The 72,089-nt window shown below is 43.6% G+C and overlaps 1 protein-coding gene across 2 annotated transcripts; it reads left to right on the top strand.

Moving 5' to 3' along the window:
• Positions 1-28,862: 28,862 nt before the first annotated feature.
• fgfr1b (fibroblast growth factor receptor 1b) lies at positions 28,863-65,381 on the top strand. Of its 2 annotated transcripts, XM_084325229.1 has the most exons (17): positions 28,863-29,384; positions 40,968-41,145; positions 46,622-46,723; positions 47,541-47,713; positions 48,560-48,683; positions 49,540-49,730; positions 50,661-50,805; positions 52,288-52,478; positions 52,916-53,049; positions 54,990-55,111; positions 56,432-56,542; positions 57,052-57,242; positions 58,233-58,355; positions 58,678-58,748; positions 59,326-59,463; positions 61,655-61,760; positions 63,346-65,381. In XM_084325229.1, exons 2-17 carry the CDS (start codon positions 41,040-41,042, stop codon positions 63,442-63,444), a joined length of 2,127 nt encoding a protein of 708 aa, XP_084181355.1. In that variant the 5' UTR covers positions 28,863-29,384; positions 40,968-41,039; the 3' UTR covers positions 63,445-65,381. The 2 variants fall into 2 exon arrangements, with proteins under 2 accessions (XP_084181355.1, XP_084181356.1); XM_084325230.1 differs by lacking the exon at positions 46,622-46,723.
• Positions 65,382-72,089: the final 6,708 nt, after the last annotated feature.

The raw sequence follows: 72,089 nt of genomic DNA, 5'->3' as shown, positions 1-72,089 counted from the left end.
TACACACTCTGAACCCTTTACACACTCTACCCTTTACACACTCTACCCTTTACACACTCTGAACCCTTTACACACTCTACCCTTTACACACTCTACCCTTTACACACTCTGAACCCTTTACACACGCTGAACCCTTTACACACTCTGAACCCTTTACACACTCTGAACCCTTTACACACTCTACCCTTTACACACTCTGAACCCTTTACACACTCTGAACCCTTTACACACTCTGAACCCTTTACACACTCTGAACCTTTACACACTATACCCTTTACACACTCTACCTTTTACACACTCTACCCTTTACACACTCTACCTTTTACACACTCTACCCTTTACACACTCTACCCTTTACACACTCTGAACCCTTTACACATTCTACCTTTTACACACTCTGAACCCTTTACACACTCTACCCTTTACACACTCTACCCTTTACACACTCTACCCTTTACACACCCTGAACCCTTTACACACTCTGAACCCTTTACACACTGTGAACCCTTTACACACTCTGAACCCTTTACACACTCTGAACCCTTTACACACTCTGAACCCTTTACACACTCTACCCTTTACACACTCTACCCTTTACACACCCTGAACCCTTTACACACTCTACCCTTTACACACTCTGAACCCTTTACACACTCTACCCTTTACACACTCTACCCTTTACACACTCTACCCTTTACACACTCTACCCTTTACACACTCTGAACCCTTTACACACTCTACCCTTTACACACTCTACCCTTTACACACTCTGAACCCTTTACACACGCTGAACCCTTTACACACTCTGAACCCTTTACACACTCTGAACCCTTTACACACTCTACCCTTTACACACTCTGAACCCTTTACACACTCTGAACCCTTTACACACTCTACCCTTTACACACTCTACCCTTTATACACTCTACCCTTTACACACTCTGAACCCTTTACACACTCTGAACCCTTTACACACTCTGAACCCTTTACACACTCTGAACCCTTTACACACTCTACCCTTTACACACTCTACCTTTTACACACTCTACCCTTTACACACTCTACCTTTTACACACTCTACCCTTTACACACTCTACCCTTTACACACTCTGAACCCTTTACACATTCTACCTTTTACATACTCTGAACCCTTTACACACTCTACCCTTTACACACTCTACCCTTTACACACTCTGAATCCTTTAAACACTCTACCTTTTACACACTCTACCCTTTACACACTCTACCCTTTACACACTCTACCCTTTACACACTCTACCCTTTACACACTCTGAACCCTTTACACACTCTGAACCCTTTACACACTCTGAACCCTTTACACACTCTACCCTTTACACACTCTACCGTTTACACACTCTACCCTTTACACACTCTACCTTTTACACACTCTGAACCCTTTACACACTCTGAACCCTTTACACACTCTACCCTTTACACACTCTGAACCCTTTACACACTCTACCCTTTACACACTCTGAACCCTTTACACACTCTACCCTTTACACACTCTGAACCCTTTACACACTCTACCCTTTACACACTCTGAACCCTTTACACACTCTGAACCCTTTACACACTCTGAACCCTTTACACACTCTACCCTTTACACACTCTGAACCCTTTACACACTCTACCCTTTACACACTCTGAACCCTTTACACACTCTGAACCCTTTACACACTCTACCCTTTACACACTCTGAACCCTTTACACACTCTACCCTTTACACACTCTACCCTTTACACACTCTACCCTTTACACACTCTGAACCCTTTACACACTCTACCCTTTACACACTCTACCCTTTACACACTCTGAACCCTTTACACACTCTGAACCCTTTACACACTCTGAACCCTTTACACACTCTACCCTTTACACACTCTGAACCCTTTACACACTCTACCCTTTACACACTCTACCCTTTACACACTCTACCCTTTACACACTCTGAACCCTTTACACACTCTGAACCCTTTACACACCCTGAACCCTTTACACACTCTGAACCCTTTACACACTCTGAACCCTTTACACACTCTGAACCCTTTACACACTCTGAACCCTTTACACACTCTGAACCCTTTACACACTCTACCCTTTACACACTCTACCCTTTACACACCCTGAACCCTTTACACACTCTACCCTTTACACACTCTGAACCCTTTACACACTCGGAACCCTTTACACACTCTACCCTTTACACACTCTACCCTTTACACACCCTGAACCCTTTACACACTCTACCATTTACACACTCTGAACCCTTTACACACTCTACCCTTTACACACTCTACCCTTTACACACTCTGAACCCTTTACACACTCTACCCTTTACACACTCTGAACCCTTTACACACTCTACCCTTTACACACTCTGAACCCTTTACACACTCTGAACCCTTTACACACTCTGAACCCTTTACACACTCTGAACCCTTTACACACTCTGAACCCTTTACACACTCTACCCTTTACACACTCTGAACCCTTTACACACTCTGAACCCTTTACACACTCTGAACCCTTTACACACTCTGAACCCTTTACACACTCTGAACCCTTTACACACTCTACCCTTTACACACTCTACCTTTTACACACTCTACCCTTTACACACTCTACCCTTTACACACTCTACCCTTTACACACACTGAACCCTTTACACACTCTGAACCCTTTACACACTCTACCCTTTACACACTCTGAACCCTTTACACACTCTGAACCCTTTACACACTCTACCCTTTACACACTCTACCTTTTACACACCCTGAACCCTTTACACACTCTACCCTTTACACACTCTGAACCCTTTACACACTCTACCCTTTACACACTCTACCCTTTACACACTCTACCCTTTACACACTCTACCCTTTACACACTCTGAACCCTTTACACACTCTACCCTTTACACACTCTACCCTTTACACACTCTGAACCCTTTACACACGCTGAACCCTTTACACACTCTGAACCCTTTACACACTCTGAACCCTTTACACACTCTGAACCCTTTACACACTCTGAACCCTTTACACACTCTACCCTTTACACACTCTACCCTTTATACACTCTACCCTTTACACACTCTGAACCCTTTACACACTCTGAACCCTTTACACACTCTGAACCCTTTACACACTCTGAACCCTTTACACACTCTACCCTTTACACACTCTACCTTTTACACACTCTACCCTTTACACACTCTACCTTTTACACACTCTACCCTTTACACACTCTACCCTTTACACACTCTGAACCCTTTACACATTCTACCTTTTACATACTCTGAACCCTTTACACACTCTACCCTTTACACACTCTACCCTTTACACACTCTGAATCCTTTAAACACTCTACCTTTTACACACTCTACCCTTTACACACTCTACCCTTTACACACTCTACCCTTTACACACTCTACCCTTTACACACTCTGAACCCTTTACACACTCTGAACCCTTTACACACTCTGAACCCTTTACACACTCTACCCTTTACACACTCTACCGTTTACACACTCTACCCTTTACACACTCTACCTTTTACACACTCTGAACCCTTTACACACTCTGAACCCTTTACACACTCTACCCTTTACACACTCTGAACCCTTTACACACTCTACCCTTTACACACTCTGAACCCTTTACACACTCTACCCTTTACACACTCTGAACCCTTTACACACTCTACCCTTTACACACTCTGAACCCTTTACACACTCTGAACCCTTTACACACTCTGAACCCTTTACACACTCTACCCTTTACACACTCTGAACCCTTTACACACTCTACCCTTTACACACTCTGAACCCTTTACACACTCTGAACCCTTTACACACTCTACCCTTTACACACTCTGAACCATTTACACACTCTACCCTTTACACACTCTACCCTTTACACACTCTACCCTTTACACACTCTGAACCCTTTACACACTCTACCCTTTACACACTCTACCCTTTACACACTCTGAACCCTTTACACACTCTGAACCCTTTACACACTCTGAACCCTTTACACACTCTACCCTTTACACACTCTGAACCCTTTACACACTCTACCCTTTACACACTCTACCCTTTACACACTCTACCCTTTACACACTCTGAACCCTTTACACACTCTGAACCCTTTACACACCCTGAACCCTTTACACACTCTGAACCCTTTACACACTCTGAACCCTTTACACACTCTGAACCCTTTACACACTCTGAACCCTTTACACACTCTGAACCCTTTACACACTCTACCCTTTACACACTCTACCCTTTACACACCCTGAACCCTTTACACACTCTACCCTTTACACACTCTGAACCCTTTACACACTCGGAACCCTTTACACACTCTACCCTTTACACACTCTACCCTTTACACACCCTGAACCCTTTACACACTCTACCATTTACACACTCTGAACCCTTTACACACTCTACCCTTTACACACTCTACCCTTTACACACTCTGAACCCTTTACACACTCTACCCTTTACACACTCTGAACCCTTTACACACTCTACCCTTTACACACTCTGAACCCTTTACACACTCTGAACCCTTTACACACTCTGAACCCTTTACACACTCTGAACCCTTTACACACTCTGAACCCTTTACACACTCTACCCTTTACACACTCTGAACCCTTTACACACTCTGAACCCTTTACACACTCTGAACCCTTTACACACTCTGAACCCTTTACACACTCTACCCTTTACACACTCTACCTTTTACACACTCTACCCTTTACACACTCTACCCTTTACACACTCTACCCTTTACACACACTGAACCCTTTACACACTCTGAACCCTTTACACACTCTACCCTTTACACACTCTGAACCCTTTACACACTCTGAACCCTTTACACACTCTACCCTTTACACACTCTACCTTTTACACACTCTACCCTTTACACACTCTACCTTTTACACACTCTACCCTTTACACACTCTACCCTTTACACACTCTGAACCCTTTACACACTCTACCTTTTACACACTCTGAACCCTTTACACACTCTACCCTTTACACACTCTACCCTTTACACACTCTGAACCCTTTACACACTCTACCTTTTACACACTCTGAAACCTTTATACACTCTGAACCCTTTACACACTCTACCCTTTACACACTCTACCCTTTACACACTCTACCCTTTACACACTCTACCCTTTACACACTCTGAACCCTTTACACACTCTACCCTTTACACACTCTGAACCCTTTACACACTCTGAACCCTTTACACACTCTACCCTTTACACACTCTACCTTTTACACACTCTACCCTTTACACACTCTACCCTTTACACACTCTACCCTTTACACACTCTACCCTTTACACACTCTGAACCCTTTACACACTCTGAACCCTTTACACACTCTACCCTTTACACACTCTACCCTTTACACACTCTGAACCCTTTACACACTCTACCCTTTACACACTCTACCCTTTACACACTCTGAACCCTTTACACACGCTGAACCCTTTACACACTCTGAACCCTTTACACACTCTGAACCCTTTACACACTCTACCCTTTACACACTCTGAACCCTTTACACACTCTGAACCCTTTACACACTCTGAACCCTTTACACACTCTGAACCTTTACACACTATACCCTTTACACACTCTACCTTTTACACACTCTACCCTTTACACACTCTACCTTTTACACACTCTACCCTTTACACACTCTACCCTTTACACACTCTGAACCCTTTACACATTCTACCTTTTACACACTCTGAACCCTTTACACACTCTACCCTTTACACACTCTACCCTTTACACACTCTACCCTTTACACACCCTGAACCCTTTACACACTCTGAACCCTTTACACACTGTGAACCCTTTACACACTCTGAACCCTTTACACACTCTGAACCCTTTACACACTCTGAACCCTTTACACACTCTACCCTTTACACACTCTACCCTTTACACACCCTGAACCCTTTACACACTCTACCCTTTACACACTCTGAACCCTTTACACACTCTACCCTTTACACACTCTACCCTTTACACACTCTACCCTTTACACACTCTACCCTTTACACACTCTGAACCCTTTACACACTCTACCCTTTACACACTCTACCCTTTACACACTCTGAACCCTTTACACACGCTGAACCCTTTACACACTCTGAACCCTTTACACACTCTGAACCCTTTACACACTCTACCCTTTACACACTCTGAACCCTTTACACACTCTGAACCCTTTACACACTCTACCCTTTACACACTCTACCCTTTATACACTCTACCCTTTACACACTCTGAACCCTTTACACACTCTGAACCCTTTACACACTCTGAACCCTTTACACACTCTGAACCCTTTACACACTCTACCCTTTACACACTCTACCTTTTACACACTCTACCCTTTACACACTCTACCTTTTACACACTCTACCCTTTACACACTCTACCCTTTACACACTCTGAACCCTTTACACATTCTACCTTTTACATACTCTGAACCCTTTACACACTCTACCCTTTACACACTCTACCCTTTACACACTCTGAATCCTTTAAACACTCTACCTTTTACACACTCTACCCTTTACACACTCTACCCTTTACACACTCTACCCTTTACACACTCTACCCTTTACACACTCTGAACCCTTTACACACTCTGAACCCTTTACACACTCTGAACCCTTTACACACTCTACCCTTTACACACTCTACCGTTTACACACTCTACCCTTTACACACTCTACCTTTTACACACTCTGAACCCTTTACACACTCTGAACCCTTTACACACTCTACCCTTTACACACTCTGAACCCTTTACACACTCTGAACCCTTTACACACTCTACCCTTTACACACTCTGAACCCTTTACACACTCTACCCTTTACACACTCTGAACCCTTTACACACTCTGAACCCTTTACACACTCTGAACCCTTTACACACTCTACCCTTTACACACTCTGAACCCTTTACACACTCTACCCTTTACACACTCTGAACCCTTTACACACTCTGAACCCTTTACACACTCTACCCTTTACACACTCTGAACCCTTTACACACTCTACCCTTTACACACTCTACCCTTTACACACTCTACCCTTTACACACTCTGAACCCTTTACACACTCTACCCTTTACACACTCTACCCTTTACACACTCTGAACCCTTTACACACTCTGAACCCTTTACACACTCTGAACCCTTTACACACTCTACCCTTTACACACTCTGAACCCTTTACACACTCTACCCTTTACACACTCTACCCTTTACACACTCTACCCTTTACACACTCTGAACCCTTTACACACTCTGAACCCTTTACACACCCTGAACCCTTTACACACTCTGAACCCTTTACACACTCTGAACCCTTTACACACTCTGAACCCTTTACACACTCTGAACCCTTTACACACTCTGAACCCTTTACACACTCTACCCTTTACACACTCTACCCTTTACACACCCTGAACCCTTTACACACTCTACCCTTTACACACTCTGAACCCTTTACACACTCGGAACCCTTTACACACTCTACCCTTTACACACTCTACCCTTTACACACCCTGAACCCTTTACACACTCTACCATTTACACACTCTGAACCCTTTACACACTCTACCCTTTACACACTCTACCCTTTACACACTCTGAACCCTTTACACACTCTACCCTTTACACACTCTGAACCCTTTACACACTCTACCCTTTACACACTCTGAACCCTTTACACACTCTGAACCCTTTACACACTCTGAACCCTTTACACACTCTGAACCCTTTACACACTCTGAACCCTTTACACACTCTACCCTTTACACACTCTGAACCCTTTACACACTCTGAACCCTTTACACACTCTGAACCCTTTACACACTCTGAACCCTTTACACACTCTGAACCCTTTACACACTCTACCCTTTACACACTCTACCTTTTACACACTCTACCCTTTACACACTCTACCCTTTACACACTCTACCCTTTACACACACTGAACCCTTTACACACTCTGAACCCTTTACACACTCTACCCTTTACACACTCTGAACCCTTTACACACTCTGAACCCTTTACACACTCTACCCTTTACACACTCTACCTTTTACACACCCTGAACCCTTTACACACTCTACCCTTTACACACTCTGAACCCTTTACACACTCTACCCTTTACACACTCTACCCTTTACACACTCTACCCTTTACACACTCTACCCTTTACACACTCTGAACCCTTTACACACTCTACCCTTTACACACTCTACCCTTTACACACTCTGAACCCTTTACACACGCTGAACCCTTTACACACTCTGAACCCTTTACACACTCTGAACCCTTTACACACTCTGAACCCTTTACACACTCTGAACCCTTTACACACTCTACCCTTTACACACTCTACCCTTTATACACTCTACCCTTTACACACTCTGAACCCTTTACACACTCTGAACCCTTTACACACTCTGAACCCTTTACACACTCTGAACCCTTTACACACTCTACCCTTTACACACTCTACCTTTTACACACTCTACCCTTTACACACTCTACCTTTTACACACTCTACCCTTTACACACTCTACCCTTTACACACTCTGAACCCTTTACACATTCTACCTTTTACATACTCTGAACCCTTTACACACTCTACCCTTTACACACTCTACCCTTTACACACTCTGAATCCTTTAAACACTCTACCTTTTACACACTCTACCCTTTACACACTCTACCCTTTACACACTCTACCCTTTACACACTCTACCCTTTACACACTCTGAACCCTTTACACACTCTGAACCCTTTACACACTCTGAACCCTTTACACACTCTACCCTTTACACACTCTACCGTTTACACACTCTACCCTTTACACACTCTACCTTTTACACACTCTGAACCCTTTACACACTCTGAACCCTTTACACACTCTACCCTTTACACACTCTGAACCCTTTACACACTCTACCCTTTACACACTCTGAACCCTTTACACACTCTACCCTTTACACACTCTGAACCCTTTACACACTCTACCCTTTACACACTCTGAACCCTTTACACACTCTGAACCCTTTACACACTCTGAACCCTTTACACACTCTACCCTTTACACACTCTGAACCCTTTACACACTCTACCCTTTACACACTCTGAACCCTTTACACACTCTGAACCCTTTACACACTCTACCCTTTACACACTCTGAACCCTTTACACACTCTACCCTTTACACACTCTACCCTTTACACACTCTACCCTTTACACACTCTGAACCCTTTACACACTCTACCCTTTACACACTCTACCCTTTACACACTCTGAACCCTTTACACACTCTGAACCCTTTACACACTCTGAACCCTTTACACACTCTACCCTTTACACACTCTGAACCCTTTACACACTCTACCCTTTACACACTCTACCCTTTACACACTCTACCCTTTACACACTCTGAACCCTTTACACACTCTGAACCCTTTACACACCCTGAACCCTTTACACACTCTGAACCCTTTACACACTCTGAACCCTTTACACACTCTGAACCCTTTACACACTCTGAACCCTTTACACACTCTGAACCCTTTACACACTCTACCCTTTACACACTCTACCCTTTACACACCCTGAACCCTTTACACACTCTACCCTTTACACACTCTGAACCCTTTACACACTCGGAACCCTTTACACACTCTACCCTTTACACACTCTACCCTTTACACACCCTGAACCCTTTACACACTCTACCATTTACACACTCTGAACCCTTTACACACTCTACCCTTTACACACTCTACCCTTTACACACTCTGAACCCTTTACACACTCTACCCTTTACACACTCTGAACCCTTTACACACTCTACCCTTTACACACTCTGAACCCTTTACACACTCTGAACCCTTTACACACTCTGAACCCTTTACACACTCTGAACCCTTTACACACTCTGAACCCTTTACACACTCTACCCTTTACACACTCTGAACCCTTTACACACTCTGAACCCTTTACACACTCTGAACCCTTTACACACTCTGAACCCTTTACACACTCTGAACCCTTTACACACTCTACCCTTTACACACTCTACCTTTTACACACTCTACCCTTTACACACTCTACCCTTTACACACTCTACCCTTTACACACACTGAACCCTTTACACACTCTGAACCCTTTACACACTCTACCCTTTACACACTCTGAACCCTTTACACACTCTGAACCCTTTACACACTCTACCCTTTACACACTCTACCTTTTACACACTCTACCCTTTACACACTCTACCTTTTACACACTCTACCCTTTACACACTCTACCCTTTACACACTCTGAACCCTTTACACACTCTACCTTTTACACACTCTGAACCCTTTACACACTCTACCCTTTACACACTCTACCCTTTACACACTCTGAACCCTTTACACACTCTACCTTTTACACACTCTGAAACCTTTATACACTCTGAACCCTTTACACACTCTACCCTTTACACACTCTACCCTTTACACACTCTACCCTTTACACACTCTACCCTTTACACACTCTGAACCCTTTACACACTCTACCCTTTACACACTCTGAACCCTTTACACACTCTGAACCCTTTACACACTCTACCCTTTACACACTCTACCTTTTACACACTCTACCCTTTACACACTCTACCCTTTACACACTCTACCCTTTACACACTCTACCCTTTACACACTCTGAACCCTTTACACACTCTACCCTTTACACACTCTGAACCCTTTACACACTCTGAACCCTTTACACACTCTGAACCCTTTACACACTCTGAACCCTTTACACACTCTGAACCCTTTACACACTCTGAACCCTTTACACACTCTGAACCCTTTACACACTCTACCCTTTACACACTCTACCCTTTACACACTCTACCCTTTACACACCCTGAACCCTTTACACACTCTACCCTTTACACACTCTACCCTTTACACACTCTGAACCCTTTACACACTCTACCCTTTACACACTCTGAACCCTTTACACACTCTGAACCCTTTACACACTCTGAACCCTTTACACACTCTGAACCCTTTACACACTCTGAACCCTTTACACACTCTACCCTTTACACACTCTACCTTTTACACACTCTGAACCCTTTACACACTCTACCCTTTACACACTCTACCCTTTACACACTCTGAACCCTTTACACACTCTACCCTTTACACACTCTGAACCCTTTACACACTCTGAACCCTTTACACACTCTGAACCCTTTACACACTCTACCCTTTACACACTCTACCCTTTACACACTCTACCCTTTACACACCCTGAACCCTTTACACACTCTACCCTTTACACACTCTGAACCCTTTACACACTCTACCCTTTACACACTCTACCCTTTACACACTCTGAACCCTTTACACACTCTACCCTTTACACACTCTGAACCCTTTACACACTCTGAACGCTTTACACACTCTGAACCCTTTACACACTCTGAACCCTTTACACACTCTGAACCCTTTACACACTCTACCCTTTACACACTCTACCTTTTACACACTCTACCCTTTACACACTCTACCCTTTACACACTCTACCATTTACACACTCTGAACCCTTTACACACTCTGAACCCTTTACACACTCTACCCTTTACACACTCTACCCTTTACACACTCTGAACCCTTTACACACTCTACCCTTTACACACTCTGAACCCTTTACACACTCTACCCTTTACACACTCTGAACCCTTTACACACTCTGAACCCTTTACACACTCTGAACCCTTTACACACTCTGAACCCTTTACACACTCTGAACCCTTTACACACTCTACCCTTTACACACTCTGAACCCTTTACACACTCTGAACCCTTTACACACTCTGAACCCTTTACACACTCTGAACCCTTTACACACTCTGAACCCTTTACACACTCTACCCTTTACACACTCTACCTTTTACACACTCTACCCTTTACACACTCTACCCTTTACACACTCTACCCTTTACACACACTGAACCCTTTACACACTCTGAACCCTTTACACACTCTACCCTTTACACACTCTGAACCCTTTACACACTCTGAACCCTTTACACACTCTACCCTTTACACACTCTACCTTTTACACACCCTGAACCCTTTACACACTCTACCCTTTACACACTCTGAACCCTTTACACACTCTACCCTTTACACACTCTACCCTTTACACACTCTACCCTTTACACACTCTACCCTTTACACACTCTGAACCCTTTACACACTCTACCCTTTACACACTCTACCCTTTACACACTCTGAACCCTTTACACACGCTGAACCCTTTACACACTCTGAACCCTTTACACACTCTGAACCCTTTACACACTCTGAACCCTTTACACACTCTGAACCCTTTACACACTCTACCCTTTACACACTCTACCCTTTATACACTCTACCCTTTACACACTCTGAACCCTTTACACACTCTGAACCCTTTACACACTCTGAACCCTTTACACACTCTGAACCCTTTACACACTCTACCCTTTACACACTCTACCTTTTACACACTCTACCCTTTACACACTCTACCTTTTACACACTCTACCCTTTACACACTCTACCCTTTACACACTCTGAACCCTTTACACATTCTACCTTTTACATACTCTGAACCCTTTACACACTCTACCCTTTACACACTCTACCCTTTACACACTCTGAATCCTTTAAACACTCTACCTTTTACACACTCTACCCTTTACACACTCTACCCTTTACACACTCTACCCTTTACACACTCTACCCTTTACACACTCTGAACCCTTTACACACTCTGAACCCTTTACACACTCTGAACCCTTTACACACTCTACCCTTTACACACTCTACCGTTTACACACTCTACCCTTTACACACTCTACCTTTTACACACTCTGAACCCTTTACACACTCTGAACCCTTTACACACTCTACCCTTTACACACTCTGAACCCTTTACACACTCTACCCTTTACACACTCTGAACCCTTTACACACTCTACCCTTTACACACTCTGAACCCTTTACACACTCTACCCTTTACACACTCTGAACCCTTTACACACTCTGAACCCTTTACACACTCTGAACCCTTTACACACTCTACCCTTTACACACTCTGAACCCTTTACACACTCTACCCTTTACACACTCTGAACCCTTTACACACTCTGAACCCTTTACACACTCTACCCTTTACACACTCTGAACCCTTTACACACTCTACCCTTTACACACTCTACCCTTTACACACTCTACCCTTTACACACTCTGAACCCTTTACACACTCTACCCTTTACACACTCTACCCTTTACACACTCTGAACCCTTTACACACTCTGAACCCTTTACACACTCTGAACCCTTTACACACTCTACCCTTTACACACTCTGAACCCTTTACACACTCTACCCTTTACACACTCTACCCTTTACACACTCTACCCTTTACACACTCTGAACCCTTTACACACTCTGAACCCTTTACACACCCTGAACCCTTTACACACTCTGAACCCTTTACACACTCTGAACCCTTTACACACTCTGAACCCTTTACACACTCTGAACCCTTTACACACTCTGAACCCTTTACACACTCTACCCTTTACACACTCTACCCTTTACACACCCTGAACCCTTTACACACTCTACCCTTTACACACTCTGAACCCTTTACACACTCGGAACCCTTTACACACTCTACCCTTTACACACTCTACCCTTTACACACCCTGAACCCTTTACACACTCTACCATTTACACACTCTGAACCCTTTACACACTCTACCCTTTACACACTCTACCCTTTACACACTCTGAACCCTTTACACACTCTACCCTTTACACACTCTACCCTTTACACACTCTGAACCCTTTACACACTCTGAACCCTTTACACACTCTGAACCCTTTACACACTCTACCCTTTACACACTCTGAACCCTTTACACACTCTACCCTTTACACACTCTACCCTTTACACACTCTACCCTTTACACACTCTGAACCCTTTACACACTCTGAACCCTTTACACACCCTGAACCCTTTACACACTCTGAACCCTTTACACACTCTGAACCCTTTACACACTCTGAACCCTTTACACACTCTGAACCCTTTACACACTCTGAACCCTTTACACACTCTACCCTTTACACACTCTACCCTTTACACACCCTGAACCCTTTACACACTCTACCCTTTACACACTCTGAACCCTTTACACACTCGGAACCCTTTACACACTCTACCCTTTACACACTCTACCCTTTACACACCCTGAACCCTTTACACACTCTACCATTTACACACTCTGAACCCTTTACACACTCTACCCTTTACACACTCTACCCTTTACACACTCTGAACCCTTTACACACTCTACCCTTTACACACTCTGAACCCTTTACACACTCTACCCTTTACACACTCTGAACCCTTTACACACTCTGAACCCTTTACACACTCTGAACCCTTTACACACTCTGAACCCTTTACACACTCTGAACCCTTTACACACTCTACCCTTTACACACTCTGAACCCTTTACACACTCTGAACCCTTTACACACTCTGAACCCTTTACACACTCTGAACCCTTTACACACTCTGAACCCTTTACACACTCTACCCTTTACACACTCTACCTTTTACACACTCTACCCTTTACACACTCTACCCTTTACACACTCTACCCTTTACACACACTGAACCCTTTACACACTCTGAACCCTTTACACACTCTACCCTTTACACACTCTGAACCCTTTACACACTCTGAACCCTTTACACACTCTACCCTTTACACACTCTACCTTTTACACACTCTACCCTTTACACACTCTACCTTTTACACACTCTACCCTTTACACACTCTACCCTTTACACACTCTGAACCCTTTACACACTCTACCTTTTACACACTCTGAACCCTTTACACACTCTACCCTTTACACACTCTACCCTTTACACACTCTGAACCCTTTACACACTCTACCTTTTACACACTCTGAAACCTTTATACACTCTGAACCCTTTACACACTCTACCCTTTACACACTCTACCCTTTACACACTCTACCCTTTACACACTCTACCCTTTACACACTCTGAACCCTTTACACACTCTACCCTTTACACACTCTGAACCCTTTACACACTCTGAACCCTTTACACACTCTACCCTTTACACACTCTACCTTTTACACACTCTACCCTTTACACACTCTACCCTTTACACACTCTACCCTTTACACACTCTACCCTTTACACACTCTGAACCCTTTACACACTCTACCCTTTACACACTCTGAACCCTTTACACACTCTGAACCCTTTACACACTCTGAACCCTTTACACACTCTGAACCCTTTACACACTCTGAACCCTTTACACACTCTGAACCCTTTACACACTCTGAACCCTTTACACACTCTACCCTTTACACACTCTACCCTTTACACACTCTACCCTTTACACACCCTGAACCCTTTACACACTCTACCCTTTACACACTCTACCCTTTACACACTCTGAACCCTTTACACACTCTACCCTTTACACACTCTGAACCCTTTACACACTCTGAACCCTTTACACACTCTGAACCCTTTACACACTCTGAACCCTTTACACACTCTGAACCCTTTACACACTCTACCCTTTACACACTCTACCTTTTACACACTCTGAACCCTTTACACACTCTACCCTTTACACACTCTACCCTTTACACACTCTGAACCCTTTACACACTCTACCCTTTACACACTCTGAACCCTTTACACACTCTGAACCCTTTACACACTCTGAACCCTTTACACACTCTACCCTTTACACACTCTACCCTTTACACACTCTACCCTTTACACACCCTGAACCCTTTACACACTCTACCCTTTACACACTCTGAACCCTTTACACACTCTACCCTTTACACACTCTACCCTTTACACACTCTGAACCCTTTACACACTCTACCCTTTACACACTCTGAACCCTTTACACACTCTGAACGCTTTACACACTCTGAACCCTTTACACACTCTGAACCCTTTACACACTCTGAACCCTTTACACACTCTACCCTTTACACACTCTACCTTTTACACACTCTACCCTTTACACACTCTACCCTTTACACACTCTACCATTTACACACTCTGAACCCTTTACACACTCTGACCCCTTTACACACTCTACCCTTTACACACTCTACCCTTTACACACTCTGAACCCTTTACACACTCTACCCTTTACACACTCTACCATTTACACACTCTGAACCCTTTACACACTCTGAACCCTTTACACACTCTACCCTTTACACACTCTGAACCCTTTACACACTCTACCCTTTACACACTCTGAACCCTTTACACACTCTGAACGCTTTACACACTCTGAACCCTTTACACACTCTGAACCCTTTACACACTCTGAACCCTTTACACACTCTACCCTTTACACACTCTACCTTTTACACACTCTACCCTTTACACACTCTACCCTTTACACACTCTACCATTTACACACTCTGAACCCTTTACACACTCTGAACCCTTTACACACTCTACCCTTTACACACTCTACATTTTACACACTCTGAACCCTTTACACACTCTACCCTTTACACACTCTACCATTTACACACTCTGAACCCTTTACACACTCTGAACCCTTTACACACTCTACCCTTTACACACTCTACATTTTACACACTCTACCCTTTACACACTCTACCTTTTACACACTCTACCCTTTACACACTCTACCCTTTACACACTCTGAACCCTTTACACACTCTGAACCTACCTTTCTGCACAGGCAAAATAAAGAAAAAACGTGTTTGTTTTTTAATGTTTTCTCTCTGGGACGGCATGCCCCTGGAGCCCCCCGCTGATCATTAAGAGTTCCTGGGGGGCTCAGCCGCTCCTAAACCTGGAGCTCTCGTGCCACCGCTGTTTGTGACTACAGGCAGTCATGTGTTTTACATGTGAGACTAGAAGAGTCCACTGAGTGGAGTGCAGAGTCAGACCTCTGCCAAGACCTAACCATCTCCCCTCTGCCGTTACTCTCACACACAACACTTAACCCTTTCACTACCACACTACAGAAGGTTAACCCTTTCACTACCACACTACAGACGGTTCATTAACCCTTTGTCGTGTGGCAGTGAAAGGGTTAACCTTCTGTAGTGTCGCAGTGAAAGGGTTAACCATTTGGTCGTGAAAGGGTTAACTGACGACAGAAACGAGAGCCGCTGATGTTGCCAGGGTCTCGACAGACCCAGCCTACACGTCCACATGGTGGCGCTAGAGGAAAGGTCACAGGGGCACCAGTTTGAACAGGTTTCTCCCGCTAGGGGTCATGAATGTTCACAGAAAACGTTGTGATTGTGCAACTACTGAGTCAGGAGATATGCTCATTTGAAAATGGAAAGTTTGGCCTGATGGTGGCGCTAGAGGAAAGGCTATGGGGTCACCAAAAGCAGTGAATTTTTTCCTAGGGGGGGGGGGGGTCATGAATGTTCACGGCGAATTGTATGGTAATCCGGCCGTTCCTTGTCGAGATATACTGTTCTCAGTGTGGGCTGATGGTGGTGCTATATGGAAAAGGTCATGGGTGTCTAAAAGCAATAGGTTTGTTCCTCTATGTTCATAGAATAGAATAGAAATCATCATCATCTTCATCTTCATTTTACGTCCCTTTTTTCCCACTACAGTGAGGTTGGACGGGGCGATGACTCCACGCCACTGGGCACGGTTTTGTGCCATGTCTTCATGTATCTCCAGAACCCTCATATCATTCTCCACACATCCCCTCCACGTCCGCTTCGGTCTCCCTCTCGGCCTCCGCCCATCCACAATCATCTCCTCCACCCCTCTCAACACCCCCCCCCCCCCCTCCTCCGATCTTCTCACATGTCCAAACCACCTGTGATGTGTGACGTCCATATCTCACCTTGAAATTAATTTAGCTGACACCACAGATCTCATCCACCTCGGCACTGGTCCTCCCGTCCTGCCATCTGACTCCGGCCACATACCTCAACATCTTCCGATCACAGCTTCTTAACACCACCATCACCCTTTTTGTCATTGCCCACGTTTCTGAACCATACAGGTTCAGATTCAGGTTCAGGTTTCAAATACTACAGATCGCTAACAGTAAACAGTAAACATTTAGGTAGTCAAAAACAAAAGTCACGGATAATTTAAAAATAAGAATAAAGAATAAAATACATTCTGATATGTATATACATTCTAAAATATACAGCCAAAATATACAGAAATATACAGTAAGTGTACTGTAATGTGTAAGTAATCAATTGTAAAATGTCGATTTAAAGGAAAATTCCAGGAAGATTATGCCAGATTGTACCATCACCCTGTGCTCAGTGATGCAGTGAGGCACAGTGATGCATTATGGAGTCTAATGGCTGTTGGAATGAAGGACTTCCTGTGCCGTTCAGTGTTGCATCTTGGGAGTAAATGGTAAATGGCTGCACTTATATAGCGTTTTTATCCAAAGCGCTTTACAATTTGTTCCTCACATTTTACCCATTCACTCACACATTCACTCACCGACGGCGAAGGCAACCATGCAAGGTGCCAACCTGGTCATCGGGAGCAATTAGGGGTTAAGTGAATGAATGAATGAATGAATGAATGAATGAATGAATGAATGAATGAATGAATGAATGAATGAATGAATGAATGAATGAATGAAAACTTTATTTAACAGATTGCAGAATGGGTACAATACAGTACGGCTCAATACATAGAATTGTTAACCCTTGTGGCTTCCTGGTCATGATTTCTACTATTTTTCTACTTTCTTGACTTTGTGTGTGAGCACAGCGGTGTCTGTGTTTATTATTATTTCATGAAATTGGGGCCATATCTTCATTTTACATATATTTTCATTATGTCAAAAGATTATGATTTGAAACGCTCTAAAAAAGGTTAGTCATATAGGGTACCTCCCATAACCCTAGCGTCACTTTTCATCCCATCCACTTCCATGTTAATAAAACCGCAATAAAACCGCCATAAAACCGCAAGTCTAAATATTTTTTTTTGTATCTCTAATCTCTAATTTTCACATCATATATCGATAAATAAACAGAATAATTACACCAGGCATTCAAAAAGAAAATACATACCTTTTAGTAATAGATTAGTACTAACCGGTGCTTATTAACGCTTACTAACGGCTATTTCTGACCGCTATTTCTAACCGAAATAGTCAACCTTTCTTTTTTATAATGGCAGATTCTTATTCACAGGAATTTTGTCCATTTTTCACACGCTGTAATAAGGTGTCTAAAATGTATAGAAATGTGATGAATATGGATATGAATATGCATTTTTTTCAGTAAAAACAGAATAAAAAATCAAACGCACACAAATATAAGTGGTTAAAATTCGGAAATATTTGTAATTTGTTACAGATATCTTGAGATTGGGCTATTAATGTTAATCATGGGGATTTTTTTTTTTTAAATAGTAAACAGTTAAAATGATATGGCTTTAAACATGATGTATCATTTCATCTCTTAAGCCCAGTGAGTGTCAAAATCCTTAGGAAGCCACAAGGGGATGCAGACCAGAGAAAGATGTGTCAGGGTCCCCCATTTTCAATTCATCATGACATTTATGGCATAGGGACATACATGACATACAGGTATATAGTACTGTTACATTTGTGACATATATGATATGCAAATATACAGTACTGTTACCCATAAATCCTGACAGAGAGTATATACATATGATGGGGAGGAGACTACATTAGGAGGGGGTGGGTGGGTGGGAGAGAAATATACATATGGTGGGGAGAGAATATATATGGTGGGGAGGAGACTGTACATTAGCAGGGGGTGGGTGGGTGGGAGAGAAATATACATACGGTGGGGAGAGAATATATACATACGGAGGGGAGGAGACTGTCCATTAGGAGGGGGTGGGGGGGTTTGGACATTTACAGTGGCCAGTTTCGAATTGCAGCCTCTCGTGGGTGCTCTTTTAGAGCGGTTTTGAATGTGGGTATGGATTCACATTCCTTTACAGCTTTGGGTAGGGCGTTCCACATTGATGTGGCATAATTGCTAAACATGTTTAGTCCCTTGTTTGAGCCGAATCTGGGTTTAACATGATGTCTTGCTCAAGGACACATCGACACGCTGCCCGGGAGGAGCGGGAATCGAACCGGGAATCTCCGGATTGCCAGACGACTGCTCTACCTCCCGAGCCACTGTCGCCCCGGGAGTCTAAGGCCATGTCCAGACTAAACCGATTTCGGTCGTATCAGGCAAAGTATTTGATCGTTTGCACCTTTCATCCACACGGAACTGCGTTCTGGCAGCCTGAAGACGCTACTTTCTGGGACCGGCTTACAGAGTGCGCTATTCTGAAGACACCCCCCTTCCATCACCATCTTTACAAGTGAAACGCGTCTTCTCCTGAACCGATGATGCGCTAGCCCACCTCTCCCTTACCCCGCGTGTGAAAACATCACAACGGCAATGGCATGTACAGAGTAGTTGCGTTCGTGTTACAGAAGCTATTGAGCTTGATCGGGCTTTTACAGCTAAATGTACTGCGCCTGTACTACCACCGTCGACAACAGATTGACATCTCCCTTAATCTGCATGCAAAACCGAGCCAACAAAAAAAGAAACATGATACATATAGCCTATGTCTTATATGTCCAGATATGTCCTGGCTAGAAGTGTTTATTAAACACTGGGAGTTATTATTAAACAACAATGGCATGTACAGAGTAGTTGCGTTCGTGTTACAGAAGCTATTCTCCACTTGCACAACGTGAAGTAGGCACTTCCGGTAGGACTTCCTGGTGGAGAGGGTTCTTCCGGTCCCATCCAAATGCATTGTTTTCAGCCACTTTTCTCCTGTTATTTAAACAACTTTGTCGTCACAGAGAGGTAATGAAATGTTTGTAATATTATATTATAGAATGTATTTAATAAGCAAACGTTTGTCAGCAGGGTTTTTGGGCTGTATTTCATGTAAAAACGTTTACTGTTAGTTTACCTGCTCATGTGATGAAGGCTAATGCTGGCTAACAGAAGCTATTAGATAAACAGGCCGGATTAGCTTTGAGCTAACGATCTTTGCCGATCCATACTTGATGTATTCATTCCATTCTAAACCTAACGTTAGTTTACAAAACATTACCTGTCTATATAACGTTGAGGAACAAATTATAAAGTGTGTGGGTGTGTGTTTACTGTTAGTTTACCTGCTCATGTGAAAGTCAAACTCGAAAGTCATGGAAAAAATTGTCTACGAACAGGTCGAAAAGTACCTAGCGGAAAAAAATCTAATCTACGAATTCCAATCTGGCTTCAGAACATCCCACTCCACTGACACATGCCTTCTCTATTTGAATGACCACATCAAACAAGAGGTGGACGCGGGCAAATACTGCGGCATGGTCATGCTGGACCTACAAAAGGCCTTTGACGCGGTCAATCACTCCATTCTGATTGACAAGCTAAAAGCAATTGGTTTTGATAGTCTATCAGTGAGCTGGATGCAATCCTACCTTGAGGGGAGGGAACAGATGGTGGAGGTAAACGGTACCCTATCCCCCCCCCCTCACAGTGAGCTGTGGTGTTCCACAAGGAAGCATACTAGGACCGCTACTGTTCCTAATTTATGCAAATGACATGTCGTCAGCTTGTGACTGCAACTTGTTCCTGTTTGCGGACGACTCAGCCCTGCTGGTCTCTGTCAAGAACAAGTTACAGGTTGAAAAAACCCTCAGCTCGGAACTAGGCAGAATCTGCATATGGCTCGCTGATAACAAAATATCATTACACATGGGCAAAACAGAGTCCATTCTCTTCGGTTCAAATAACAAACTCAGCAAGACCGACGGCTTCTCAGTTACAGTGGGTGACAATATTGTCACAAGGAAAGATGAAATTACCTACCTGGGTTCCATCCTAGAGGCTAATCTCTCCTGTGACAAAATGGCATCCAATGTAATAAAAAAAAGTCAACCAACAAACTCGATTCTTGTACCGGATCTCCTCTCTGGTAAACAAGAATACCCTGAAGACTCTGGCAGGAGCACTCATTCAGGGGTACTACGACTATGCTTGCACCTCATGGTACCAAAGCACCTCAAAGGCGCTAAAAACAAAATTACAAACATCTCAAAACAAACTGGTCAGACTACTGCTTGACCTTACTCCTAGAACCCACCTCACCCCTGCCCACTTTGACAACCTAGGATGGCTTAGAGTAGACGACAGAGTACAGCAACTTGCAATGGGCCTGGTCTACAAGATACACTACACGACCAAGGTACCCATGTACATGTCAAAATACTTCCCAAAGGTCAGTGAATACCACGATCACAACACCAGAGGGAGCTCCACAAATCATGTTAAACCCAGATTTGGCTCAAATAAGGGACTAAACACGTTTCGCAATTATGCCACATCAATGTGGAACGCCCTACCCAAAGCTGTAAAGGAATGTGGATCACTACCCACTTTCAAAACCTCTCTCAAGGGACACCTACGGGAGACTGCAATTCAAAACTGGCCCTTGTAAATATCCTAACCCAACCCCCTCCAATGTACAGTCATTTACCTAGTATGGTTTTGTCAATAGTCCAATGTACAATTTTGCTTGTTTGCACAGTGTCTCCCCCCCCCCCCCCCCCCTCAATGTACAGTTTTGCTTGTTTATACAGTGTTTCTCCCCCCCCCACCAACCACCTCCAATGTAAATTACCCAGTATGGTTGTCAATATCCCAATGTACCCAACCCCCCCACCCAACCTCCTCCAATGTACAGTTTCTACGTCAAATGTATATACTCCCTTTTCTTGACTCCTTCTGTATCACAAACAGTACTGTATTTGCAAATCTGGTATGTCATAAATGTATAGATGTAGCAGTACTGACTATCTGTATGTCAAGTATGTCATATATGTCCTGATGAATTGAAAATGGGGGACCCTGATGTAAACAAGACGAAAGTCTTTCTCTGGTCTGCATCCCCTTAACAATTGTGTGTATTGAGATGTACTGTATTGTACCCATTCTGCAATCTGTTAATAAAGTTTTCAATCAATCAATCAATCAAAGGCTAATGCTGGCTAACAGAAGCTATTAGATAAACAGGCCGGATTAGCTTTGAGCTAACGATCTTTGCCAATCCATACTTGATGGATTCATTCCATTCTAAACCTAACGTTAGTTTACAAAACATTACCTGTCTATATAACGTTGAGGAACAAATGATAAAGTGTGTGGGTGTGTGTATGATGGCATGTACAATAATGCTTAGTAGATATGTAAGAGGATTATATGCAGGTATACATGGCTTATTATGCTGCATGCATGTATTTTCTCCTGTTTACCTGCATGTAATGCTATCTGTAATGCTATCTGCAGGATATCCACCAGACCACCAAGCTCACCAAGTCAAATGTACTTCTATGTGCAAGACATAGTACCTAAAAGAATGCAGCATTCTTTGTGTGATTCTCAAAATAGACTGATTCTTTATGAAAATCTAATCCTTTCACATCTCGTTTTTGCATACAGGGACCTGCTGTGAGTAGCATTCAACATCCCACTGTTGCTATCCCTGCTCCAGAATCCCTGCTCCAGAATGAAGAAAGGCACTGTGAAATATATGAAGAGGGCGGCCAGTTCTCTTAGCAGACCCTGTATTGAACTTTACTGTCATGTGCTTTTTGTATACAAACTGCTAATAAAGTATTAAATCAATCAAAAGTCAAACTATCTTGTTATTCATCATGTCATGTTTTATGCCTGACAGTTTCAAATAAAGACAAGCTGACAGGTGAAGTCAGCATCAGAGCCTGTTGCTACAGGTCACTGAAGAAGAATGAAAAGCCCCACAGTTTAAGAGCAGGGTGAAATGGTGGAAGGGCGGTGTTTGTTCAGGGCTCCAGAGTACTAAACATTTTAGTTGGTTGCACGGTGCGCCTAACTTTTTCATGTAATGCATAATTCAGGTGCAGCTATACATACACACACATAGACAGACCTGCTAAATGTAAGGTGCACTGGTATTCTGAGACGGGTACCAAAGTTGTCCCCCCTGTACACAGCTGCACTGAAACGGAGCAACAGTGGCATAAACCAAGAACCATGGTCAGTTCCAAATGGTACATCTTTGTTTGTTTATCATGTCATCATTTTGCATAGACGTAAGCACTGCTGAATTATCATAGGGGCTGAAACCTGGTCCAGTAGGCCAAATGACCATCTCCAAGCCGACGAAGTCCAGGGCGACAGGAACAGAAGGAGGAATTAGGTATATATGTAAATATGGACTACTGTTTTACAAGTCTTTCAAGGATAAACACTGAAAATATTTTTAATATTGAACAATACACACCAATTATTCACAATAATATAGATTAAAACTAAATTATATTCAAGAGAAAATGTGTAAACCAACTAGCATCACTCATCTGTGTTACAGAAGCACACTCTACAAGGCACTTGCTGGACCTCTCCCTGACCTCTCTGTGCTCAAGGTGGAAGAGGCTTATAAAAACTCCCTCTGCAACACAGCCTTAACTTGCTCCTGAGACATCCAGATGGTCAGTGAGCCAAGTAGAAAGTACAGGTAATGGGTCCATGTCGTGATGATCCGGCTAGCCGTCGATGGATGGATCCCAAAGCGATCTGCCAGGTCAACTTCTGTGGATCCCAAGGCCATGTACATTAGGTACAGGAACATCTCATCCAGCAGAGGAAGAGCATGTCTCTGTAAGAAATTGTACAAAACAGATTAGACAATTATTATGTCAAGCATTCATTTCCCACATATTTCCAATAGTCAGAAGAGGGAAAGAAATGTTTTTTTTCCCAGACATTTACACAGCCATCTCATCTCTTACTGATGTCAAAAATACATGCATGCTATACGTATTCCTGCCATTTCCCTTGACCGAGGTACTGGCATCATAACTGCAGCTGGTCCATCTACATTGCATTATGGCTATTCAATGCTCTCTAACGCAGTTAGGATGGGAGAAATGCAGAGAACAAATTTCCCCAACACCATGTTGCTGTACTTATAATTACACCTGATCTTGATTACATACTTTTGTGGTATAGATATGCTACAGTAAAAACATACCTCACTGTTCAAAATACTAAACCAGTAAAAACAACTTACTGAGTAGTACATGGGAAAATTATTTCCTCATTTCTCTGCTGGGCTCTACGTGCTCGAGTGACCCGGATGATGTTGGCAGTGGATGGTTCTATGAGTTGCCAAAAGGCCATCAGGTGCTCATAGCTGGCAAATCTAAGGAATATTAAGACACAGGCATGCTTTATAAGCAAGGTTTCATATAATGGCATTTACAACATCATAAATTCTGCATTGTACCTCACTGTTACTCATTTTACTCTGTATTGTATGTATATTGAACATTCATTTACTTACTTTTTAATTACTTTTTTACTTATTTCTTTTTTTACTGTATGAAGCACACTCTCAGGGGCTCATACAGAAACAAGCATTTCATTGTAAAGTAGTCTGTATTTTATTGTGACTAATAATAAACAAACTAATGATATTCATATGAAATTGGTATGCTTTGTGCAAGTTGTACTCACCTGTGAGTCTGAGCCTTCAAATCTACGTAGCCCAAACCGAGATTTAACTGTCAAGTCCTCCACTTGCTTAGTGAGTTGACGGATTTGATCTTGCATTTCAATTCTCTCACTTAAGGCCAGGTCAACTGCGGCAGGTTCAGGGGCTGTGCAGTAGTCATGGTCACACACTTCCATTGCACCTGCACCCACTCCCTCCCCGTCATTGTCAGTCTGGTCTGCGGATTGATTGATTGATTGAATACTTTATTAGACAGAGATACAAACAGCACAAGTACAGTACATCACAGTACAGGATATCCTGCAGATAGCATTACAGATAGCATTACATGCAGGTAAACAGGAGAAAATACATGCATGCAGCATAATAAGCTATGTATACCTGCATATAATCCTCTTACATATCTGTACTAAGCATTATTGTACATGCCATCATACACACACCCACACACTTTATAATTTGTTCCTCAACGTTATATAGACAGGTAATGTTTTGTAAACTATCGTTAGGTTTAGAATGGAATGAATACATCAAGTATGGATTGGCAAAGATCGTTAGCTCAAAGCTAATCCGGCCTGTTTATCTAATAGCTTCTGTTAGCCAGCATTAGCCTTCATCACATGAGCAGGTAAACTAACAGTAAACACACACCCACACACTTTATAATTTGTTCCTCAACGTTATATAGACAGGTAATGTTTTGTAAACTAACGTTAGGTTTAGAATGGAATGAATACATCAAGTATGGATCGGCAAAGATCGTTAGCTCAAAGCTAATCCGGGCTGTTTATCTAATAGCTTCTGTTAGCCAGCATTAGCCTTCATCACATGAGCAGGTAAACTAACAGTAAACACACACCCACACACTTTATAATTTGTTCCTCAACGTTATATAGACAGGTAATGTTTTGTAAACTAACGTTAGGTTTAGAATGGAATGAATAGTATGGATCGGCAAAGATCGTTAGCTCAAAGCTAATCCGGCCTGTTTATCTAATAGCTTCTGTTAGCCAGCATTAGCCTTCATCACATGAGCAGGTAAACTAACAGTAAACGTTTTTACATGAAATACAGCCCAAAAACCCTGCTGACAAACGTTTGCTTATTAAATACATTCTATAATATAATATTACAAACGTTTCATTACCTCTCTGTGACGAAAAAGTTGTTTAAATAACAGGAGAAAAGTTGCTGAAAACAATGCATTTGGATGGGACCGGAAGAACCCTTTCCACCAGGAAGTCCTACCGGAAGTGCCTACTTCACGTTGTGCAAGTGGAGAATTGAGCTTGATCGGGATGATGCAACTGTGTGTGATGCAATACACAATACTAGCGTCACATAGATGGCCTTTTTCTGAAAACCCAAGTAGTAGCCAAGCATATTGTTCCATAGCATACCCCTTCAGTTGATCATGACAAATCCTCTCTTACCTTGACAATTAAAAAGCCTCCATAATTTAGTAAATAGTATCTCCATGGCTGGTGTTGAGCTGTAGCCAGCTAGCGTTGATGCTATCCAATGCTATCAACATTAGCTAAATAGCTAACCAACTAAATACAATAGACAGTGGTATCCTGAGGTAACGTTAAATACAGACAACGTTTGCTAGTCGAAATGACTGGGGACACACAGGGACAAGTTAAACATCAATCAATTAATTGATTCCAACAGGTAGTTTGAGCTGCATGTGAGCCGCGGTCTTTCTCTCCTCTCCTTTGGAAACGAAAGTTACGTTAGCTCGAAAAGCACAGAACCGGCCGACACAAGTTAAGCTGCTAGCAACAGACACTATAACACTTCCGGTATGGGGTTTTCAAAATAAAAGAGCGACATCTAAAACAGGAAAGACATTTATTTTGTAAATTTGTGGCACGCACTTATTATCTTGAGACGTTTTCGTTTTTACGGAAACTTTTTTTTAAATGAAAACGAAACGAAAACGAAAAAGATCTAAATAGTTTTAGTCTGGAAAAGGCCTTAGTCTAACACTGAACGTGCTCCTTGCACCGGTCACAGGTTCTCCAAAATCAACATGGGGATTCTTCCTGTAGGGGCCATGAATATTCACAGCAAATTCTGTGGCAAACCAGCCATTACTATTCGAGATATCTTATCTCTCAGTTTGGCCTGATGGTGGCGCTATTTGAAAGGTCATGGGGTCACCAAATTCAATAGGTGTCTTCCTCCAGAGGACATGCATGTTCTAGTTTAGGAGGTAAAATGGTTGAAAAACATAAGCGCCCACTCAAGTGCATGGAAATAAGTATTTCAATATTTTAATATCTTAACTAAACTAGACTAAAATATGTATGTTTTGTGCCTGCGTCTGAGAACACAGTACACTGCGATTAACATGCCGCTGCTGGCGGGACAAAACCTCCTAACTCCATATATATATATATATTTTTTTTAATATATTTTTTTCAACTCAGTAGATCATCCTCCATGTGTGTGTGGTTTTACAAAGTCTACACAATGGGAAAGCATTAAACCAATCATCTGTCTAAACCTCGTAACTCTATTCGCCCTCAAACCTGTGTTCGTATTTTTCATCTGCTGAAAAGTTGGGTTTTTGGAGTTATGAGGTTTTGTCCCGCCAGCAGCTATGCAGGAAATTGCATTTTCAACCACAATTTAACTTATCACTTTTTTTTTGGTAAGGGACAAGATCATATGAAATCCAAGTAGCACATAATGCGGAGGAGCACTGATTATTCAGAGTCCAGCTTCGGGATGTTTGAGGAAAGGTCATGATGAAGAACAATGTTCCCTGGTCACTGATCCCAGACCCTATACTCCTATACTCTGGGGGAAAGCTTTGTATGGACCCAGGGCCATGCAGGAATTCAGAGGAGCAAAGAAAAGGCTACAGAATTGGGGGAAGGGGGAGGGGAGAACCTCTTTTCAGCGACCCCCCGACACACACACACACACACACACACACGCACACACACACACACACACACACACACACACACACACACACACACATTCACTCATTGCCTCATCATGCTTCAGAAACACACTGGGAGGAGGTCGCTTCTACACGCAGCAGCAGCAGAAGCCAGATTGCGCCACTCGGAAAATGGAGTCAATGAATTAATGCAGCCACCTCGGAAATCATTATTCAAAACGTATTTAGGATAAAAGGGGGGAAAACTATCTTAATGAACAATTTCAAAAGGAAACGTTTCGGACTCTGTACTAAGTTGGCGTTCCTCGACTCTTTGGAACAAGACAACACCGCGGATGGACTGCAGTGTTCCCACGCTTTCTCTCGAGGAACACAGATTTGGAATAAACTGCAGAGACTTTCTGATCCCAAGGATGTTTGCAACAGGCAGTTGTTGTTATGATCAGACATTGCATTATTAGTCTGGAATTATTAAAGTGAGCTTTTTCTATAACGAGACTGTCCGGCTCAAGAAGAAGCGTTGCATTCGATTGCCGTCGTTCTTTCCATCGAGACATCGCCACAACAAATTACTTTATTTTGTAACACCACTTCGCTATTTACACTATAGTTGTTGGTGAAAATATTGAATTCACTCTTTCTTCGGTCATAACGTCAACGTCAAAACATCTGTGCAGGTGAGAATGCTGCGGGATCAGTCGCCCTGCAGAACTGATACACCGTCTCCCAACTTTGTTGCAGGTTGCATTGTTTTTCTTTGTTACATCGGATCCTGCATGATGATAGCCTACTCGAGCTTATTGTTTTTGTCAACATTTGTAAACACACTGGTGAAGACTTGATCATCAAACATTCACTCGCCGCAACGATACTTTCAAATCTATTGTTGTCTCTCTAGTCTGCCCTGTGAGTCATCTGTTTAGCCTGTTTAGTTTCAAGTTTCTTTGTCATACAGAAGTACAGAATACTTTGACATAAAATGCTTCTTTCTGTTTTGCTCCAGAGATTGTGCTAGATCAAAACAGAAAGAAGCATTTTATATAAAAGTAGTCTGTACTTATGTGCATGGACTAACTAACTAAAGTCTTATCAGATACTTGTAATCATTGGTTACCTTTTCTATGCCAGGCTAGTGGCCCGTGCGCCCCTATTCTGGAGGGTATAGATGCGTTATTCCTGTGTTATTACCACCATGCACTTTATTAATAACAGCATAACATACTCCTGGTTCCAGTATGATATGGGGGGGTGCTGTCTTTGCAGCCCTGTCATTTCCCAGCAGGCGGCGGCATCATGCGTAATGAGACTTCATTTTCTGGGCAGGGTTTCTTTCTGACTGTCACACGGTGATTTGATAGTATAATAATATATTCCAGCTATAAATCATGGTGGTGATGAGTATGTGAGGACTTCTGACTCACTCTTTCCACAACGTGGGGGGGGGGGGGTTCCCCTCTGGTGGTGATGAGCCCTGAACGGTTGTCACTTGTACCCGAGACGATTTAGAAATCAATTCGCCCATGTTTTAGATTTCGTTTTCATTAAGGGATTTTCCAGCTGTTGTGTGTACTGCCTGATTTGTATGTACTGGGTAGTGGGAGTAACGGGTAGTGGGAGTAACGGGTAGTGGGAGTACTGGGTAGTGGGAGTAACGGGTAGTGGGAGTACTGGGTAGTGGGAGTAACAGGTAGTGGGAGTACTGGGTAGTGGGAGTAACAGGTAGTGGGAGTACTGGGTAGTGGGAGTAACGGGTAGTGGGAGTAACAGGTAGTGGGAGTACTGGGTAGTGGGAGTAACGGGTAGTGGGAGTAACGGGTAGTGGGAGTACTGGGTAGTGGGAGTAACAGGTAGTGGGAGTACTGGGTAGTGGGAGTACTGGGTAGTGGGAGTAACAGGTAGTGGGAGTAACAGGTAGTGGGAGTACTGGGTAGTGGGAGTAACAGGTAGTGGGAGTACTGGGTAGTGGGAGTAACAGGTAGTGGGAGTAACAGGTAGTGGGAGTACTGGGTAGTGGGAGTAACGGGTAGTGGGAGTAACAGGTAGTGGGAGTACTGGGTAGTGGCGTGGGAGTAACAGGTAGTGGGAGTACTGGGTAGTGGGAGTAACAGGTAGTGGGAGTAACGGGTAGTGGGAGTAACAGGTAGTGGGAGTAACGGGTAGTGGGAGTAACAGGTAGTGGGAGTACTGGGTAGTGGCGTGGGAGTAACAGGTAGTGGGAGTAACAGGTAGTGGGAGTACTGGGTAGTGGGAGTAACAGGTAGTGGGAGTAACAGGTAGTGGGAGTAACAGGTAGTGGGAGTACTGGGTAGTGGGAGTAACAGGTAGTGGGAGTAACAGGTAGTGGGAGTAACGGGTAGTGGGAGTAACAGGTAGTGGGAGTAACAGGTAGTGGGAGTACTGGGTAGTGGGATTCCTCTGGCCAGTGACGGTCCATATCCAAGTCCGATTGAAAGATGAACCCCTTCTGCTTGCCCTCTCCCCCCCTTAGACTGCCTCTGCTTGCCCTCTCCCCCTCCCTAGACCCCCCCCTGCCTTTGCTTGCCCTATCCCCCTCCCTAGACCCCCCCCCCCATGCCTCTGCTTGCCCTCTCCCCCTCCCTAGACCCCCCCCTGCCTTTGCTTGCCCTCTCCCCCTCCCTAGACCCCCCCCTGCCTCTGCTTGCCCTCTCCCCCTCCCCTGCCTCTGCTTGCCCTCTCCCCCTCCCTAGACCCCCCCTGCCTCTGCTTGCCCTCTCCCCCTCCCTAGACCCCCCCTGCCTCTGCTTGCCCTCTCCCCCTCCCTAGACCCCCCTGCCTCTGCTTGCCCTCTCCCCCTCCCCTGCCTCTGCTTGCCCCCTCCCTAGACCCCCCCTGCCTTTGCTTGGCTCTCCCCCTCCATAGACCCCCCCCCCCTGCCTTTGCTAGGCTCCCCGCCTCCCGTGCTTGGTATAAGATAACACATCCCCCGGTGAGTTTCTCCTCCAGGAGAGCGACGCTCCACTGCTTTCCCAAACGTTAGTCGCACGATCCATCTGTTCCTCCTCCTCCTCAGCCCTCGCCTGTTTCCCAGCACAGGCTGACGGGACGGTACGGCACACATGGCGTGGGTTCGAGCCTGGAAGCAGCCTGTCACTGGAACAGCTGTTCCAACAGGGATGGCTGCCTGCCCGCTGTCGGCCTGCCTGTCTGTCAACTCGCTGCAGAATCTGGTGTGTAGGTGAGGGGTTCCGGGAAGGAAGTTTAACAGAGGTCGCATCTGTTGGAGAGGGAGGGGTGAGTGATGGGATAGCGGGGAGAGATTTGAGGGAACGGGGAGAGAGATTTGGGAAGGAGGAGGTAGAGCTCCGTCCCACGTAGTTGATTGATCGGTCCGCTTGGGCGTGCGCAAAGTCTGTTAGTCGGTTTTGATGCTTGAGAAGCACGTCTCTGGTGAGCAAGCGCCCGATTTAATTCAATAATTTAATTTAATTTACACCTTTAAATTCATGTGGGGAAAGTCGAAATTCACAGATTTGCCGAAGAAATCAACGAATCGATTAGTCGACAAAGTCTCTAAACTATTAGTCGACAAAGTCTCTAAACTATTAGTCTCTCAAATATTAGTCAACAAAGTCTCAACTATTAGTCGACAAGGTCTCTCAACTATTAGTCGACAAAGTCTCTAAACTATTAGTCAATAAAAGTCTCTAAACTATTAGTCAACAAAGTCTCTCAAATATTAGTCTACAAAGTCTCTAAACTATTAGTCAACAAAGTCTCAACTATTAGTCGACAAAGTCTCTAGACTAGTGGTCGACAAAGTCTCTAGACTAGTGGTCGACAAAGTCTCTAGACTAGTGGTCGACAAAGTCTCTAGACTAGTGGTCGACAAAGTCTCTAGACTAGTGGTCGACAAAGTTTCTAGACTAGTGGTCGACAAAGTCTCTAGACTAGTGGTCGACAAGGTCTCTAGACTAGTGGTCGACAAAGTCTCTAGACTAGTGGTCGACAAAGTCTCTAGACTAGTGGTCGACAAAGTCTCTAGACTAGTGGTCGACAAAGTCTCTAGACTAGTGGTCGACAAAGTCTCTAGACTAGTGGTCGACAAAGTCTCTAGACTAGTGGTCGACAAAGTCTCTAGACTAGTGGTCGACAAAGTCTCTAGACTAGTGGTCGACAATGTCTCTTGACTAGTGGTCGACAAAGTCTCTAAACTATTAGTCAACAAAGTCTCAACTATTAGTCTACAAAGTCTCTAAACTATTAGTCAACAAAGTCTCAACTATTAGTCGACAAAGTCTCTAGACTAGTGGTCGACAAAGTCTCTAGACTAGTGGTCGACAAAGTCTCTAGACTAGTGGTCGACAAAGTCTCTAGACTAGTGGTCGACAAAGTCTCTAGACTAGTGGTCGACAAAGTTTCTAGACTAGTGGTCGACAAAGTCTCTAGACTAGTGGTCGACAAGGTCTCTAGACTAGTGGTCGACAAAGTCTCTAGACTAGTGGTCGACAAAGTCTCTAGACTAGTGGTCGACAAAGTCTCTAGACTAGTGGTCGACAAAGTCTCTAGACTAGTGGTCGACAAAGTCTCTAGACTAGTGGTCGACAAAGTCTCTAGACTAGTGGTCGACAAAGTCTCTAGACTAGTGGTCGACAATGTCTCTTGACTAGTGGTCGACAATGTCTCTTGACAAGTGGTCGACAAAGTCTCTAAACTATTAGTCAACAAAGTCTCTAAACTAGTGGTCGACAAAGTCTCTAAACTATTAGTCAACAAAGTCTCTAGACTAGTGGTCGACAAAGTCTCTAGACTAGTGGTCGACAAAGGATTTCTTCGGTCGAGGAGGACGGCTCTAGGAAGAGGGAGATATTCTCTCAGTGAATGTTTTGTTGAACGTGTGAGATCCGAGATGTCCACTTTCTGTTCTAGAATGCCGCTGGCCTCCTCTGTGTGTGTGACATTGCTGCATGTACGACGTGTTCTCTCTTCTCTAGCTGAACCCGCTGCCTTGTTGTGAGTTAGCCCGCCTCCGTCGGTCTGACGCTGCAGGACAAAGAGGCTCTCGTCAGAAAGGTCACCCCCCGTAATGTCTGTTGTGACACAAGAGCCGGCCGGGCGTGACGTCTCTCTCTCTGCGCGGAGCTGTCACACACGGCGGCGGCTGTGGCCCCGGAGCCGTAAAACTCGTAAATCCCTGCACACACAGACTCATTAATTTAAGAGAGAGACTCCTAAACGTTAGTGCGGGTCTGAGTTACAGGCGGCATCATTTAGTTGCGAGAGGGTAAATGGAGGGCATTAATCGATCTCTTTATAAACCCAGCAGCAGTTGTTATGCACATCATACAACACAATGTCATCATCATCATCATCATCATCACCCTCTCAGATACACATGCATGGTCGTGAAGAAACACACGACGAGTCACACACCGTCACTGAAGGAGAGGGTTGATAATGAAATGGCTCCGGTGTGGCTGGCCTTTAGTAGCTAGAGCCGGGTCTTACAGTCCTTGTCCTACGGTAATGTCCTAAGTGTCCCAGTGCAGGAAAGTACACGGTCTGCCGGCCAGCGAGTATTCATCATGTTTATGAGTCTCCTCGGGACGACAGGACGATGTTACAGAGCGTCTCCTTGCATTCGTATTCTTTTTAAGTTTCCGTGTCCATCTCTAGTCGGGCCGTGTATTGGCGGGAATCTGGCGATGTGATATAATATGTCACAATACGACGATTCAATATATTGCACTTGCAGTACTGTATAAACACTGCAATACATTGCGATTTCATATCGGAAACAGTCATAGTAAACAGGAAACACCTCATTACACACAAGTCTGAGTAAAAGGGTTTGACTTTCTTTTGTTTTTGTTGCGATCTGAATCGTAGAGATTAGCATTTGTCAACAGGAAATAAAGGCGAGCAAAAGTCTTTCTTTTAAGGCCTGGAAATGGTACGGTGAAAAAGATCACGATATTGGAAAAAGCGATAAATGATCTCAATATCGCGCCGTATCGTTATTTATCCACGCCCCCACTGATTTCAGGCTGGAATTGAAACTCTTTGCCCTACTACTACTACCCAGGCTGCAAATACTAGCATCAGAGGGGATTTGTTTGTGGCGGAGAGAGAGACGTCTGCTGGTCACACCTCAAAGTCTTTTCACACAGACACTGTGGGAGACGGGGAGCAAATGGTGCCCTGTGCTCTGGCCAGAAGGGCGTCTGTGTGTGTGAGTGTGTGAGTGTCTTTCATCGTGTGAAACCAGTTGTGCTATTTGTTATGTTTGGCACTTGTTTGACACTAAAATGGGTATTTGCTGTAGCAGGTGAGGTAATGCTGGATCTCAATCTAGGTGCCAAGTAGTCTGTGTGCATAGATGTCCTTAAGATTCAGGGGGATCATGTCTAACAACCCCCCCCCCCCCCCACACACACACACACACATAAACATTTACATGAGAATGTAGCGGCCCATATACATTATACATTAGCTCCAGGGTACTAGGTGGTGATTATCAGATTGTGGGGTGCAAGCAATTGAGAGAGACAGAGAGCCGAGATGCATTTACTGGTTACTTTTCAGCCCTAAAATCTTACGCTACAGTGACATGATGCCATATATATATCACACAAAATGGTAAACTATGAGGTTTATGCACTGTATTTTGTATTCCACCTCACCCAGAATCACAATAGGAAGCCAATGAAAATCTAATGTTTTAGGCAAATTTACGGCAAAGCTAGTCAGTCACTGTGCCAAACTCGCCACGACATGGTTTAATTAGACCCTGGCTGGCGATTTCCATGACTTGGATTCATGTCCGGAACAAGGCGTCTTCTTCTACCAGGTGAAAGACTTTGTCGGTGAACATCTTTCTGTGTTGGTGATGTTCCTTCTCAAGCGTTTTTATCCACATGATGCACATCTGCTTTGCTAGCTGGGGCCCTGTTACATTGAAACGGGTGAAACATGGCTAATGTGTGTGAGAGCGTGTGTTTTTGAAAGACAGGTCCACCCCCCCCCCCCCCCCCCCCCCCCCCCCCTGTAACAGCTGCTGGGCTGTGTGAGGAGTGGGGCTGTGAGACGGAAGACACAGAGGACAATGACTAGAGGAGGACGATGTCTACAGGGGCAGCCTGGGAGGGTGGAGGCAGTGTGTCTGTGGGGGCAGCCTGGGAGGGTGGAGGCAGTGTGTCTGCGGGGGCAGCCTGGGAGGGTGGAGGCAGTGTGTCTGTGGGGCAGCCTGGGAGGGTGGAGGCAGTGTGTCTGTGGGGGCAGCCTGGGAGGGTGGAGGTGTCTGTGGGGGCAGCCTGGGAGGGTGGAGGCAGTGTGTCTGCGGGGGCAGCCTGGGAGGGTGGAGGCAGTGTGTCTGTGGGGTTAGCCTGGGAGGGTGGAGGCAGTGTGTCTGTGGGGGCAGCCTGGGAGGGTGGAGGTGTCTGTGGGGTTAGCCTGGGAGGGTGGAGGTGTCTGTGGGGTTAGCCTGGGAGGGTGGAGGCAGTGTGTCTGTGGGGGCAGCCTGGGAGGGTGGAGGCAGTTTGTCTGCGGGGGCAGCCTGGGAGGGTGGAGGCAGTGTGTCTGTGGGGTTAGCCTGGGAGGGTGGAGGTGTCTGTGGGGGCAGCATGGGAGGGTGGAGGCAGTGTGTCTGTGGGGGCAGCCTGGGAGGGTGGAGGCAGTGTGTCTGCGGGGGCAGCCTGGGAGGGTGGAGGCAGTGTGTCTGCGGGGGCAGCCTGGGAGGGTGGAGGCGGGTCGGGGACAGGGTGCGCTAACCTCTGGGGTGGATGTTTAGAGCAGGAGGGCTCGTTCCCGGTTTCAAATTGCGAGGAGAAACACACAGCGTGTGTCACACAAAGCCCTGGGGTCGTCCTCCTCGCCCCGGTCAGTCATTAGGGTTGAACGATATGGACAAAATAGTACCTTGGGGATTATTTTAATTTGAGGGATTATCATTAGATTATAATTCAAATGTATTGTTATTGTACAGTACAACGAAAATAAGATACTTGGAGCATCTAACCAGAGTGCAAATGTAACAGTAAAGTGCTATCAATATACAATGTAGAGGTGATTAAACTGGAGTATGAACGAGTTCTACTGTGCTAATCAGATGTACAGTGCTATAGTATTATTATGTACAGTGATGCAGGTATGAAGACATTATGGTAGTAAGTCATACTGGTCAGCGGTATAACTAGTAAGATTAGGTAAGGAATATGTACAGATTATAGATGCTATTAGCATCTTTGCTAGCTGCAGCATCTGTATGCTTTATTTTTATCTGGAGAGCTAATCCCTGGTCTCTTGGTGGCTGAGGTGGCAGCACATTTTGTTTTCCATTGTTGCATGTTGTTGCAATATGCCACGTTCTGTGTGCAAAGAACCGACCACATCTTGTTTAGGCTGTAGTGGTACATCTCGTGTCACAAGAAGGCTGACGACCTCACCAGACCATTTCAGGCCGTCGCAATGTTTGTTAATACAGTAAGGAAATAAACAGGGGCCGCAGTTCCCCTAGCAACAGAATTCTTCCCGGAAAGGTCTTGTGTTGACGAAGTGCCTGTGGTCTCTTTTGTTCTGTAAACACTCCAGAACTTGATGAATTAATATAAAAACTATACATTGTTGCTTTAAGGTCTAGTCTAGTGAGGCGACGGTGGCTCAGGAGCTAGAGAGCGGTCCGGTCATCTGAAGGTTCCCGGTTGGATTCAGGCTTCTCCTCGACTTCATGTCTTTAGTGTCCTCGAGCAAGACACTTAACCCCTAACTGCCCCCAATGAGTCGGTTGGTGTGTGTGTGTGTGTGTGTGTGAGAGAGTGAATGGTGATGAGCGTAAGACACAGTCGCAAAGCACTCTGCCTGACCAGCAGACCCCCCAAAAAAGAGGTCTATATATTAAAACACAGTCCATTACTATTTGGTCTTGAGTTTAGAATCTGCTCCTCCTCTTTATGTAGCCTTCAGTAGTAAATCATGGGACACTATGTAAGTGTTACACTACACTGAGAAAAGACTACGCTGTCTCCTATTAGATTCACACCGTCTCCTATTGCATTCACGGTGTCTCCTATTAGATTTACACCATCTTTAGATCCACAATGTCTCCTATTCGATTCACAATGTCTCCTATTAGATATCCCAGTGTTGACCAAACTCCTCGTATTGCAGTATATAGAGTAGTAAAGTAGCAGTATCACAGCAGTAGTATGACCGAGTGTGGGTGATACTACGTGTGTATGACTCGTCAGACTACTTGACCTCAACTTTCGTAATTTATTTTATTATATGTATTTTGAAATATAAAAATTCCTGTATTGCAGTTTTCATAGAACAACAGATGTGTCTTTCATTACCTGTTAGCTACTTCAAACACGTGGCTTCAGATGGCGGAAGGACCGCAGCACGTCGTGTACAACTTTGTTTTATTAAATACATAAATATAGCTGCTGTCGGGACAAAACCTCATAACTCCATTTAAAATAAAAATATTTAATTATATAAATCAACTCCGTAGATCATCCTCCATATGTGTGTGTGGGTTTTACAAAGTTTAAACAATGGGAAAGCATTAAACCGATCATCTGTCTAAACCTCCTAACTCTATTCACCCTCAAATCTGTGTTAGTTTTTTTTCATCTGCTGAAAAGTTGGGTTTTTGGAGTTATGAGGTTTTGTCCCGACAGCAGCGATATGCAAAATGTTAAACCTGCTGTTCAGAAGACCATGGCACACTGTGTGGTCACTGGGCCTAACAAAAATAATAGTTGGTTTCAGGTTGGTTGTCAGTTTGGCCATGGGTAGGTAGGGAATTTTTTTTATTTTATTTTTTTTTTTATTCTTTCCCACGGCGACTATGGATAGGGAATTTCTTTATTTAATTAACCCTTTCACTGCCACACGACAGAAGGTTAGCCCTTTACTATCACACAACCGACGGCGATGCTCCATCATTAGCATCATTAGCTCCGCGGATGCGGAGCTAATGATGCTAATGATGGAGCATCGCCGTCGGTTGTGTGATAGTAAAGGGCTAACCTTCTGTATTGTCACAGTGAAAGGGTTAACCGGCTGTCGTGTGGCAGTGAAAGGGTTAAAATGTTCACAACAACATGGATGCATGTACTCTGCCAGCATGTTTAATATCCATAATACTAAATGTTTGACTAAGATTTCTATGAAACTTTATTCTATAAAAAAAAAAAAAAAAAAAAAAAACAGATTTTTTTTTTTTTAATATATAATTTTTTTTAAAAACTCATAAAATATATTGGGTCGCACCTAAATCGGCAGGGTCGGTCGGCAACCTGAAACCAACCATTATTTTTGTTAGGCCTTAAGGGTCCAATTGATCGCCAGAACTAACACGTGTTAATATTGACAGCCCTAATAATACAGTATAAATATTCTCTGCCAGATATTTTGGAAACAACTTTCCCACGTACTTTATTGAATAAGAAGAGGACCCATGTCTTTTCAATACTAGTCCAAACATTTTCTACCGGATGTCTGACCTCCATTAACACTTTGATATGCGTGATGTGTTGTTAAAAGCGCGACACTCTAAAATATAGGAATACATGGCAGTTTTTGCAGGGCTATAACTATAGCTATGGATACAATACTATGGCCCATTTGACATCGACTCGTTCAATATGTGTTAAAGAAATTATTTTTTCATCCATATATTCCCGTTCTATACCGTGGTGAATATGACTATAGTTTTTTAATAATCCTGTCTAATCCCAGAAAATTATGCTATGCAGCCAATACATGCAATTCACAAAAAACATTGCCATTTCTCACCTGTACACGCTACTACTTTGAAATCACATCTATATTATCGGTATTATGTTTCATCATGAATGCATGAACGGGTGGGGGGGTGGGTAGTTTTTTGATGCTTTGATCGTCACCAACGGCACACGTTGTGGAGTAAAATACACACATATATTGTGATAGAAGTGAAATCATGGTTGGATCACAGCAGGATTGATACCATAATAGGCCTTACCTTCACTAGGATGTAGTTGTACCCCAAAAAGAATATTCCAATTATCTGATTGCGAGTCCCAGTATTGGTGTCGATCGCGTCGCCAACATAATCCGCCACACATCATGCACCGGGAGCAATTCACGCTTCTCAATCCGATTGGGACAACCGGTCCCCTTGCCCGACCAATAGAAATCTGACCGGAGACCTCTGATCGACCCACAGGCCAAGATATAATGTGCTCGATACTGCCACCGGGGTGGATGCGGCCGGTATTGCACTTGGGCATTCTCAGGATGATTCCCCATGTTAACCCAGATGTCCGTGTGCCTGTAATGAATGGAAATATCGAATAAAAGAAATAACGATGAAAACCCGACTTTGAATCGGGTTTGTCGCCCAAGCGCCGACGAGTTAACCCGACTATCATCGTGTCTGACGTCCAAAGTGTTAACGAGGGGTTAGTGCAGTGCTTCTCAAACTTTTTCTCTCAGGCCCCCCTTTGGCGGACCAAAATATTTTGCCCCCCCCCCCCCCCCCCCGCCTCGCCCCAACAAAATAGTCATGAAATGGGCCATGTTTAAATTTATTGAAATAACACCAATATCGTGACCTTTCAAATTGGCCCTATATTTTGTTTTCAGAGCTGTCATGGATGAAAAGCCAGCTTCACACAGATACTGTATGTGGTGCTGAATGGTATCAACACCTTAACTGCTGCATCATGAGATACTTGGTGGGCCATGAGATGAGATACTTGGTACTCAGCACCACACTCTGAAACTAGCTCTCCAGGTGGTATCAGATGAGATTTCAATGAGTTCTTCCAAGAGTTTGGATGGAGATGTGTCAGGAAGCTTTGTCTCAATGTTGTCTGTAAAGTTTTTTTTATCCAGAGTAACTTGGTGATCCTTTTCTGTGTTTTATTAAATAATGATTTTCAGATTTTGAGAAATGGTATTTTCATGGAGAACAGTGCAGCTGCAACAGATAGCACTTTAGTGATAATTTTCTGTAATCCAATTATTATTATTTATTTTTTAAATAAATCTCAAGGCCCCCGCTGTCATGCCTCTGCGCCCCCCCCTTTGAGAAACACTGGGTTAGTGTAAACAAGGTCTTTATTTACAGCCTGGGCCCGTTGAGCAATAACATAGGCAACCGTCGTTTCTGACCCAGTAGAATGTGAGTGTGAAAAATAACGCAGTGTGGGACGTTTGTTTAGCCTTGTGGCGGCGGGTTTATTATGGAGAGACATGCTGTTGTGTAAATGACCTCCCAATGAAAACCTCTTCTCTCTGTCTGTCTATTGCAGTGTAAAACCCCAGTCTGGATGGTACAAGTGAGCTGATCCCGGAAAACAACCCCCTCCTCCTCCTGTGCCAGAATGTTCTTCCCCCGCTACTCTCTGCTGCTGGTCTGGTTCCTACTGGTTCTACTCGTCCAGGTCCCGCTGACCCAGTCCAGACCGGCCACAGACGACACAGACACAAGTAAGAGACCCACGGCGGAACCACACAGCTCTGTGGTTAGGTCATAGGTCATCCGCTGACGCCAATACTAGTTTTGGATTATTGGGGCTGTTAGGCCTAAAAAAATAATGGTTTCCGGTTGCCGACCGACCCTGCCGATTTAGGTGCGACCCAATATATTTTATGAGTTTAAAAAAAAATCTTAGTCAAACCTTTAGTATTATGGATATTAAACATGCTGGCAGAGTACATGCATCCATGTTGTTGTGAACATTTTAATTAAATAAAGAAATTCCCTATCCATAGTCGCCGTGGGAAAGAATAGAATAAAAAATGTAATAAAATAAATTCCCTACCTACCCATGGCCTTAACTGACAACCAACAGGAAACAAACAATATTTTTTGTTATGCCTTACCAGGCAACAACATTGGTACTGGTATAGGATAATTTGCTCAATTAGCTAAATCTCAAACTCTGCCCTCTTTTCTTGATCCTCCAATCACAACTGTTGCTTTCCTCTGACCTTTTGTCTTGCCGTTTGGAGAATGGAGAAAAGACAGGGCAGGGTTTGAGAGGTAAACGCAAAATACGAAGAATAAAAAGAGTCACATGTCGAGAATCAAAGCAAAGCGACGTGGTTTTCTGCACAAACTGTAGAAGAAGCGCGTTTACTCTCTTAACGGAGAAAAACGGACAACGACATCTTAACCATTTCTGCCCCAACGGCCCCAAACTAATGTTCCAGAGTCTCTAATGTTCCATAAAAGTTATCGATTGGATCCATACTCGCTTCAGGTTGAGGCCTCTGAATCTGCTGTGATAAAGTGGTGTGTGTGTGTGTGTGTGTGTGTGTGTGTGTGTGTGTGTGTGTGTGTGTGTGTGAGTGGAAGCACATGCACGTCTGTGCGTGTCTGTTCAGCGTGTCCCTCTGCCTCTCGACAGTTTGATGTAAAGTTAAAAGGCATTGCTGGAGTGCATTAGCCCCTCTGAGCGTGTCGAGGGTTTGGTGTGTGTGGCCCCCTCCTGTCTCTTGTCTCGGGGGGTGGGGGGGGGGGGGGCTCACGGCGCTGCAGCCCCCGCCGCCATGACATCTCCACAGCGTCCCCCAGGAGCCGCCTCGCCAGACAGCCGTGCGTGTTAACACTGCGTGGAGGACAACGGCTCCTATAAAAAAAAAAAGGTTCTATAAAACCGATCCGCGATGAACAAATTCGCCGAATAAAGAAAGTGAAGTTTTTGGTTTATTTTGGTCGTCGGTCGGTCGCTTTGAAGCATCTGAGAAGGGTTTTGAGTAGTTATTAAGTGGTTTTTCATGGCGAAGCCGCAGTTTGGCGTCTCGAGCCGCCGGCTGGGGTTCTGGATATCCTGTCTGTCCAGACTCCTGGCGCACAGAGACAGACGCGATTCTGGAGCCGGGTGTCGGGCTGCTGAACACACACACGGTTCTGGTTCTGGAGGGTGTTGGGCTGACACACACACGGTTCTGGATAGAGTTCCGATACCAGTATCAGAAATGCCTCCGATACTGCCTAAAATGCTGGTATCTGTATCGGCGAGTACCCTCTAATTCTGCACTCCGATACCATATGACGTCATTTATCTCCTGCGGAGAGTGAGGATTATAAAATGAACGTGTTTTTAATCGACCGTGAATTAAAGTGTGATGCTGTTAGTCATTTTAACAGCAGATACTTTCTTAAATTCCATTGTCCCGACTGTACAGAGCGGTGTGACGGGGAGCTCGGATGTGTTTCGCTTGCTGGTGTTATTATACTGTAGCATTAACAGCTGAAAAGCTAGCTAGTTGGAACAACATCTGCTTTAACGTTACATCAAATCAGATGATCGCCTGTCTTTTCTCCAGGACCTGACACTGGCTGTCTATCAACAATAATGCACCCACGGTGAATCGTATTTAAGTCAAGTAGCTACTGACTAGCGTTAGCTGACTAACGTTATCAAATGTCAATGTGAAAATCTGCGGATTGCGGATCCAATGTCCCAACAACCGTTCCGTGGGTGAACTCATTGAACATAGTTGTCAATTAATGATACTAATACTAATCTATACAATCACCTGTTGTTGAATAAATACCATTACTTTCTAGTTATTACTAAAAAACAGTATATATAAAACAGTATCTGTAGCTGTAAAAAGAAAAAAAAATGTATGCACTGGTATCAGATCAGTATCGGTATCGGCCGATACCCAAAGCTTAAGTATTGGAATCGGATCGGGAAGGAAAAAATTGTATCGGAACATCTCTAGTTCTGGAGGGTCTGGACACACACAGCGGTTGGTTCTGGACGCTGTGGGTAATCAACTCAGCAGAAATAATACAAGCAGCTCTTTTCAGAAAGCGTTCAATTAGCTATTTCTTCTGTATGTATGTGTGTGTGTGTGCGTGCGTGCGTCTATGTGCACTTTTCTGCTCCAACCATCTGGATTCCAGCTGAGCGAGCTGCATACTGTTGTTTTTGAGGCCATAAATTCTTGTTTTTCTCTCGGTCAAAAACACATGAAATGTAAGTTATCCTTCTCTCTCTCTCTCCCCCCCCCTCTCTCTCTCTCCCATAAACAAAGCCTGCTTTCAATTTCCCTCCTCGCTTCAGTCCTATTCTTTCAAATGAAGGTTCGCCTCTTTGAATTCCAACCACTTCCCTCCCTCCCTTCCTCCCCCCATCCATCCCTCCCTCCCTCCACTCTCCTCCGGTTTCTTTGACTGGGTTTAATCCCCACAAGCCCCTCCGTAGTTAAACATGTGTGGATTTTTACAAAGAATGCTCCCCCCCCCCGCTAGACCCCACCACTAAAGTTGCTGTAGAAACACAAGCCGATATTTCTGTGTCCGTACCCCGGTGTACTTTCCTATCGGAACAGCGTTTGTTCTTCCTGCGAGACGGTGTTTCTTTCTTTCTTTGTGTTTCTGTGTCGCCGTAGGTGGGGTGGGTGCTGTTGCATTGCATCGTGTCCCTCTTTCCCACCTTAACCCTTTCACTGCCACACTACAGAAGGTTAACCCTTTACTATCACACTACCGACGGTTAACCTGCTGTTGTGTGGCAGTGAAAGGGTTAACCGTTTGGTAGTGCGACAGTGAAAGGGTTAACATGCAGTGGTGGAAAGTATTATTGTACTGTACTTGATGTACAATTTCGAGCTACTTGTACACTTTACGTGAGTATTTAACTTTTAGGGAACATTGTACTTTTTACTCCACTACATTTATCTGAACCCATCAGTTACTAGTTACTTTGAAGAAAAAGATTTTTGCATAGAAAGCGTGGAAAAACTGTATGAAGATTATATACTTTCACATTTGAAGCCTGACAACTTCAAGAGGACGTAATCAGAGCAGCATAAGTGGACCACATACTTTACCACTTTAACAGAGCCTTTAATCAGAGCAGCATAACTGGACCACATACTTTACCACTTTAACAGAGCCTTTAATCAGAGCAGCATAACTGGACCACATACTTTACCACTTTAACAGAGCCTTTAATCAGAGCAGCATAACTGGACCACATACTTTACCACTTTAACAGAGCCTTTAATCAGAGCAGCATAACTGGACCACATACTTTACCACTTTAACAGAGCCTTTAATCAGAGCAGCATAACTGGACCACATACTTTACCACTTTAACAGAGCCTTTAATCAGAGCAGCATAACTGGACCACATACTTTACCACTTTAACAGAGCCTTTAATCAGAGCAGCATAAGTGGACCACATACCACTTTAACATTAGAGGTCAATGGATCGAGGATTGAACGCTCCCAAGCACTGGAATACACAAAGGTCATGCAGAATGCAATAATGCATACTTTTACTTTAGATACTTAAGTACATTTAACAGCAAATACTTCTCTACTTTTACCTAAGTAGAATTTGAATGAAGGACTTTCACTTTTACCGGAGTGCCATTTTATTTGGGTATTTCTACTTTTACTTAAGTAAAGGAACTGCTTACTTCTTCCACCACTGGTAACACGGTGAGAATAACACGGTGAGAATTGAGGCAAGGCCACGTGGTTTTCTGTACTTTTGCACGTCGTACGGTAGAAGCGCGCCTCGGATAGAAGAGCTTCTATCCCCAGCCATCAGGATGCTCAATGACACTATGTAACACAACCCATCAGCTACACACACTGCACAGACACATCCACATGTATACACACTCACTTTAAACAAACACTCACCTTACCCCTCACTTTAGACACTTTAACACACTTTATATTTATCTATTATCAAAGAGATTTGCACCACATTCATACCTCATTTGCACCCTACCCCAAGTTTTGTACCTCTGCATTCTACCTCACTGTTACTCATTTTACTCTGTATTGTATATATGTTGACTTTACCTACTTTTTACTTACTTCTTAATTTTTTTTAACTTACTTTCTTTTTACTGTATGTAGCACACTCTCAGGGGCTCATACAGAAACAAGCATTTCATTATAAAAGTATTCTGTATTTTTGTTCTGACAAATAATAAACAAACTTGATCTTGAAACTTGAAACTCCAATCTCTAATGGAGAAACATGGATGGCATCTTAACCATCCAGCCCCTCCGTAGTTAAACATGTGTGGATTTTACAAAGAACGCTCCCCACCAGACCCCATTAGGGCTGCTGTGAAACGCACGCCTCAAACTCCAGCAGATACCCCTGACTCTGTATGTGTGTTCGTAGCCCCAACGCTTTCTCATTAGAACAGCATTTCGATGGGCGAAGAGCAAAACCTCCTATCTGCATAATAATAAAAAAAAAAAAGTGGGGGTAAAAAAATCTCAAATCTGCACTTTGCGAGGCACTAATACCGGGTGTTAACACATAATATAGTAATATAGTCCAAAAACAGTGTGTTGTATTGGGTATCCTTAAAACAAATTTCATTCTGCAAGAAAACAACACATTTTTTGTCTCTTTTTTAGTCAATCTTTCAGATTGGATGTTTTTCTCTTTGGCCATCGGTTTGTTCTGCTGTGAGATGGCGTCTCACAGAACTCTGTTTTGCGCGTCGGGGGAAGGTGAGGTGCATTGTGCCCCTCTCTTTGTTCCTAAGTAGCTCAGGGTTAAGCAGGATGAGGCCGGAGGGATCGCTGCTGTGTTTGTTTGAGTGTTTAGTGAGCCTTTAATGGCTGGGGCCGAGAGGGAGGAGGTCTCTGAAGTGGAGGAAGTGGTTGGGTGTAGCGCTGTGCGCTGGCGACAGCTCCTGTCTGCCGGGTTAGCGGGCAGGGAGCTCAAAGCGTGATTCACGCCGACCTCTTGTCAATGAGCCAGGGGTGAGGGGTCGGAGGTTAATCTGCTTGGCTTTTTTCATCGTGTCTCAGCAGGAGCATCCCAGACCCCCAGTGAGATGCCTCGCTTTGGCCCTTCCTGTTTACGCACACAGACACACACACACACACACACACACACACACACACACACAGTTATTTGGGACAGCTCCTGAGCGTTTTCTTCCTTCTATAATTTTTTTCAGCTGATACCCTCAAGTCGTCAGAAGACGAAGATGACGATGAGTCATCCTCAGAGGAAAATAAACTGTCAAATGAACTATCAACTAGCAATGAAAAGCTACAACGTAAGCCCCTAACCAACCCCTAATACCACCTTCCCTTTTTCTCTCTCTCTCTCTGTCTTTCTTTCATTCTCCCTCCCTCTCTCTGTCTTTCTCTCTGCATTTCTCTCTCTTTCTCTCTCTTTCTTTCTTTCTCTCTCTCTCTCTCTCTCTCTCTCTCTCTCTCTCTCTCTCTCTCTCTCTCTCTCTCTCTCTCTCTCTCTCTCTCTCTCTGTCTTTCTCTCTCTCTCTTTCTTTCATTCTCCCTCTCTCTGTCTTTCTTTTATTCATTCTCTCTCTCCCTCTCTCTCTGTCTTTCTTTCACTCTCCATATCTGTCTTTCTTTTATTCTCTCTTTCTCTCTCTCTCTCTCTCTCTCTCTCTCTCTCTCTCTCTCTCTCTCTCTCTCTCTCTCTCTCTCTCTCTCTCTCTGTCTTTCTTTCTTTCATTCTCCCTATCTGTCTTTCTTTTATTCATTCTCTCTCTCTCTCTCTCTCTCTCTCGCTCTCTCTCTCTCTCCTGTCTTTCATTCATTCTCCCTCCCTCTCTGTCTTTCTTTTATTCATTCATTATCTTTCTGTCTTTCATTCATTCTCCCTCTCTCTGTCTTTATTTTATTCATTCATTCTTTCTCTCTCTCTCCCTCTCTCTGTGTCTTTCTTTCATTCTCTCTCTCTGACTTTCTTTCATTCTCTGTCCATTCTCTTTCTCTCTCATATATTATACTTTTGTCATGACCCCTAATCCCACTCCCCCCCTCTCTGTCCATATACTATACTTTTGTCATGTAAGCAGCATGTATTGTAATCTCTCCTGCTGCTGTCTCATTTCCCCTGATTAGCTCTGGCTCCTCAGTGGGTGATGCCAGACAAGATGGAGAAGAGGCTACACGCTGTTCCCGCCAGTAAGACCGTTAAGTTCCGGTGCCAGGCGACGGGGAACCCGGTCCCCACCCTGCGCTGGTACAAGAACAGCAAAGAGTTCAGGAAGGACCAGCGGATCGGTGGCTTCAAGGTGGGTTCCTGTTTCTAAAGTAATAAACAAGCAAAGCAATTATGCTGTTTGATTGAACATTTACAAAGTTTCCAAGGCGAACATTTTCATTCATGTTCCCTAATCTACAAGCAGAATAAATGTCTTACCTTGTAAAACCTTTGCAATGTCCATTTTAAAATGTTTAGTTTTTAGTTTTTGGCCTTCATTGATTACATATGTTTTCATTTTTCATTTCAGCTTTACTAGTTTGTAACCGCCTCCTTTGATTGACATGTTAGCTTATTGGTTTTGGAGGGAGGAGTATCGACCAAACAATGTAAAGTACAGTGTTGCTTATAGGCCCTCAGCACACTCTTTTGAGGACCTGTTTTCCCCTACTTTGCTTACCAGCGCCACCTTTATACCATATAGTGGCCAAATGTTGTATAGTATAACTTTAATAACAATCTGGTATAATATATATGCACCATGAAAGTTGAGTAGATTAGAGTAGAAAGAACTTCAGGGGTCCCAGTGTTCACCCTTGTGGAACACCCAAAACAATGGAATTACAACCATTTTCCAATATCTTCTCTCATGGTCCTTAAAGCTTGAGATCCCCCCCTCTGTTGAGTTTAAAACCTTGATTTCCAACCTTTGTCAATCAAATTGTATGTGTTTTAATTTATTTGTTATCCTTGCTTTTTGCCTCGTCTTATTGTTATGATTTTATATGCTGTGTGATTCTATATGCTTTTGGTGCTTCTGTATGTACTGTACACTCGACGTAACTGTAAATGAGGGAAACCTCGGTTGCCTTTCGAGTTTAAATAAAGGTTTGAAACTAAATGTAATGTTTTTTTCAATGCATTTCCGCTCTTTCAGATCAGAGACCACATGTGGACGTTGATAATGGAGTCTGTCGTCCCATCTGACAAAGGAAACTACACCTGCGTGGTGGAGAACGAGTACGGCAGCATCAAACACACGTACCAGCTGGACGTAGTCGGTACGTCTTCACCAACACATCTTAACCTTTTCACTACCACACTACAGACGGTTAACCCTTTCACTACCACACTACAGAAGGTTAACCTTTCACTACCACACTACAGAAGGTTAACCCTTTCACTACCACACTACAGAAGGTTAACCTTTCACTACCACACTACAGAAGGTTAACCTTTCACTACCACACTACAGACGGTTAACATTTCACTACCACACTACACAAGGTTTGAAAGGGTTAACCTTCTGTAGTGTGGTAGTGAAAGGGTTAACATCATGTAGTGTGGCAGTGAAAGGGTTAACCTTCTGTATTGTCGCAGTAAAAGGGTTAACCTTCTGTATTGTCGCAGTGAAAGGGTTAACCTTCTGTATTGTCGCAGTGAAAGGGTTAACCTTCCGTATTGTCGCAGTGAAAGGGTTAACCTTCTGTATTGTCGCAGTAAAAGGGTTAACATTCTGTAGTGTCGCAGTAAAGGGTTAACCTTCTGTATTGTCACAGTGAAAGGGTTAACCTTCTGTATTGTCACAGTGAAAGGGTTAACCTTCTGTATTGTCGCAGTAAAAGGGTTAACCTTCCGTATTGTCGCAGTAAAAGGGTTAACATCATGTAGTGTGGCAGTGAAAGGGTTAACCTTCTGTATTGTCGCAGTGAAAGGGTTAACCTTCTGTATTGTAGCAGTGAAAGGGTTAACCTTCTGTATTGTCTCAGTAAAAGGGTTAACCTTCTGTATTGTCGCAGTAAAAGGGTTAACCTTCTGTATTGTCGCAGTAAAAGGGTTAACCGGAGTTGTTTGTGTGGTGCGTTACGTGTCGCCACTCATTCCTTACACACCTGCTTTTCCTTTTCCGTCTTCCAGAACGTTCTCCACACAGGCCCATCCTACAGGCGGGTCTCCCGGCCAACCGCACGGCGGTGGTGGGCAGCAGCGTGGAGTTTGTGTGCCGCGTGTTCAGCGACCCCCAGCCGCACATCCAGTGGCTCAAGCACATCAGTGTCAACGGCAGCAGAGTGGGTCCGGATGGACATCCATACGTCCGCGTGCTGAAGGTACGCACTAGGCCTGCTGTCCCCGACTAAGGATTTGTATGAATCGACTTTGATTGACTTTAAAAAAATAAATAAAATCATTCCATTTGGGCTGTGGGGGTTGCTTAACCCTTTCACTGCCACGCGACAGAAGGTTAACCCTTTACTATCATCACACAACCGACGGTCAGTGAAAGGGTTAACCGGCTGCCGTGTGGCAGTGAAAGGGTTAACCGTTTGGTAGTGCGGCGGTGAAAGGGTTAATGTCTGAAGGAGTCGACTGAAGGCTTCTTGTCCTCTGCAAAAGCATGCAATTGGTCCACTGATGGATACATCTTGATATTTGTCTAGTCTAGTGTGTTCATTAGATGGGTGAAATCCTCTTTCAGTGCCTCTGTGCCCGTTTTCTTAGGCAGTTAGCCTCGCTGGTATGCGCGCCATTAGCGTTAGCCACACTTCTAGGCCTCTTTGCTTTTGGAAAGAATGATAAAAAAGGAAAATTATAATAATAATAAATTTAATTTCTTTTATATATATTTTTTGCATTCGACTAATGTTGGCAGTCGACTACGGCTCCTTTCGATCGATTAGTAGACTATTGGACTAGTCGAGGTCAGCCCTAGTACGCACATGCTCATGTCATTTCCATAGTCGTCCATACGCAGTGTACACCGATACCCATACTCTGTTGATCTGTTAACTCTCTCTAATGGAGAAAAAGTATTATATCGCGAAACTTTTTTATCCAATAACCCCAGAATGACGGTCCAAGTCTATACTGTTCATTAAAAGTGACGGGTCGGTACACGTCGGTATCGTCCGGTACCCAAAGCCCAGGGTATCTGTATCGGGACTGAAAAAGTTGGATCAGTGCATCGCTACAAGATACTGTATGATTGCACTGAAGCTGCCTCGTGCATAACTCACACCTCACTATCTCTCGTGTCTCAGACTGCTGGACTGAACACAACAGACAAGGAGATGGAGGTCTTGACTCTGAAGAACGTGACTATGGAGGATGTTGGGGAGTACACCTGCCTGGCAGGGAACTCTATCGGGATCTCCTATCACTCAGCCTGGCTCGCTGTGGTGGAAGGTACGCACGCACGCACAGTCACACAACACTAACAGACACAAGTGGCTAAATCTTCAGGATGTGAAAAAGATTTGATTCTTTTCCCTCATATTTTTATATTCAGAGTTAATTATATTGTTTACACTGCTTATGTTTCTCATATTTTTATATTCAGAGTTAATTATATTGTTTACACTGCTTATGTTTCTCATATTTTTATATTCAGAGTTAATTATATTGTTTACACTGTTTATGTTTCTCATATTTTTATATTCAGAGTTAATTATATTGTTTACACTGCTTATGTTTCTCATATTTTTATATTCAGAGTTAATTATATTGTTTACACTGTTTATGTTTCTCATATTTTTATATTCAGATTCAATTGTATTGCCTATATTTATGTATTTCTTCTATTTCCCTGTCCATACCTGTTCCCCCATGCTACTATGATGCCTGAATATCTTATCTTATCTTAAAATAAATAGTTATTTCATTATTAATAAATACATACATTTTGGTTTTGGTCCAGGCAAAACATGATTTATAAAATAAAGAAAAATAAAGAAATAAAACAAAAAAGTTGTGGTTTTTGTTGTAGTTTTTACGCAATAGCATCAGACAGTTGCATTAAAAATAAAACATAATCATATATTAATACTTAACAGTAGAAACCTTTAGAATGTCCCCGTCATATCTTAATGTCTCTCTCTCTCTTCTTAGACCCGCCCCGTCATATCTTAATGTCTCTCTCTCTCTTCTTAGACCTGCCCCGTCATATCTTAATGTCTCTCTCTCTCTCTTCTTAGACCCGCCCCGTCATATCTTAATGTCTCTCTCTCTCTCTTCTTAGACCCGCCCCTGTCATATCTTAATGTCTCTCTCTCTCTCTTCTTAGACCTGCCCCGTCATATCTTAATGTCTCTCTCTCTCTCTTCTTAGACCCGCCCCGTCATATCTTAATGTCTCTCTCTCTCTTCTTAGACCTGCCCTCGTCATATCTTAATGTCTCTCTCTCTCTTCTTAGACCCGCCCTCGTCATATCTTAATGTCTCTCTCTCTCTTCTTAGACCCGCCCCGTCATATCTTAATGTCTCTCTCTCTCTTCTTAGACCCGCCCTCGTCATATCTTAATGTCTCTCTCTCTCTTCTTAGACCCGCCCAGTCATATCTTAATGTCTCTCTCTCTCTTCTTAGACCCGCCCAGTCATATCTTAATGTCTCTCTCTCTCTTCTTAGACCCGCCCTCGTCATATCTTAATGTCTCTCTCTCTCTTCTTAGACCTGCCCCCGTCATATCTTAATGTCTCTCTCTTCTTAGACCCGCCCTCGTCATATCTTAATGTCTCTCTCTCTCTTCTTAGACCTGCCCCGTCATATCTTAATGTCTCTCTCTCTCTCTCTCTCTCTCTCTCTCTCTCTCTCTCTCTCTCTCTCTCTCTCTCTCTCTCTTCTTAGACCTGCCCCCCTCATATCTTAATGTCTCTCTCTCTCTCTTCTCAGACCTCCCCCCCTCCCCCGTCCCGTCTCAGACCTACCTGGAGATCTTCATCTACTGCTTTGGGTTCTTCATCATCATGATCCTCGTTGCCATAGCGACCATCTGCCGCCTCTACTGCGCCCCGAAGAAGGACGACTTCAGCAGTCAGCTGGCCGTTCACAAACTGGCCAAGAGTATGCCGTTAAGGAGACAGGTAAACATCTCTCTCTATATATTTAATTAATACATACATTATTTATATTCAGAGTTAATTATATTGTTTACACTGTTTATTTCTCTAATTGTATTGCCTATATTTATGTCTTTCTACTATTACCCTGCTCATACCTGTATCCCCCCCCCCCCATGCTGCTATGATGCACAAATGTCCCCAGTGGGATCAATAAAGGAATATATTATCTTATCTTGTATATACATATAGATACAGTAAATATTGCACAGATGCAGATCTACTCTCTCACACACACACACACACACACACACACACACACACACACACACACACACACACACACACACACACACACACACACACACACACACACACACACACACACACACACACACACACACACACACACACACACACAGACGGGTACAAACCGCCTCTCCTCTGCTCTGCACACACAGGTGTCTGTGGAGTCCTCCTCCTCGTCAGGGATGTGTCTGGTGCGCCACTCCCGCCTCTCCAGCGGCGCCACCCTGGCCGGGGTGTCGGAGTACGAGCTTCCCCACGACCCCGCCTGGGAGCTGTCCCGTGACAGGTACGACAGCACCTCCCGCGTCTCTGCAGACTTCTATCACAGGGTTCATACGGTCAGGGGGGAAAAAACCTGGAGAAGTCGTGGAATATGATGTCGGGCCTGGAGAAATGATACATTTCCAAATGGTTCTGTAAAACCTCACGGGAGTTTGTTCATAAGTGTTTTTTCATCCGGTCGAGGCCTTTTATCGTCCAGCTCGGATGCCGGTAAATCTGGGTACGTCTTTGAAGGAATGACTAACCTGAATAACAGATTTCTGGACAAGAAGTGATAATTGTAGCCAAAAGAAGCGTAAGGTCAGCATGTTTTCAAGCCAAGCGTGATGAAAGGGCCCTTTTTAAGATCGGTGTACATCAATGTAATACTTCAAATGTATGTTACGTGGATGAATGTGTGAATTTTCTTGGCTGGAAAATGATACCGTCAGAGGCAGAGCACACGACGGGTGGAATCATGCTCTGCGGAAGGCTTTTGGCTTTTGTTCATAAGACAAAAATGGTAAAACCGGAGGTGAATACTCGTTCTCGGAAGAGGCTTCTCGGAGTGCCGTCATTTCCATGTTTGGCGTGGATTCTTTGTGACTTAACCTCTTGCTTCTGGCAGAGCACCCGGCCAGGAGGCTGCACCCGCTATCTATCCGACTACAATGAATGAATGAATGATTTTTTTTCTTCAATGAATGAATGATTCTTTTTCTGTCTTCTTTTACACAGTAGTAGAAAATTTATAAAAAGAAAATGACCGAAAAGGTGTAGGCTGAAGCCGAGGCTTATAATTGCCTACCCTTTTTACATTACCGTATTAAAAAAATTCAAAACCCAATTCAGTACATAATTTTAATATGTTTTTGTAGATTTGTATTGGTTTGTACTACCGGGCAGTCCGGTAGAGAGAGAGGGAGAGGAGGAAATGGGAGACAGCAGGGGAAGACATTCGGCAAAGAACGCCGGGTCTGGGAGTCGAACCCTGGTCGGCCGTTTCGCGACGCAACACGTTACATGTGCTACTAGAGCGCCCAAAGTTTCATAGTTTTATATACAAAACGTATACACATTTATTTATTTGTTTTTTTATATATATTTGTTTTTTTGTCACGATTTTAATAGTTATGTTATAATAAAATATAATTAGGATGATAATAATAAGGTTTTATATTTATGTTTCACCTTATATTTGAATAATTTCTTAAATGTATGTATTGAACTACACATTTTTACTTCTTTGTCACAGTTATTCCATAGTTTTACCCCTTTAAGATATACATCGACTTTTTATATTTCCCGTTGCCTTTGCGATATTGAAGACACAATGGACACGATGTTTGAAAATGGAACAAATCTGTAGGCTCTCATTCAATCTGTCAGACAAAAGTAAAACAATCTGGCAAACTTGAAAACGTCAAATCAAATCATCAGTTGTTTTTTAAAGGAGATGGTGATTTGGTGGCTGTTAAAGGTTTTGACATCTTTCCCAGAGTAGATTTTTGTAGTTGTTTCTGAAATGGTCCACCCCTTGTCCTTTTTATTTACCCATAGCCCCGGTTACCAATTGACCCATCCCAAACCTGCCCTCTTTTCTTGATCCTCCAATCACAACCCAAATAACAGATTTTAAACTAAGTTTGTCCAATGGAAGCGACAGTCATGATTAGAGGATCGGGAAAAGAGGGCAGGGTTTGCAATATGTCAATTGTAGGCTAATCATTACCATTGGTATAGTAGTCAAAAGAAAGAACATACACTGTTATTTATACTTTGTATAGAGGTTAATAAAGTAACTTACTTTAGGGTTTTTCTGTTTTGCTCACTGAGTAAAGAAAAAAAGAAAAAACACAAATTATACTTTGGGGGCCCCCCAAAGTATTAACATGCAGCGGGAATCACTGTGGAGTATTGATTCCAGAGGAGTTGTGAACGTGTGTTTCTGTTTGTTCCTCTCAGGCTGACCTTGGGGAAGCCCCTCGGGGAGGGCTGTTTCGGCCAGGTGGTGTTGGCCGAGGCCGTGGGGGTCGACAGAGACAAGCCCACGCGTCTCACCAAGGTGGCCGTTAAGATGCTGAAAGGTGAGATCATTGCTACCGTTATGATGCTAAACCTTTACCGTCCAGCCCAGGACGTCTTACACATGACCGCTGCAAGAAGGCGTCTGTGGATTTGGCCAAGCGATGCGATTGCTCTAATTGGGGCATTCGAGCTGTACTGATAATTCACATGAAGACGATAGTGGTTCGCTAAGCAAACTACTCGTGGTAACTGTGGAAGTTCCTTTCAAGGCCTTTTGTTCACACCTCCCCTCCCCCCTGTATCCTCCTCTCCTCTCCCCTCGCCTGGTCATCCCTCCCCCCTGTATCCTCCTTTCCTCTCCCCTCACCTGGTCATCCCTCCCCCTGTATCCTTCTTTCCTCTCCCCTCACCTGGTCATCCCTCCTCCTGTATCCTCCTTTCCTCTCCCCTCACCTGGTCATCCCTCCCCCCTGTATCCTCCTTTCCTCCCCTCACCTGGTCGTCCCTCCCCTCCCCCTCTATCCTCCTTTCCTCTCCCCTCACCTGGTCATCCCTCCCCCCTGTATCCTCCTTTCCTCTCCCCTCACCTGGTCATCCCTCCCCCCTGTATCCTCCTTTCCTCTCCCCTCACCTGGTCATCCCTCCCCCTGTATCCTTCTTTCCTCTCCCCTCACCTGGTCATCCCTCCTCCTGTATCCTCCTTTCCTCTCCCCTCACCTGGTCATCCCTCCCCCCTGTATTCTCCTTTCCTCTCCCCTCACCTGGTCATCCCTCCCCCCTGTATCCTCCTTTCCTCTCCCCTCACCTGGTCATCCCTCCCCCCTGTATCCTCCTTTCCTCTCCCCTCACCTGGTCATCCCTCCCCCTGTATCCTCCTTTCCTCTCCCCTCACCTGGTCATCCCTCCTCCTGTATCCTCCTTTCCTCCCCCCTCACCTGGTCATCCCTCCTCCTGTATCCTCCTTTCCTCCCCCCTCACCTGGTCATCCCTCCTCCTGTATCCTCCTTTCCTCTCCCCTCACCTGGTCATCCCTCCTCCTGTATCCTCCTTTCCTCTCCCCTCACCTGGTCATCCCTCCCCCTGTATCCTTCTTTCCTCTCCCCTCACCTGGTCATCCCTCCCCCTGTATCCTCCTTTCCTCTCCCCTCACCTGGTCATCCCTCCCCCTGTATCCTCCTTTCCTCTCCCCTCACCTGGTCATCCCTCCCCCCTGTATCCTACTCTCCTCCCCCCTCACCTTCTCGTCCCTCCCCCCTGTATCCTCCTTCCATCTGCCCTCACCTTCTGTCCACGTTCCCATAATCACAGTAAGGAATACCTTCTCCGCCCGTCATTATCCTGAATTTAATCTCAACGTCGCATGCTATTCTTTTGCGCAGCGGACGCCACGGAGAAGGACCTGTCCGATTTGATCTCGGAGATGGAGATGATGAAGATGATCGGAAAACACAAGAACATCATCAACCTGCTGGGCGCCTGCACACAAAACGGTAAGTGTGGATCATGTGCGACACACTTCATATGTGTTACGCATCATACGCGTCATACTCTGTGCCCTGTACTAAGTATATACTGTACCTCTTAGTTAAATAAACACTCACCGTAGCACCCACTTTACTCACTTTAGACACTTTAACACACTTTATATTTATTGGTAAAGAGATTTGCACTACAATTCATACCTCATTGCACCTTACCTAAGTTGTACCTCATCCCATTTCTGCATTGTACTGTATACTGTATTGTACTGTAACTCACTGTTACTCTTTTTACTCTGTATTGTATATTGTACATAATGTATATTGACTGAACACTTTTTGCTTACGTACTTTTGACTTTCTATTTTATACTTTTAATCTATTTTTATCTAGCACACTCCCAGGAGCTCATAACAGAAGAAAGCATTTCATAGAAAAGTATTCTGTATATATTTCTTTATGACGACTAATAAAGAAACTTGAACTTGAAACTGTACCTCTTGACTCCTCCCCCTCTCCAGGTCCTCTGTATGTGGTGGTGGAGTACGCCTCGCGGGGCAACCTGAGGGAGTACCTGCGCGCTCGCCGCCCCGCGGGTCTGGAGTACTGGAGCGGCTCGAGGCAGGCTCCCCTGGGCAGCCTGGAGATGAGGGAGCTGGTGTCCGCCGCCTACCAGGTGGCCAGAGGGATGGCTTACCTGGCGTCAAAGAAGGTCCGTGGAACATGTTTTGTCCTTCAGGCATTTAACCCTTTCACTGCCACACTACAGAAGGTTAACCCTTTCACTGCCACACTACAGAAGGTTAACCCTTTCACTACCACACTACAGAAGGTTAACCCTTTCACCGCCACACTACAGAAGGTTAACCCGTTCACCGCCACACAACAGAAGGTTAACCATTTCACTGCCACACTACAGAAGGTTAACTCTTTCACTGCCACACTACAGAAGGTTAACCCGTTCACCGCCACACTACAGAAGGTTAACCCTTTCACTGTCACACTACAGAAGGTTAACCCTTTCACTACCACACTACAGAAGGTTAACCCTTTCACTACCACACTACAGAAGGTTAACCCTTTCACCGCCACACTACAGAAGGTTTAACCCTTTCACTGCCACACTACAGAAGGTTAACCCTTTCACTACCACACTACAGAAGGTTAACCATTTCACTACCACACTACATATGGTTAACCCTTTCACTACCACACTACAGACGGTTAACCCTTTCACTACCACACTACAGAAGGTTAGCCCTTTCACTACCACACTACAGAAGGTTAGCCCTTTCACTGTGACAATACAGAAGGTTTAACCCTTTCACTACCACACTATAGAAGGTTAACCCTTTCACTACCACACTACAGAAGGTTAACCCTTTCACTGTGACAATACAGAAGGTTTAACCATTTCACTACCACACTACAGAAGGTTAGCCCTTTCACTGTGACAATACAGAAGGTTTAACCCTTTCACTACCACACTACAGACGGTTGACCCTTTCACTACCACACTACAGACGGTTAACCCTTTCACTACCACACTACAGCCGGTTAACCCTTTCACTACCACACTGCAGACGGTTAAAACGTCTCAAAATATATTTTAGAATGAATCTGTAAAACGATTGGAATCATTAAACACCTAGGAGACGGCATGGGGCTAATTGAGCGCCATCTTGTTCTCGCCCCCGTGCAGTGCATCCACAGAGACCTGGCAGCCAGGAACGTGCTGGTCACGGAGGACAACGTGATGAAGATCGCAGACTTTGGTCTGGCCAGAGACATCCACCACATTGACTACTACAAGAAGACCACTAATGTAAGTAGTATGATTGGGGATACGGATAACTGGATACAGTATAGCGGGTAGTAGTTACAGGGGTGGGCGGTATGGCCTAACATTTATAACACGGTATATTTAGAAATGTGGACGGTAGCGATATATATATATAATTAAGTGTGGGGTCGCCCAAAAAAAATCCTAAATAAAATGGGGTTGTGGTATAAAACAGTTTGAGAATAGAATAGAATAGAATCTTTATTGTCATTGTTGGTACAATGACCGCTGTAGAACCCCTGACTTATGTATGGGATGAGCTGGTGGTGTGCAAGAGACTGAGCGTTGTGTGTTTCCTCCACAGGGTCGTCTGCCAGTGAAGTGGATGGCACCGGAGGCCCTGTTCGACCGCATCTACACCCACCAGAGCGACGTGTGAGTGTCACCTCCCCCCCCCCAAGCTCATCATCGTGGATCTATTTATTATTTTCAGCAGTTTCAGAGTGTGGAATTAAAACGAAGCACAAATATAAATTACTTAAAAAAAAACGTATAAAACGATTATATCTCAGGTATATGGATGAGGAGGCGTTGTGTTGAGCCCTGGCGTCCCTGTCCAGGCGGGATTATCATTAGTATTATTACTGATATTTTCTTTTCATAATATTTTCTTTTCATAGGGTGGACATTTGGATTGTATGAAAATGAGCTAATATGAGTTGCATAATAATAATAATAATAATAATAATAATAATAATAATAATAATAATAATAATAATAGAGTGTGAAGGGGGTAGGAATACATACGTTTACACTTCATTCTACTCCTTTTCGAACATTACTGCTTCGCTTGGTTTTTTTTTTATCTGTTTATTACTTTATTGTTATGTTTTACATTTATTTCATTTGTTTATAATTTATGTTTGAAATAAATAAACTCATTCATTCATTTAATGTTAGCTGATTTGTGCTGATGTTAGCTATAACGGCTGTGCTCGGCTGGGCTTGGCAGGTGGTCGTTCGGGGTCCTACTGTGGGAGATCTTCACCCTGGGGGGCTCTCCTTACCCTGGGGTCCCTGTGGAGGAGCTCTTCAAGCTGCTGAAGGAGGGCCACCGCATGGACAGGCCCTCTGCATGCACCCAGGAGCTGTGAGTACACACACACACACACTAAAGAATATACTGCCATTGTATTATTATTATTATTCTTTTTATTATTATGTAAAAAAAAAAGTATTATTTATATGCTATATTATTATTTTGCATTTTTTATTTTATTTATCTTTTATTCATTTATTATTTCATATTATTATGTTTTATCTTTTAACTCAATCAGTGCCGGGCTATTAGACTGGGCCCGCTGTAGTTAGGCCAGCTTTCCATTACAACTTTTCACTGTGCGTCACGTTGTTTGTAGAGCTAAATCTATATTTTATATTATAGCTATCCAATATCATTGTCAATTGAGAGTAAGAACCTTCCATTCAAGATGCATAAAAGAAATATCTTTTTCATCAATACGTTCCCGTTTTATACTGTGGTGAATATGAGTGTTATATCGGAATGATCTGGGATCATTCCTGCAAGGCTATTTATAAGGCGCTAACGTTAAATCCATTGGCGTTTCGTCCCTACACACGACACAGTTAAAAATCCAAATGCATATGATCGGTATTATGTTCCATCATGAATGCATGAAAGCTGATTAATTGATTGCCAATAACGGCATTCGTTATTACCACAACATAGGCTGATCTGGGGGATGGCTATTAAATCCTTGCACGATCAAGCTGAAATTGACGTCAAATTGCTCTTACCTTTGGCCGGTTGGATTCCAAAAAGAATTTTCCAATTATTTGATCGCCATCTGGTAGATCATATGTCCATTGACCCATGTCATAATTCTTTACTGCATAATTAATTCGGCATCCCAAGAAGTATTCCATGCGATCGAGTGAAGCCCTTGCCTTCAGACTAACAAAAAAGTCCGCCCGGAGCGTAAACAGTGTGACACCAGGTCTGCAACAGGAGTTACTGCATTCTCGAGACAGCGCCACTACCAGGATCTGGCTGGTACTGTACTTTCGGAGTCCCAATATGCCTTTTCCAGCCAAAATACAGCTCTGTGACAGTGAATAGGATAATAATAAATAAATAAAAAACTAACCAAAAACGTAATATTACGTGCCTGGCACCCAACGGTTGTCGGGCAAACACGTAATATTACGTGGATGGCCCCGAATGAGTTAATAGTTTAATATTATTTTTACTGTATTATTATCATAATTTAAAATTATTTTACATTATTTGATATTATTATTTATATTATTATCTTTTTCCCTGCCTGTACCTCTCCTCCCCCTTCCCCCATGCTGCTATGGTGTCCGAATTTCCCTTAACTCATTGGACGCCATCGCTTAAGTGTGCGAGAGGGCGCTACAGCGCCGCCGCTTTAATCAATGGGAGGACTGGGAGATTTGCGAGTGCTTAAAATATATCTTAAATTATGGCTATGGGTCTAATACACCCGTCGATTATCAGTGTCGATCATGGTAGAAATACATATCAGATCAACGATCAAATTTATATATAGTGTTCTTACCTTGTATCTGATGTAATGCAAAAGAAATAATCCAATTATCTGATCGCCATTTGAAGTACTGGGCGCGGAGGTCCGTGCCACGTTCAACAGCATTGCATATGGGGAGGGGGGGGGGACTCGCAGATATTTAAACCACGCCCGCATGGCTTGGATCGTCCCAGAAAATAAACTATACCATTCCCAGTGGAGTGCAATACCAGCACGAAGGCGTAGGGGGGGCGGTATTTGCCCTTTTGCGAGCTCAGACCCATTCCCAACGATAACATCAGGCTGGATGGATGAAAATGAATGGATATCGCTAATAAAAGAAATAACGATTAAAACCCGACTATACTTGTGATTGGCACTCAAGCGATGGCGAGTTAACCCGACTATCATCGTGACTGGCGTCCAATGAGTTAAGGGGAGTAATAAAGGAACACTTGACTTGCCTTAACCTTCTGTAGTGTGGCAGTGAAAGGGTTAAACCCTTTGGTCGTGTGGCAGTGAAACCCTTTCACTGCCACACGACAGAAGGTTAACCCTTTACTATCACACAACCGACGGCGATGCTCCATCATTAGCTCTGCATCATAATGATGCTAATGATGGAGCATCGCCGTTGGTTGTGTGATAGTAAAGGGCTAACCTTCTGTATTGTCACAGTGAAAGGGTTAACTGGCTGTCGTGTGGCAGTGAAAGGGTTAAGTGACTTGGACCGCTCCGTCCCTGAACCCGGCGGTCTGTCCTCCTCCGCAGGTACCTGGTGATGAGGCACTGCTGGCACGCCGTGCCGTCCCGCAGGCCCACCTTCCTGCAGCTCGTGGAGGACCTGGACCGCACGCTCTCGCTCATGGCCAACCAGGTGATCATTAGTGGTGGGGGAAAATATCGATACAGTATAGTATCGCGATACTTTGCGTGGCGATACTGTATCGATACAAGGACGCCAAGTATCGATGTTTTATTATTTGTTTATATATCCTTTCTTTTTTTAAATGTTCCTTTTTGTATAAGGAAGTTGCATTGTTCATTTCAATACCTGTAATAGTACAGTAGTCCACACACACAAAATGATTGAAGTGAGATGAACAGACTGAAAACTTTATTTTATTAGATATAACACGTTGACAACGTTTTACTTTGCAGTTGTAAAAAGGTAATAAATAGCGATATATCGCAATATTAATATCGCAATACTCAGCATATCGCAATATATTTTGAATCGCAATACTATCGTATCGTGACTTAAGTATCGTGATAATATCGTATCGTGAGGCCTCTGGTGATTCCCACCCCTAGTAATTATATCATTATTGTCATTTTTCATTCATTCAGAATCAGAATCGGAAAGGTTTTTATTTGCCAAGGAATTTGCTTCGGTCGTTTTCGGTGCGACATTAGCGGACAGACAGTAACAGACTGATAATACAATATAGAGGTGGAGTAAGATAAATGAAATATGAACTAAGTTGAGCACAATAGAATAGAATATAATTATGAAATTAAATATAGGCCAGGGCTGTACAACTGTAAATAAGAGGTAGAATAATATTATATGGGATATAAACTAAATTAAATATAGCACAATAAAATCTGAGAATTTACAATAAAGATAAAATAGGAATAGGCCAGGGCTGTGCAATTGGGCAATTATGTGCACATTTTTTATATTCAATTTATTTTATCTCAAAAGATCACTGAGAGCAGGTTCTTATTTACAATGATGTCGAGGGAGGAACAATACCTGACACGAAAACAATATAAAAACAGAAAAGTCAATCAATTAAACAATTAAAATCAATCAAAACAAGACTGATGTGAAATGGTTGGCCATTATAGATTTAAACTGACCCATGGATATTGAAGTATTATATAGTAAGTTTGTTAAGGTGCTTTGCAAAAACGTTCCACACACCTAATTCAGTGCAAACTCCGGGGACCTTAAGCATAAGGCTGTCACCCGAGTGAGTGTGATAAGATCCAGAGCTCCAGTCCAATAATGAGGTGATGTAGGAGGTGGAAGATCATCAATAATGGCTTTATATACAGATACCAATGCAAGTCGCGTCTCTCTCTAGAGAGGACCACCCAACCGTAGCATTATAGGATACAGTGATGTTCTATCCTGTACGACGTTTACATTTTAAACATTTGCCAGACGCCGTTACCTCCAGCGACTTGCCACACCGTGCAATCAGATGAGTGGAATGAGCTCGAATTCTTGTATCGCATAGCCAAAACACGGAGTAAATTGACGGTGCCTCAGTAAACAGCCTGCGAAGTAGCTAAAAATAAAAGTACCTTTACTAAGTACCAAGGACACAGGTAGCTGACTGCACTGCTGTACATAACCATTCATCATCATTTTGCACTCGAGTTTGTGGTTAAAACCAAACACGGAGGACACAACTCTCTTTCTAAACTCCTGGTTCTCTCTCTCTCTCTAGGAGTACCTGGACCTGTCCATACCCCTGGTCCAGTATTCTCCAGTGGGCTCAGACAGCTACAGCTCCTGTGTCTCCACCCACTCCCACAACTCCACGTAAGGCCTCCTGGGAGACCTCCCTCTTCCCCGGACCCCCGCCCCCTGCCGTGCGGGGCAGCAGCAGTCCTGAGACAAGAGGCGGAGGTTGGAAGACGGGCAGAGCGGCGGAAAGCGAATATCCCTCAGTATTATTGCCGCCTTTCCCCTCCAATCCAGATGGGTGTAAATGGCGCGCGGGGGGGGGGGGGGGGATAATTGACATGAAGTCCTTCTCCTTCAAACCCAAATGGACACCAGAAGCATTAGGGGCCTGGAGCCTCTTTTGCTTTCCTCTACTTTTTTTTATTTCCGTGGTTCGGAATCGGCCCCAGATCTCCATACCGTCCAGAAGAATCATCCCACACAGGGGACACACTATGGCTGAGGGCGGTTAACCCCTTGCTCCCCGGCCTGTTCAGTTCAGTAGACTTTTTAACAGGGTTCGTTCAAAATGTTGATCCCTCTCCGCTGCTGAAGGAACTGGACAAACACCGCTGCTACCCTCGGATACACAGAAGGCCGTGGGGCAAAGCCGGGGACACACGCCGGACCGCGACGCCGTGGCTGGACGTGCCGTGAGACATTATGGAGACGTTTGTTGTAGTCGAAGCCCGTCTCTCTACGGATCTCCTCTCATCTCCAGGACGTTGAATGAACTCGAGGGAGATTGAAAAGGGGGGAGAGATACAGCCGAGAGGCGCGACGGTCGTGGAAGACTCGACCGCTTCACTGAGCAAATATGGAATCAAAAAGGGAAATGATACCCATACAGAATTAAATCGAGTTCTTTTGTAAATACGTTACAAAATGTACGATATGTGAATATATATTTCCATTACTACTATTATCATACAGGGTCAATCTCCCTCAATGGCAGTTGACCTTGTTAAAATTGACTATAATGTCTTAAAGAAAGTGTTGGACACGATGGTGTGTGTGTGTGTGTATAATATAAATATATTTTATAACCACAAGAGGAATAGGTATCATGACTCCATTTGCATGAATAAGCTAATATTTTGCCAACAGTATTTGCAGTAGCGCTCCTATCTCTCTGTGTGTGAGAGACGGTGAGAGAGATTTGAGTTCCAGTCGTCTGAAGGGTTTTCTGGTAGCAGGTGATGTGAACAACAGCTGTCCTGGGCTGGGCTGGACTCTCTCCGTCCCCTGCCTGGCCCCAGGTAGCAGCTTGCTCACGTCTACTCAGACAAGCTAACATCCTAGGGCAGGGGTCTCAAACTCGCGGCCCGTGGGCCAATTGCGGCCCGCTGGATGATATTTTGCGGCCAACTACTTGACATAAAAGTAAAAAAAAAATGAATATTTTTTTTAAATCTTTTTTTTATATATTTTTTTTTAATGTTGTGGGACTTGTACAGCACGTTGTTCAACTTTGTCAGTGCTGTAAAGTTTAAACCTTTTTAAATCTTAGACAAACAAAACACTGCTTTCATGAGATTGTAAGCCGTCATTTGAGGCTTTATAAAAGCAGCACAATGAACACAAATCTGTCAGTGACGAGTCCGACCTCATCTTATATAACAAACAGCATTGCTTGTTGTAGTTAACAAAGAGAGGCAGAGTTGATTTTGCAAAAAAATCATATATATATATATATATATATATATATATATATATATATATTTGATGCGGCCCAGCCTCACCCAGACTCTACCTCCAGCGGCCCCCAGGTAAATTGAGTTTGAGACCCCTGTCCTAGGGGATGACCGATGCTCACTGAAAGAGAACATGTATAGTTTAGCGACAATATTGCAGCCTGCGCTGCCAAAAATGAGTTTGTGTCTGATCATTTTAACATGGATGATATAATAAGTTATATTTTTCACAATGATCTTTTATGATGTTGCCAAAGATAATGCCAGTGTTTGTCTCAGTGTTACAATACAACAGCAATGCACTTAACCCTTTTTAAGTGAAATTCAGCCTACCTGTATCGAATATGCCTTTTAGTTGAATTTGTATGAATAAAGATTAACAGTATTAAAATAAAAAAGGTTTTAAAAACTTCTTTGGATTCAGGTGCTCTATCCTTACTAGGTGTACGTGTGGAGTGTGTGGAAGGTTTTCTCAGAATTATATCTTTTTACAATAAATAAAAAAATCCATTCTGAAAATCGAAAAGCAAGGAAACTATAAAAGAGCATCACGTTACGGTTACATTGAATTCAATTGGTATCGCCTTTGTTCGTTTATGACCTGTCATTTAAACAGGTTATTACCTCGAATTTTAATACAGACTTCAATAGAACTGGCACCAAGCAGACCATAGAACGCTGGTGTTCTGACGTGATGACCCTTCCTTCTTTTATAGTTTGGAGTGGACTTCCTGAAAGAGAAAAGGGTTAAAACATGAGTGTGGGAGAGAGACGAGGAGAGAAGAAAGGAGAGAGAAAAAGGCGATTAAACTGAGAGCGAGTCAGATTAAGCATAAGGATTTAGGTTATGGTTCCAATGATTGAGTTTTAGGTTATCGAGTTATGGCAATATATATGCATGTCTTGTAACCCGCATTAATTTGTGGGACATTCCAGAATTGGAGGACATTTTCAGTCCCACCCATGAAATTCCAAACAATCCATGCACAAAATACTAAAACATGCACTTGTTATGTAAATTGTACTTGTCCTGAGACAAAATGTAAATATGGTTGTGGAAAAAGTGGTTCCAAAATATTATTTAAAATACCAAATAGCTCTTGAACACCCCCTAAAATGGCACTTTTCTCTTGTCCCACCTTCTTGATGACCAACTTGCATGTCCAATATATGTTTTAAATATACTTTTTTGGTATTAGATTGTTGATATATGTCTTTTGTAATTATAAAAATAATTTGTTTATTCATCAACATATTTTAAATAATAGTAATTATGAACTGAAGTTGTGTCCCACAACATGTGTGCAACCCTGTTACCGAAACCTATTTCACCTGATAGAGGAAAAAAATAAAAACAGTGAGTCACATGACACAGGAAATGACACCATCAAGCCATCTGCTAACAAAATGGCTAGACCAAAGGTAAGTCCTCTCTTCTACTTTTTATATTTTTCTAACCTTTTCAGCCTTGATTGACTGTGTCACTCTAGCTAACGCAACCCTGTTACTCATGATCACAATAAGACACATTTATTTCAAATTTGTCTTTCTTTATTCATATAACTATGTTTGACATTGACAGTAACTTACATTCCTCAGCTAGCATCTTTTCCTGAGGTAAAAGCTAACATTAGCATTGATTTGCAACCCTGTTACTATAATTAGAGTAACAGGGTTGCACTACAGCACAGCAGTGTTTCTCAAAGTGGCATGACAGGGGGGGCCTTGAGATACATTTTTTATTTAATTTTTTTTGGATTACAGAAAATTATCACTAAAGTGCTATCTGTTGCAGCTGCACTGTTCTCCATGAAAATACCATATTTGGATAAGTTGACCATTTCTCAAAATCTGAAAATCATTATTTAATAAAACACAGAAAAGGATCACCAAGTTACTCTCGATAAAAAAAACTTTACAGACAACATTGAGACAAATCTTCCTGACACATCTCCATCCAAACTCTTGGAAGAACTCATTGAAATCTCATCTGATACCACCTGGAGAGCTAGTTTCAGAGTGTGGTGCTGAGTACCAAGTATCTCATGTTGCAGCAGTTAAGGTGTTGATACCATTCAGCACCACATATCTGTGTGAAGCTGGCTTTTCATCCATGACAGCTCTGAAAACAAAATATAGGGCCAAGTTGAGCCTTGAGGATGACATGCGTGTTGCCTTGTCAAAGACTGACAGCAATAAAGACTGTTTGCTTATTTCCTATGTTCGCTTTGTAAATTCCCAGTCACTGAGTGAAGATCTGCTGTTTTGAAAATATGTCAAAAACAGAGCGACAGCTGATGAGCTCTTCAAAATTATTGACAGAACATGGACTGAAATGGGAGAACTGTGTGGGCTTTTGCTCTGACGGTGCGCAGGCCATGGCGTGGAAAAGGAGGGGGCTACAGGCGCTCATCAAGGGGGTCTCGCCAAACGCGCAATGGACGCACTGTAAATTCACAGAGAGGCGCCAGCGTCAAGACAGCTTAGCCCTGAGCTGAATGAGGTTTTGACAGAAGTTATAAACGTGGTAAATTTCATCAAAACCCGAGCCCTGAAAGCACGCCTGTTCTCTGCGCTGTGTGAGGAGATGGGAGCTGACCATTCTGCAGTGCTGTTTCACAGCGAGGCAAGGTGGCTCTCGCGAGGGAAGGTGTTGTCAATTTGAAAGGTCACGATATTGGTGTTATTTCAATAAATTTAAACATGGCCCATTTCATGACTATTTTGTTGGGGCGAGGGGGGGGGGGGGGGGGGGGGGGCCCAAGATATTTTGGTCCGCCAAAGGGGGGCCTGACAGAAAAAGTTTGAGAAGCACTGCACTACAGTAACAGGGTTGCATCTCCTTCAGTTCAGCAGTATGTCTTTACAGAAGTAGAACATGAACATGTGTAATTACACGCATTTCTTTATAATTATTAGATGTCTTGTAACTTCCATCTGTAACTAACTGTACTTATGTGTAGTAACAACTATGTTATTAGTGCCTAATAGTAGTGAATGCAGACTTAATGTAAGGTGTTACCCAAATCATTATTTTATCAAAGGTTAATAGACATTTTGTTTGAAATGTAATAGATTTCTACAGAGTTCTTCCACACCATTGAGCACTGCTGAAAAGCAGAGGCGCTACCGTGCCAGGCGTGATGCTGATGAACAGAGGAGACAACACAACAGTACTTAGAAAAAGAGAAATAGAAGTGGAGAAAAGATGTAGAAACAGGGAAGAAGAAAAGGCAAAAAGACTGCAGTATGAGAGAGCAGCGTGCCCAGCATAAAAAATGGAAGAAGGCTGATAAGAGGAGTGATGCCAGGAAAAGTGTACTTGAAGGATTGAACACCCCTCCTGTCAGCCCTGATGCCCCAGTCAGTCCAGACGTTCCAGTCAGGCCAGAATCCCCAGTCAGCTCTCAAACTGGGACTTCAAGGTCAGGACACAAGTTTAGGTCATTGAGGATATATATTTAAGTAAAGAAAGGTGAATTAATGTTATCTGTAGAATGAACAGTGACATAGTGAAAAGAATTATCATTAAATCTTTTACAAAACATTGTAAAGTGCTTTGGATAAAAGTGCTATACAGTAAATGCACCATTTACCATTTTATTTACTTGATATATGTACTCAGTAATTATTAGGCCCATCTAATCCTCAGATTTATAACTGGTGACAGATATGATACTCACCATTGTGTCCTGTATGATAGGGTGGGTTGGCCTTCTCTTGCAGAAAGGCGCAACAAACACTGGTATTTATTTATTTTTAAAGCCCTTATTGGTAAACAACCTGTTTATATCTCCTCACTGTTAGATTGGAATATTGGAACCTATTCAACTCGATCGAATGACTAGATGGTTCTTAGGGTTCCTCAGATTTGTTCTGAGCTAGGGAAGTCAGCCTTTTCCTTTGATGCCTCTAACTCATGGAATGTCCTTCAACTCACGCTAAAATTGGAGGTTCTCCCTTCCCTTGGAATGTTTAAATATATGATTTCAGACCATTGTGTACTACCTGTAACCGTTTTAGTTGATATTTTAAAATTATTTTTAAACGTTTTACTCTGGTGTTTAAATTTCTGTGAATATTGTTTTTATTATGTACTGTACAATCGTCGTTTCTGTAAATGAGGTTGAATAAAGGTTGAAATGAAATTACTTTGTTTGGTGCAAAACTACAATTGGGAAAAAGTCCATGCAAGTGAAATGATTATGTGACAATGTATTTATGTTTATATCTTTCTTTTAGGCAATGTGATGCTGGGAGAAGAACATTGAGGGCTACCAAAGCAAAGTTAAACAGGGAGTTCCAGAAAGTACAGGATACGTTGAGGAAAGCTGAACAGAGGGCAGCAAAATACAGAAAGCGACTCCAACGTTTGAAAAAGAACAATCCATCTCCAAGATCCAAAGTCAACAAGTTGATTTGACACATCTCGGGCACAACCCTAAGGAGAACCCTGTTGTTCCACACAGCTGTAGCTGAGGAAGTACGTGACAAGTATGCACATTCAAAGAGAGAGAGTGACAGAGCTCGGATAGATAGGGAGGAGCCGTGCCATTTAGTGATTTAAAAACATTTAGGGCTAGTTTAAAATCTATTCTAAAACTAACAGGTAGCCAGTGGAGCGAGGCCAAAACTGGGCTGCTCATGTTTTTTTGTTTTGGTGACGAGGCACGCGGCTGCGTTCTGCACCAGTTGTAGGCGGCGAAGCAGGGATTTGTCGATGCCTGTGTAGAGGGCATTGCAGTAGTCGAGGCGAGTGGTGACAAAGGCATGTATCACCGTCTCTAGGTTACTTTGGGAGAGGTATGCCTTTGTCTTCGCCAGGAGTCTGAGGTGGTAAAAACTGTTTTTGACTACGTCGCTGACCTGTTTGTCGAATTTAAAATTGCTGTCGAAGATGACCCCGAGGTTCCTGACAGAGGTGGAGAGGTTTGGACCCAGGGGACCAAGTGCGTCAATGAGGGGGGCCGGGGGGGCACTATTAAAAACAATGACCTCGGTTTTCCCTTCGTTTAATGTCAGGGAGTTTTCAAACATCCAGCACTTGATTTCTGCCAGGCAGTCAAGTAGTGGTTTTATTGATGTTTTCCCTTGGGTGGGTTTTAAGGGGAGGTAGACCTGCATGTCATCGGCGAAGCAATGGAATGAGATGTTCTGTTCTGCACGCTTCGCCCCTACTGGATTGTGCATCCAACATTGGCAGATTGTGAAACCTGCATGTGCAAACAATATGAAAATCTAGGCTTTATTGCCAAAAGGCTTCACCAGATGCACATCATTGACACATCCAATTTGGAGAGCCTGACACAAGCCATCATGTGTGACACCACAAGCAAGCAATGTATGTATGGGGAATGTGAGAACTGCAGCAACAATACCTATACACTCACAAGCCACTACAGAGCCACCGATCGTGTCTCCTACCTTCAGTGGGCCACTGTGGACAAAGAGCACAAAAATGATCCTGGAGCAGCCTCAAAGGTCACTTTGAAAAAATTTATTTGAATGCTCCCATGAAGAGCTGGTGGAAACTTTTCAGATTTTGCTCCAGAAGTTCAGGCACCATCTCTACAACATCAGGCAGCAATATGCTTTCTCACAGCAGGCCCTGAAGCCGAACCGCCCAGTCCATATCGACTTCTCAGAGAACTACAGCTGCAAGTACAGCACTGAAGTACAGGCTGTCCATTTTGGTGCATCACACCAACAGGCCACTTTGCACATTGGGGTTTACTATGTGGGGGAGGCATCTGCCCCTACCTCCTTCTGCACTGTATCAGCATCCAGACTGAAGGGACCACCTGCCATATGGCAACACCTGCAGCCCATCCTGAGGGAAATCAGAGAGAAACTCCCAGATGTGAAAACCATCCATTTTCTTAGCGACGGACCCTGCACACAGTACAAGCAGCATGGTCATTTTTACCTGTTTTATACTGAAATCTTCAAAAGGGGGTTCACAAGAGGATCATGGAACTACTTTGAAGCCAGCCATACATTCAGGAGCAAGCTGTAGATAATGCAGTGAAAGAAATGCCAGCTGACCTTCCAGCCGTACCGTCCACTATGAGGCTCCACCAGGTGGTCACTCTTTCACCTGGGAAAATGCTCTACCACGATGTCAGCTGCATATGTTCTGCAACAGGGAATCTGGAGTGTGATTGCCAAAAAACCAAGAGCTTCAACTTTAATCCCACAGATGACCACACAGAATACCCTATACACAGCACACGTGTATGTGAAGAAGTGCAGTGGCTCAGTCCAGGCGTTGTGGGGAAATGGTGTGCCCTGCTGTACGACCACACCATCTACCCTGGGATAATCCAGGAGGTGAATGAGACCCACTGCCAGGTGAAATGTATGCATAGAGTGGGGGCAAACCGTTTTTTCTGGCCATTGAGGGATGATCTCCACTGGTATCCCTCAGAGGATATGCTGACCCTCATTCCTCCCCCAGAGAACGTTACCTTGCGCCACATGGCTATAGCAAGAGAGGTATGGGATACTCTGGCCAGCCACGAAAAATGAAATCTGAACATAAAATCAGCTTTCTAAAAGATTGATCAGTTCATTACTATTTTTGATATGCTCATTCAGGTGATGGCCTGTTTTGATCCAGTTTGTGGTTTTGTTGACATGTTTATTTTGTATCATTCCCAATATATCAGTTCATTACTATTGTTGATATGCTTATTCAGGTGATGAATGCAGCAAGAATGCCAGGTTGTTGGCCTATTCTGATCCAGTTTGTGGTTTTGTTGACATGTTTATTTTTTATCATTCCTACTCATCCTGTTGAGTCCCAAAATAAAATAATATTATTAAACAACATTCCTGTGGTCCTGAGTATGTATGTGTCACATATGTCATGATCTACAATCAAAAGTAATGTATCCATTCAACTGTTACTTAGCGCAACCCTGTTACTCTAATTTGAAGGCTGTTACCATATCATTTAAATTCAAATAATCGTACATGATTTTCTCAGCTCACAGTGGTTTAACCTATTGTAAATGTAATAGTTTGCATGATTAAATGCATAATGTATTTG

This window comes from Notolepis coatsorum, assembly GCF_963971535.1.
Source record: "Notolepis coatsorum genome assembly, chromosome: 11".
NCBI classification, from domain to species: Eukaryota; Metazoa; Chordata; class Actinopteri; order Aulopiformes; family Paralepididae; genus Notolepis; species Notolepis coatsorum.
This window is presented reverse-complemented; position numbering and strand designations above follow the sequence as displayed.

Bases quoted from the DNA above. Each gene is read 5' to 3' on its own strand.
- fgfr1b (XM_084325229.1), top strand. From the start codon at position 41,040: ATGTTCTTCCCCCGCTACTCTCTGCTGCTGGTCTGGTTCCTACTGGTT. The intron at 56,543-57,051 runs GTAAGTGTGGAT...CCCCCTCTCCAG, and splicing joins GGGCGCCTGCACACAAAACG to GTCCTCTGTATGTGGTGGTG. The intron at 57,243-58,232 runs GTCCGTGGAACA...GCCCCCGTGCAG, and splicing joins CTTACCTGGCGTCAAAGAAG to TGCATCCACAGAGACCTGGC.